Here is a 69,336-nt window from a genome sequence, read left to right on the forward strand (position 1 = left end):
CTGGTAGTCCAAAGTGGGGACCACCGGGCCGGCCATAATGATAATTACAATAATACATAACAGTAATAGGTTGTGTGGGTCCCCGTGTGTGGGTTAATCGCAATTGAGGGTTATCTTTCTTTGTGCTGCGTTTGCCGGTTCAATCGAGACCATGATTTGCCGGTTCGGACCGGATCTAATTGGATTAGAAATAAGGTAAGGGTCGGAGTTGATGAGGATAGTAATTATGATAAGACTCGGCTGACGTCAGATGACGCCTCACGCAACAGCACCTGGTCAATGTAGATCGGAACGTCGACCGAGACGCATTAACATCCTGCCAAAATTCAATTCTTCATGTCACGCCAACACAAAGTCAGACGCTACCAGCCTGTCCCCTGCAAGCGGGCAGCTCAGGAAGCAGTATGTTTCCTTATAAATACCCTTTCGTTCACTAGAAAGGGGGGGGGAGAGACGGACACACAAAAACACTTCTTCATCTGAAACCCCCTCCACATCTGCTAACTTGATCGTCGAAGGGGTCGAGCCGAGCATCTCGATCCGACCTTTGTGCAGGTGCGAAGCCGAATGTCCCCTCCGGACGCGCAGGCGAGGAGTTCCTACCCGGAGGAGACGGCTACACCGTCCCGATCGGACACCGCACCCGACCACCTCAGCGGGCTCGAGGAACGCCCCAGGGGGATCCCCATCGTCCGGACCGAACCGGGCCGCGTCGGCCCCGAGGCCACGACTCAAAGTTGTTTCCCACAACAACAGGAGTATAACTCTAAAGGACTCGTTTGGACCTATGGTGAGATGACCACCGTAGAAAAGATTAATCCTTAGATGAAATAAGGCTATATCATCTAAGAAATGAGGTGGTTGAAGTCAAATATATTGACTTCAGTACTCATGAATTCGAAGATTTTTTTTTTTTTTTGGGTTATGTCTTCATTGTGAACAAATGGGAACTTGATATTGGTTGGACAAGAAAAACAACTCCAAAGACAAATTTGGCGTGAAGATGAAATCACAACTCAGTAGTCATTTTCTGACCCACATGAAGACAATAAATCACTTGTTCATATGCAAATGCATCATCATCAACAAGGTTTGACGATCTTGTTTCCCTTCTCCATCTCTCACCTTACCCCAGCGATGAAGAACGAAAGAAACAGATGCATGGGAACAAGGGCAAGTATCTTGCTTGAATGGATGGAACACAAACTGCAGGAATTTTGGCCACAAATTGAAGGTAAATAATTTTGACCAATTCCAATGAGAATGGCATCTCAATTCAGTCAAATTTAGCTCCATGACATGAACCATGTCTAAATCATTGTTGCCGACAGACACGCATCTATCGATTCCAAGCTAATGACACGTTTGAGAAAAATAAAAAACATGAGCCGTAACAATTTCTCCATCCAGCACTGAAGACTACTTAATAATTTGACCAAAATAAATCTTAGAGGCTGTGGTCTTGTCATTTTTTCTTTGTTTGACCATTTGCCTCCGACATGGTCAGATTGTTTAGTTTGAATGCTGAAACTTGCAATATGATTAGCATAGTGCATGATCTTCAAATCGTAGTCTGGGTCTATAATGTGATTATTATTTTAAAAACATAATACTATCTGAAGAAGACCTTAACTATTACTAACAATGTCTGATGCTGAAATCTAGTCTTCACCATTACCCTTGTAAAAAATATATATATATGTTGTTTCATAGAACTATCATTTCTCAACTTTGAGTCGAAACATTTCCTGCAGCAAGAATTTATTGAATTTATCTTCAAATACAGAAAAAACTAAAGATTTCATTGATGCAAAGAGAATACACGGTACACCATGATTTTGAATTTGAATAAAATTTGTAAAAAATGACAGATCTATTCGCTCTATCTATAACGGAGCTGAATTATCAGAGGATTTGAAAGAATAACGATAGATAGTTAAACATTATCGAATTTGATAGTCACGATTACCATCACCGATCATATCCAATTTTATCATGCAGTTCTGCAGGTCATTCAGCAATAACAAATTTGGCAGCCAGGTTGACCAAAAAAGTACTCTAAAAGTTTAGTACATTGAGGAGGATAACTAATGGTAACAACATAATGTCACATTTTCTGATTTGATGGAAAACTACAGCTAAGTGCAATTTCATGACAAAGTTGAGTTGATGGTTGGGGCATCTGTACTGAATTTTATGCACAAGGCAATCTCCTTAAGAGCATCCCAATAAGACAATGGTCCCTTTACATATTATATCAATTCTGCTTAGTCCCTGAAGTAGAAACCTCGGCATTGCAGACAGGACAAACCTACAAGAGAACAGAGTATAATTGGTTAGTTTTCAGAAGTCTTTATGGAGCACATCATATGCCAGAATTAAATTGGTATTTGGTTCGCTAAAATGGTTTCTGAATTGTATCCAACATAAAACATAACAGGCATGTGGGCGCAGCTGCAATATCATCCAATGATGTTAATGCTCATTTAGAATCATGATCCTCATTTATTTTCACTTCATCTAAAATAATGGGCTATTCCCATGCAACATGTTCATTTTCCTATGCTACAACATTCTACCCATCATCTTCTATCTTTGTTAAAGACCAATAGAACAGTTGTGATCGACCCATCGCTTCTATCTTTTCTCCAATCATCTTTAACATCTTTCTGATAATCCATATTCCATAATGTTCCAGCTCATGCTACCATATGAGGCGTGGATGCCGTGAAACAACTGTGAAGCTGAGGGGAAAAGGTAAACACGTGAAGAATTTGAAACTTATGGTTTAAAACTTTAAATGACATGGACAACATTGCCTATAGTAGACATTGAAGAAGCAATGATTCAGCATATCAGAACTGTTCTATAGGTCTTTACCAAACGTGCATCTCTTAATTGACTCTCAACCACTAATCATAATTTGTATTTCTTTAAAAAATGTTCATAAATCCAGCTTTTTTATTTTTTATATGGTCAAATTATCTTTCAAGCACCATTCTGCTAAATGATCTTACCTAATTATCCAGCAAAGACCATCCCACTAATTGGGGCTAAAAAATGTATACTAGAGTCCTTTGTAGAGCCCTATGTGGAAATGAGTCTTTTGTAAAGCTATGACCTATCACTCATCCTCTAGAAGAAGATCCTCTTGTTGAGTGAGTTATTAACTTGATTCGGTTGCTTGGTCTCTTACCCAAAAATATGAAACCAGTGGCTTTTGTTTATGCCTATGCTCCACTAGTTGCTACAAGAGCCGACTGATTTTTTTTTTTATCGATTTCCTAACTTCTATTCTTGTTAATACCACCCACTAGTGGAGATTGGAGATTCAGCTTTTAACCATTGGCATATCATATGTAGCATTATATGTCAACTCTCAAAGTAAGCAGCCACCATTGGACTGACATGTCCTATGTACGACTTGTAGCATCTCAAAGCAAACAAAGCATGGTCAGAATTTCAAGACAACTCCAAGCCAAAAAAGCGCCTAAAATGAGTGAAATAAGACATATAAGGATGAATTATTCAGGTGAAGGGAAACACGATTAGCGCCCGCATGCCCTATTATCTAATGAGCTTTTGAAAAAACCATTTGAACCTATTTAACAAAAACGACTGCCTAGCGCACAAAGTTCATGCCAATGCGGAGTGTGGGAAGGGTTGGTCATGTTTTGAATGCCTAGTACCCAATCTTATTTCTTCAAGCAGAGAACCTATCTTCTGAATGCTGATCATTCATGTACCAAATGAGCAGCCTTATTATGACTACAAGACTCGCTATTATTTAGAATCCATTTTCCACCAAAAAGAAAAGTCCAATTCAAGTATTTAAACATTGACCTAATAATGATTTCAGTGACCTATATAGGACTAGTTTGGTACAGACAGACCGAGTCATACCACCTTGGATGAAATATATAATTCGATACTCATACTTGATTGGAACAGTAAATATGGTCCGATTAGTATTTAAAACCTCGAGCCTAATCAAGGTCTCAGTAAAAAAGAAAAATTGTTAACAAACAAACAACTTTACCATGATGCCAAGACACACCCCCATTTGAAACTGTTTCCCCAAGAAATAAGTCCAATCAATTTCTAAGAAAAATTATCCGGTTTAGTGTAAAAGCAAGTAAAGATCTCTCATAGAAACTATTTGGTTCATGAGCTTTGACATCGTGTACTGGTTATCTCTCATAGAAACTATTTGGTTCATGAGCTTTGACATCATGTACTGGTTATGTTCAAGCCATCTAGCAGAAAACAAAGCTGAAAATGAAACCAGAATATCAAATTTTGCAACAGAATAAGGCATCTAATTGTTCAAACAAACAGATTGTTCAACCCAACCCAACCTGTTCACAGCTCGATTAAGATTTTTAAACCAGTACCTAATTTGTTCGGTTATGGTTCACAATATTCACAATAATAAATATACAGAATCAGGGAAAATAAACAAGGAACCATATGAACTAACTAAATATCTTCTGTTTTTTTCTTTTTTTCCTAAACACAGAATCAAATAGTAGTTGACAATGACAATTTTTACTACAAATTTATTGTGTGGACATCAATTTTCTTTTTGTAGAATTTTGGGAAAAGAATGGAGAGGGAAAAATAACATTGTATCCTTATATCTAAGTTGAAAATCACTGGCAGGATACGCAAGAGTAGAGTTGCATCTAAGAGTGTAGACGAGATTAGGTGTTGAACTTTTTCTACCATGCCGCCCATCAGATTGAGATCAGGTAAAGAACCCTATACAAAAACAAGGTCCTCTCATCCAAATCGATTGATTTTGTGGATTTAAGTGGGTTGGAATATTTGAAACAGGAAGTTTTGCCCTTCGTAAGCATAAATTACAGTGCTAAGCGTCAAGGACATAAGATATATCCAGTTAAATATGACATACATGTCAGGTGTGCTGATGCATCCAACACTTCAATATCTAAAATACAGCTGAGTGAAACTTTAATGCAGATTGACAACAGTATTGTGAGAGGAAATGCATACATCAAGATTACTGTTAAAAGATCTTAATGTTACCCTTATAAAAGAGAAAGAGGAACTTGAACTATGTGTCTTGTGAGAGGAAATGCCCAAGTTGCGCCAACTATTATTAAATGATTTTCTCAAGATAAGAAGCACTCATTTGGCTACTTGCTAAAAAGAACTCCATTCTTAAGTCTACAAAAACTTCAAATATTCTATGCACAAAAGTAACAAGAAAGCTCAGCGTAGTGACTTATAAATTATAATTCAAAATGCAAACTAAATAACATGTGGAATACCACAATAAGTGTTACGACCAAGCTCGATGGGCTGACTTATTTATGAGCTAAACGACTAATTCAAAATGCTTAAACCCAAGTTAATGATAGTTCTCATTTAGATTGCTCAAGTTAACTAAATAAAGTATTCTAATCTCCTTCATTTAAGAGTTTCAACATCCTCGTCAAGGTTCAAACATATTCCTACAATCAAACTCTAACATGATGCAAGTTAGATAGTTAGTAGTCATTTCCTACTCAAGTAGTGACTCCATGGTAGTCATTTCCTACTCAAGTCCCTCGATGGTTAGTAGTCCTTTCCTAATTGAGTCCCTCAATGTATATAATTTGTCATGATTAGACGATAAAAAAATTGACCATCAAATTGATGAACCTAAACAATTGACCCAAAATGCTTTAGGGTCATAATAGTGGTAGTACACTCATCTAGTCCCTTTAAATTAACTCAAGTTTTATCTTACTTCCAATATGGGAACTAAACTAAGGGTGCCACAATGCTTTGATATCATTTGTCATGATAATAGAACATTTGACCAATTAACTTGATGAGCTGAATCATTGACCAAAAAATTTTTAATATACCAATCAAATTGATATATTTATATATCAATCTAATCCTTATAGACCAACTTAATTTTTTTCATTCTTAGGGAATAAACTGGATCTTATAGTAAAAAGTATTCTGCCATACAAAGACACCATACTGCCAAAACAAACTAAACAAGCAGCCTCTACGATGTATCAGAATGTAGATATTTTTTGTATTTATCCTTTAAGATGGATCAGAGGTTTAGTGCAATGAGACATGTACCAGACAGATGGATTCATATGCAACTAATTGAAACTTAGCAAATTGTAGTTCAAAAGCTTGACAATCAAGTAAATGTGAAAATCTTTCAGAAAGTTGACTCATTAGCTGAACTAAGTAGATTTAAATCTCAGTCCGGTAATAACTTTGATAACCTATCAATCAAGACAACTCTCGTATATCGGATGGTATATTGATCTGAAGCAGTTGATATCATTAAATAAAATAATAAAAAATTAAAAATGGATGGTATTTGCTACAATATTGAGTTATATGTTCCGATATAAGTACATGATCATACCAGTATTTTCTGGTGATCAACATGAAACTTTGCTCCCATTATTGAGAAGCTAAGTGCAAGTCAACCTTAAAACAAACAAATGAATATAAAGTTTCTAATACATCTCCTTATAGTTAAATTCAAATTTAACAACCATAAGCTGAAACTAAGAAACTCTCAAATCCCTTAAGAAAATAACCAATTGTTGCAAAAAATCATCCATAAGGGTGGATTCAGTACACGAGGCTCCTGCCAATGCAAGGTCCGATAAGGACCAATGTATGCAGCTTTACCATTAAATATTTAAAGAGACTGTTGCAAAAATCATCCATGTTCCAACTAAATTAAAATATATACAAATCAAACAGGTGCCCAAAAAAAAAAAGGTAACCACTATAAATGTAATATTTAAGTGTGCAAATTCGAACTTGATCCTTCAATAAACAAATTTGAACTATAAACTACATTAAGATATGCAAACAAAAAAAAGCTAGAGGATTAAAAGGGTAATATGAATGAACAACAAAGTCTATCAGTTTTCTAAAATATTACCTTGTTTATTTGGAGCCATTTGTTTATGCATTCAGAGTGGTATTTGTGCTTGCAAGAAAGCAAGACCAAAGAATCACCATCTTCATACTCCAGCCGGCATACAACACATCTGTGGCATTCACTTACTTGTCAACAGGCTGATATCAAGTCTTTCAATAAAGGACGCTAGAAACCTAATGGAAATGTATGCATACTGTTCAGAGTTGTCATCTTGTATATTTTCTGCCCTGTAATTAACTGAAGGCAAAGAGGCAATCATATCAGCAGAAAGGCCTCTGCTTTCAGTTCCAACTACCTCACCCAGTGCGACTAGTTCCTGAAGTAGCAGAAACATCAAAAAAACAACAAAAGCAAAACTGAAATATCAAAAGAAAGATGGGTTTTTTGGGGGAATAATTTATTACCTCATAGACGTATTCATCTGGATCAATATCTTGCCAAACATCCTGAGATAGAAGATATAACATATAAGACAACTTCATAAGTTTGATGAGCAGGATTTGAATTGATGTCATTTCACTAATTTCTCCTAAAGATATAATTTCAATTGAGATTTGGCAGTTCATGATGTTTGATGATCAATTTTCATAAGACTACCAAAGATTCAAATTATTGGTGTTATAATTGTAAACTTCTAGCCTAGTATTTTTATCAAGATGTGTAAACAAATATTCACATTCATCCTCAGGTATAGAATTGAATAGAAAACAAACTAATACTTGATTTTGTTTTCTTCAGGATAACATATGAAAAATCTGAATAACTGAATCCCGAAAGTGATGCAACCCAGAGGTTCATAACCTCAGATTAAGTTTGCTTTAAATCTGAATGGGACATGCATTTCTTTATCTTTTTTTTTAAATTTTGGAGGAACTTATATGCTATCATTTGTTGGAGCCAGAACAGTTTGGATACATTGATTCTATGACTGATCTAATCCAAACTTGGAGTTAAGTGGGTCTAGATTCGATAATTTCTTTCAGATGGTTCTCTTCCTTTTCAAGTGTTTAAGCTACTTTAAAGATGAGAAGTCTAATGCAACAAATAGAGGAGCAGTCTCTAATCTAGTAATATTTCATGATATTGCGAATTGAGTTTGATCTTAATTTGAGCATCAGTGCCTTGGCACCCTTTTCCATCAGTGCCTTTGTATATATTCTCTCTCTTCTCTTCCTACTACATTGATATCAGAGTGGCCACCAAGAAGCTGCTTGTCATTCAATATCACGATCCGGACCTGATGGGCTAACTACCCACTTTCGATGTGGGACTAATCAGGGGGTGTTACAATCTCCTCCATTCAAAGGCTGCATAACCCAGATGTCCTCGTCAAGGCCCAGCATAACCCAGATCAAACCCTAGCATAGTGCATTTGAAGCATAGCCCAGTGGTGGCTCCACGTTGTAACGAGTCCTCTGACTCCATCCACGGATAGCCCTAACTAGCCTATTAACTTCGTTTGGTTTAAACCATTGACCAAAATACTTAAGCTAAAGTTGATAGTAGTACACTTATCGGACCCTTATAAGTCAATCTTAATCTTACCCACTTCCGATGTGAGACTAATCAGGGGTGTTACATGCATAGCCAGAAATACTGTTAACTAAGGAAACCCAATAAACATGGTGGAAGCTTTAAAATTCAAAAGCATAGAGGGAAAACCGATGTTCAATTTTTCTTTTTTCTTCTTCTTTTTTTTTACTTTCCAATAAAAAAATGTGTTCCTGTTGATCACCACAGTTATACAGGTACAATTATGTGTTAATATATATTTGCATTGTCAAGATCTGAGTTGAGGCTAAGCAATGTTCCAAAAGCAACAAAAACTTCTGTTTGTTTAAGTATTTTGCATTCATAGCAGACCTCAGCATATTAACTTCAATTTAAAGCGGCAAACCACTATAAAATGGGGAGTTTCTCAGTAAGGTATCCAAAATTAAAAATGATAAGTTTACAACGTAAAACAATTCTCTAGCAGCAACATATCTGTACATAACATGATGCATCTGAAACACAATAAATATAGGAATGAAGAGATAAATTTGCAGTAAGTATCAAAAATAGCTGAGATATGAACCAAACAGAACAAAACAGATTGGGAACAAAAACTAAAAGATCATTTTACAAAATGATATCCAAACAACAGTGTAAAGTATTAATTCTAACTTATACTTCATCCCCAATTGCATATATTTCTTATGATTAATGAAATCAGCAGAATACACTAACGAAAAAATGACAACTCACATTAGAGTTACCGCGATGGTCCCTATGATCATCCGGCACCCCTGCAAAAGATGCACCCAGAAAAGTCAAATCGAGATCTGGAACAACCAGAAGCCAACATAAAGCAATACACATTAATCAACATGCTCTCACATTCATTCAATCCTGTGAGGGCCATCAAACGAACAGCCACCTCCCGCTCCTCGGCATCCTGCAGCGCCCTGGCAAACGCCTCATTATTCTCAACCTCCGGCTGGTCGAGATTGGGATTGTTGGCATCGAAGGCGTCCTCCCCGTAATCGCTCCCCTCGATGCTCCCGCCATCCTCGACTACGTGATCCGGCTCGTCTCCCACACCCTCCACATCCTCCTCATCGTCATCGTAGGTCCAAGCGTCCGAGCTCTCATAATCGCTGTCATCGGCGCCGTTCATCCTCAGCATCGCGTAAGCCCTCTCCTGCACCCAATCGCGAACAACAAAAGAAATCACGAAAGCCCTCATCCCCAACCGTAAAAGCAAACATTCGAACATAGAGGAGCAGGTGTGGGAGATCGGAGTATCGGGTACTTGTTCTTGGAGGGCGCGGGCAAGGGCGAGGTCAGCGTCGACCTGGCTGAGGCTGGTGAAGGGCGTGCGGGCGGGCGGCGGCGCCACCTCCGCAGCGAGCGGAGCATCTCGAGGAGGCGGTGGAGGGATCGGACTGGGATCGGGGTTTGAAATGCCTTCGGCGGTGGCGTGTTTGTTCCTGGCGCCGCCCTCTTCACCGTTCTCCATTAAGACACCGTAAAGGAGGAGAATGAGAGAGAGAGAGAGGAGAGAGAGAGAAGAGGAGGAGGAGATCAAAATACCGGGCTCCGTTTCTTAAAAGGCATCATTGTCCAGTAGGAATCGTATATTCCGATGGAATTGCTTTGAACTTCGTAGTTTCTCTAATCCAACGGCTCACAAGTCACCAGTCGCGGCGGATGACCTCTGCAATGGTATTTTTTTCTCTTTCACGTTTATGTTACCAAGAACATGTCCTGCGATTTCGTTTCTTAACCATTTCGTTTACCCGTGGTGGAGCCCACGTGTCGCTCGGCAGAGACGCGACGGTGTAAATTAAAACGGGTGAAAAGTAATGCTGTGTTACCGACCATGACATCTCTCTCGAGTCAGAACGGAGGAGCAGTGTTAGTAAACCGGAACCGTCGAAGGAGCCAAGGAAACAAATAGTCAAAATAAAAAATTTGGTATTTTTGATTGGCTGATGGATTTTGATGCGCGAGATCGAAAGGAGCAACAGAAATGACCGACGGGACGTGACGTGTGATGGTGGGTGAATGAGCCGTATTTGAGTGTATATATATATATATATATATATATGCGTTGGTTAGTGGTTGGCAAATGCTATGGCACTAACAGTCGAAATTGCTCATGCAAGTAATATTATTAAAATTTATAAAAAATAAGGATACTCGAATATATATATATATATATATATAAACATATTTTATTTTTATTTATATAAATTTTAAAAACATATTCTTTTTTATTTTTTTATTTTTTATATTTTTTGTTTAAAAATAAGATTTTCCTTTTGCATCGTCGTGAACATCTCTGCCCAATTATCTACAACTATTTTTTATTATTTTTAAATAAAAATAAAAAAAATTCTTGAATAATATTTTGTTTTGACAAAATGGAGCAAAAGTTAATACAACAATAGTGTTACTGTGAGAGTGATTTCTCAACAACAATGAAGGTGACTATAATAACCTATAATGAGCAAAAGACATTTATAACGAGATGAAAGCTATCGTAACGGAGGAGAATGATAATATCATCTTTTATAAGAATAACAAGTACCCTATAGAATAAAAATAAAAAAAAGCACTACGAAAATTAATAAAAATTAGAATTTTTTTGAAAATTTTGCCTTTTATAATTTGTCAAACTTGTTTATACACAATTGTTACCAAAATTGACCAAATTAGAATAGGCTTATTACTCTCTTTATTCTATGATAGATCACATCGGCTTGTTCCTAGTTTAATCGATGAAATCAGTTGGTTCAATTCGGTGTCAAATATGATCAAAGATTCTCCGTATAAGCCTTATAAGTTTGTTGTTTATTTGCACTTTAATGTTAATAAGACAATAGTGATTTAAACTTTTTTTACATGCATATAATTATCATGTATTTTGCAAGGAAGAATTTACATTTTAAAATTTTATGTTACATTATGATCATTAGGATCATAATAAGACTTCACGAAAGGAATTTAAAATATTATTTTGTGTTTCTCCTTCAACGACAAATGTATCGAAATTATTGTTTTGTGTTTTGGTTTTACGGTAATTCCCGGATGATTTCTGAGAAAATAAAGAGAAAAAATTGTATGAAGGAAACAAAATATTAATATAAAGAGCCTTCCGGATGGATTAGATGATCCGTCACGATGTATACTTTAAATATTGTGCATACTATACTAGATTTTGATTGATCATTTACGGTAACCTAAAATCACATAAACCTAAATCATCATAAATTTTATTTTAACAAAAAATTCAAATGGATTCATAAAATGATAACTGCCTCACAGTAACCATCGTTAGGAAAGACGCTCTCAGGAGCGATTCTTATCTCCCTCGTGGACCAATCACTAGACAGGTATATTATAGGGTATAGAATAAACAGATATTATCACAATTTACGCCCAATCGACACCCGCGGGTCCCGCGTCAGAACCGATCGCGTCTCTCCCGTCACTGGCAACGGTCGTTAGGTGCGTATGGTGACGATTAATGGAATATTACCCCGAGGATATAACCAGTATGTCTTAACTGGCTGCGGTCCACGGAACCGGTGGCTGCCCATTGGGTCACTTTGTACTGGGCCCCTGGTCCAACAGGTGCCACGCTTCTGCTGCACATTTCCCGACACCAAACAGCAATGTTGACAGATAAAGTTACAATCAAAACCGCGGAAGCACGATTCTCCCGCACAAATCGGTCGTATCGGACGGCGGATTGGCTCTCCGCTGATCCGTCCGTTGCAGCACTTGGAACTAAGCTCGCTGGATTCTTCGATTAGTATATCCCCGTATGTACGTGTCGGAAGAAGAGTGGTTCTGCGGGCTTATACTATAATTTTCGTGTCCTCCACCAAACATCTCCGGACTAGAAATAATAAGAGATCAGTCGAGAGGAGCGGAGAGAGGAAGACAGGAAAAAAGGTTTGGCGAGGCGATCGAGATCGAGATCGAGATCGAGAGAGAGTGAGGGAGAGAAAGGGTAAGGGAAGCCAAACGAATGGCGGCGGCGGCGTCATCTCTAGCAACGCAGGTCTCGGGGCTCTGCCACGAGGTTCTCTCGCGCGAGTCTGCCCCTCCCACCGCCCTCTTCCTCCGCAGCGTTCACTCCCGGCTCCGCCTCCCGTCGCTCCGTCGCCCTCACAGAGGTGTCGTAGCCATGGCCGGCACTGGAAAGGTCACGCCGCTTCTGTCCTCTATCGACTCGCAATTTCTTCTAGAGTGTGTATTTATGTTGCTTGGTTAAAGTTCTCAATGTTGTAGTAGTAGGATCGGCTTACATTGGATATATAGCAGGAGGCGGGATCTTGCAGATTATAGATTAATGTTTTATGAATTTGAAGATTAGATTGTTAAAGAACTTTTCTCTGATGTCCGATCTGTAGAGACATCTAGGCTATACAATGACTTCATGAGTAATTCCCACTCGTTAACTCTTTCCTTGTTTATTTATATTTATTGGGAACAGGAATTCATGCAGTAATAATAATTTTTAAAGCGAAAAATAAGACAAGGTGATGAGTGTTATAGATACTCTGTGGCTGTAGTTAAATGTACATCGATTTGTTTTAGATTTTTGTTAGAAAGTATTTACGTGTTGATTTGTTGTATCTTTTTTCTAGTTAGATTATAGATCTCTAAAGTTGGTGCTCTGCGCTGAGTATGCGCTTGTGTAAATGTACATTTGGCACTAGTTACTTTCGTATGCAATGTGATGATCTTGCTGAACTTTATGAACAACACATCAAATATGGTGGCTGTTTGTGTTCCAAAGTCCATCAGGAACTTAGCAGTAAGGAATTTTGTTTTGGGGCTTTTGGCCACTAAAGAACGTTGCAGCTTTGTAGTATTACTGTAGTCGATCCTTTTGGAGCCAGGTGTACCTGGATGGGCTTTTTTTGCCGATTCAGTTTATTTCTATAAAGGGCATAGTTTGCCAAAGATTGAGATGGAGGGGAGGGGATGATGTCACTTACATTATAGAAATATAATGAAAGGAACTTTTAATAGCTTTCCATTGTGAAAGGTGGTTGGATGAAGTACAGGATGAATATTCTGGATCTGTGATGCCTTTCAAGTTTCTTGGACATCAGGTGTTGGGTTGTTAGGTGAACTATATGCCACTATCTTTTTTTCTGTTTCTTTAGGAAATCTTGTTCATGTTTTTATTTTAGGACATATGTTGTTACTTTTCGTTTTTTTTGTTCTTATAGACACAGTAATGGAGAACAAGCTGCTTAAACCAATGGAAGAAAGAAAATGGGATATTTTGTTGTTCCATGTGTATCTGTTTTTCCCTGTAAATTCATAATTTTCATGTATATATTTTATGTCATCTGTTATATACAAGCATAACATAGTGATATTTCGCCTTTTCATGTTCTTGCAGTTTTTTGTTGGAGGCAACTGGAAATGCGTAAGTTTAGAACCTCTTACTTCTTATTTACTTCTCCATCTTTCTTCTTTTCCATTTACTTAGAGTCAATGCCTACATTTATTCTGAGATTATACCTTTATGGACTAGCATGAATTGTAATGCTTTATGGGTTCTCTTCTATGAGTTTTTCCTTTTTTGTTAGAGTTTTTAAACTAACAAATATTGCAAGTTATATTCCCTTGTTCTCTTTGGTTGTTTTTTAATGCAACAGTGATTTTTTTTGTTTGTTATTTTGTTTTCAATCGTTTGTTATATGTTTTTTTTTGTTGCTTTGTGCATCTCGACTTTGCTGGAACTTAGAATTTTTACCTTGGAAAAAAAAATTAAACGTACAATATCACGGATCTGATTGTAGCATTTGCTTTCTCACAAGGTATAAATTTACCTCAATCTCTAAAATTGATGTTGCATTTTTCTTGACTTTTATAATTTATTGTTGGTTCCAACACCTGAGTTTTTACCTTAGTTGCTTCCCCATATGTTGAGATTGTGTTTTCTGTTGTATCTTTCTGTTATAACTATATCACATAGCTGATAACTAGTTTCTTTTTCTCTAGAATGGAACGAAGGATTCTATTACCAAACTTGTAGCTGATTTGAGTGATGCTAAGTTGGAAAATGATGTAGGTAAGATTGTTAATCCATCATTGTTGACATTAATGCTTTGCAAACATTTCAGGTAGACTATACTCTTTCATCTGGCACTGTCCACAACCAATACACATATTTGCACCTACCATACCAGATCTAAACTAATACTTGAATCTGGTTCATATGAGCTATAGAGGAATGAGAGGCTTCCAATGACCTGAGTTATGATCCCCGCTAACATCTAGCAATGTGATTCTGAAATGTCCTTACTCTATTTTGACATGGCAATAATGCAGATATTGTTGTAGCACCTCCATATATCTATGCTGACCAGGTCAAGCAATCATTGACTGATCGTATTGAGATATCTGCTCAGAATTGTTGGGTTGGAAAAGGTGGAGCTTTCACTGGAGAAATCAGGTCACCACCACTGGAAACTTTCAGTTGATGCTTCCAGTTTCACTCTTTTACTAGAATGAATTTACTAAAAATTAAATATATTTCATATTTAAAGATTCTTCCTTTCATACATGTGGAAAAAGAGAGCCTTAGTCATGGACTTAGATCAGTAAAATGGTCAAGTGGTAAGAACACACACATAGTAATATCTAACTCGAGTTATTGTATCATAATGTTGAAGGACGAATGCAAAAGACCAGTGACTCTCAAGTAAAACAAGGGAACTAGGTGGTCGCTACCATTATTGATCAGGTGCAAGTTTCCACAATATGAATTTATTGAAGCCTAAACCATGGTATGAGTTAATTTTATCCATAAAATTATCACATCTAAGAAGGTTCTGTAGTAAATAAGAAACAAAAATGATACATTTTTATTGAATTAAAAGAAAAGATCATTATTCTTACAAAGGAAGATTAGATGCAATTTGCAGGTAGTTATGCTAATTGTTTTCTTTCTTTTCATTAGGTGAGGAAGATTTAATATTGACATGTAAATGGTTTCGTTGATTCAGGTTTTGAGAAAGCATTTATTTATTGGAGTAAGCTATAAGAAGCCACTTGTATAGCTTGCTCATGTAGTTGATTGATGGTCTTGGATCTACTTGTGCAAATGAAGTTTTTTCCTGACAGAATTTGTTTGTAAGATGGTAGAATAGTTGCCAATAGCATCTTGTTCTGCAATTGCATGAGAATGAGTCTCAAAGAATCATAGTATAACTTTCAAGGACTTGCATAATACTAAGACACTTGGAAGCCACATATATATGCTTGCATAATCGTGTACATTTGTTTACAACTAAGCAAATCTCATGACACTTCCAACTATGTTAAACTGAATCGAGGCAAATTCAGTCTTAATGACATACAGTTTCTGATCCAAGCACAGAGTTAGTTTTCTCATACCAGTGATAAATATATAAACCTAGCTCCTTACTAGTGTCAAATATCATGAGTTCTCACAACTTAATAAATACTATGCATTTTAATTCAAATTAGGAAACATAAATTGGAAGTACTCATGGTATTTTTGTCCTGTCCTTTATTCTGCTCTGAGATATATTTCTATTACAAATTTACAATACCTGGCCTTTGCTTTCTATATTGACTACCTTAGCATCTTCTGAGCATACTTTAGTCATCTTATAAGAAAGAGCTCAATGTTATTGAGGCTGTTGATTTATTACCTGACAGACTGTGTTTTTGAATGTTTTATACATTAAGGCCTGCATGTGTAGGGAAGCTGACAAGATGGCCTTTCTTTCTGTTGAAATATTATTTTTATTTTGTATTAGCCAGACACTTCCACGTAATTGCTAATATTGATTTGTGATTTACAGTGCAGAGCAATTGATAGATATTGGCTGCAAGTGGGTTATTCTAGGCCACTCTGAGCGCAGACACATTATTGGTGAGGATGACCAGGTACCATTTTAGGATTTAATACTTAAAATAATCAAAAGTAAGAGATGACATATTTAGTAAACTAGGTTAAGGACGTTTATATTTCAGTTTATTGTTGTTACTAAATTCCTTTGCTTCCAGTTTATCGGGAAGAAGGCTGCATTTGCCTTGAGCCAGAATCTTAAGGTAATTGCTTGTATAGGAGAGAAGCTAGAAGAGAGAGAAGCAGGAAAAACCTTTGATGTCTGTTTCCAGCAGATGAAAGCTTTTGCAGGTATTGTTCGACTTTATACGTCATCTGGCAACATATCACATTTACAATGCTTATGGTGAAAAAGAAATAGGAGAGATGGTGAATGATATCCAATGCCCATTATTTTGTTTTTTTCGCAGATAGCATATCAAATTGGATGGATGTTGTTATTGCATATGAGCCTGTGTGGGCAATTGGCACCGGAAAAGTGGCTACTCCCCAGCAGGCTCAGGAAGTGCATGCAGCTTTACGCGACTGGCTTAAGAAAAATGTCTCAGCTGAAGTTGCATCTTTTACTCGTATCATCTATGGAGGTAACCTTGTAGATCTAAATTTGTTGGTGATAGCTTAAATAAATGTAACAGAATTTGTGTTCCACAAGTCGAGGAATATAATATTCAATATTATTTTTTTATTTGTAATTAATTTAGAGTTGTTTTCCAGTCTGGGAAACCATTAAGGTTCTTTATCAAAAGAAACTATGCTAATGCTATTTTCATCAGTCTGTTGACTGACTGTTGTTTCTGCTACTTCTTAAGTAAAACTTATAATTAGTTTCTCTTTAGTGTTGAATTTTGACAAGGAAGACGATAATGAAAAAAAAAACTCAAATTTCCTGGTTAATGTAATCGGAAATTTGGGTATGTCTTATTACATATTTACTCTGCAAAGCATCCCTTTATTTTAGCCATTTTATTAAATACTTCATTAGTTCATTTGACTCGAACCTCTTTTTATTAAAAGTTCTTAAAGTTTGTGAATGATCTGGATCATCTTTGTTGCTTACATGCTTTCCATGACCTTCATGGACAAAAATTCATTTGTGTCGCTCTGTAGCAGAGCTCTGCCCTCAACTGCATAATGTAACAATAACCTTTTCATTGCTGGTCCCAAATCCAACCAAAGACAGTGACCTTATTGGGCTGATATAACTAAAAGAATATTAGTGTCTGTGCTTCCTTTCCATTTTGTATTTGGATTATGGGTACCAGAGTCTGCATTTGTGAAAGATCTATGTTATCTTTGTCAACTTCTAAGTTGATTGATCACATCTGTTGGTGGATTGTGCCATTAATATTTGTATTTGCAACAGTAATTTTCTTGTTCATGGCCATTGAAATTTATGTGGTCTATTTGGGCTGCATTAAGGATGCCAAAAATGTTACAGGAATCTACCACATCTTTTTTACTCCGTAAGCAGGACATATATTTTTCAAAGATTTTTTTTATTCATTCAACCCAACCATTGGCTAATTTGTATTGCTAATGAGAACTGGTCATGGTCTATTTCAGGTTCTGTGAATGGGAGCAATTGTTCAGAACTTGCTAAACAAGAAGATATAGATGGATTTCTTGTTGGAGGTGCCTCTCTAAAGGTATCATCAAGTTCTGCAGTTGTCTTACTAAAAATTAGTTTGTGGAAACATGTGAAAGTTGTGCATAGTTCTCATTTTTTTATAAAAAGTAAACTTGTAGAGCTTGATGCCTGGGTTCATAAGAAATTTGTCTGCTTGCACTTGTATACTATGGAAATATATTTGTACATTGGTACTCATTGACTCTGTGCATTGGGTAAAATATGTCATTTAGGTTGTCGTAGCAGTTTTTGTTCTAAAACACTTCTCAATTAATAGTTTCTGTCAAGGTTTTAGCAACAAGGAGGCTGTTTAACATTCCGGAAGATATGGGATAGGTTTCAACTTATGGCATGTTTATCTTACTACATGGTGACACCTTTGCAACTGCAGATTACAAGGATCCTAGACCGGATCTTTCATGGATCTATGTTATGAATAACATGATGATAGTGCATTCATAAGCTGCAACATAACTGCGAATATTATGTATCTACTTATAGATTAATGCATTTACACACATAAGTAGAGTTCTAAAGTTTCAAATACGGCTAATAGAAGATCATGCTCTCAGTAAGTTTATAAATGCTCGTCAGGTTTACAAATGTTTATTAGTAATGTTCTCCATTTCGCCCAAACCAGTACAAAATGGGTAATATGTACTGATCCGGGCGTGGACAGGTATATGGACCGCACCCCTATTTTGGGCAGTCCGGTCCAAACCATTCGAAAAATTTTTAAAATTAAAGTCTTCAATTAGGGCTCCCGAACGTGAGCCCTCTTCTTTATACACGAGAAGCACAGAATCGCTCCCGAGCTGTTGCCATCCAATGCCGCCTATCTCCCCACCGTCGCTGTTCATCGTCGTCTACCTTAGTGTGCTTCCTCCTCTTCTCCTCCATTTCCTCTTCTTCCTTCTTCTTCCTCTTCCGCGCTCTCTACTTCTTCCTCTTCCTCCACTGCCTCCTTTTTTTCCTTTCTCTTCCTTCTGCTCCTTCCTCCTCTTTCTCCACCATCTCCTTTCCTTCCTTCCTCCTTTCTCTTCTTTCTCCATTGCACTTTCCTCTTCTTCTACTTCTTTGAGACATTGGTACATACTCGTGTACCATGTGTTGGCACACTGGTAAGTACTAATCCGGGCTCGATTAAGGTTTGTCGTACCCTGGCATACCGTTTGGTATGGGCGGTACATATTGATTCGACAAGGGACCGGTATGAGTAGTATATACCGGTCTATTGGTATGCGCTACTATATTATGTGTCAGTACATCGGTATGTACTGTACTGACAGTCGGCCGATATAGTGGTACGGTTCGATAAGGCGAACCATGTGATATACAAGACAACATCCTTGTTTATTAGAATTTAAATCTTTGATCAATGATGTATAGCGGTGCTTGGGTGTTCGGGCGACACGAGACTCAAGCGCCTTGATGGGTTATGGGCGAGACACCTTCAATTGGACGCTGCCTAGGTGAGGTTCTAAATTGAGACACTAGGTATCCTAAGTGTTCGCAAAGGCTGGCCCGGGCAACAAACCCCCCCTTCTCTTTTGTCGTGGTCTAAATCCAATTTCCTTCTCCCTTGCCCCTGGTCTAATATAAACATAAAGGATACCTTTTGAGGATTATAAACATAAAAGATATCTTTCGAGGAAAAAGAATAAATAGAATGAATGAATTCAACAATGGGAGACCATGAATGCTGGTAAATGATAGAACCATATCATGCTTGGAAGAATATAAAATCCAAGCTCAATGAAAATCATTTAGTAAAGGTTTCAAGTTGCACATGTATTAGTTGCTGAATGCTTGTGTTGTACTCAGCATAAAATCCTTAAAAGCTATTGGGTACTTTGAAATGTGTATCTGATTAAATAGGTACTGTATTGACTAAAACTCTACTTGCTACCAATAGTTTGTGTTCCTAAGTTTTATCAGCTTGTGTTGTACTCAGCATAAAATCCTTAAAAGCTATTGGGTACTTTGAAATGTGTATCTGATTAAATAGGTTCTGTATTGACTAAAACTCTACTTGCTACCAATAGTTTGTGTTCCTAAGTTTTATCAGCATTGATTATCTATCCTCTGAAGCTCCAAGGCTTAAAAAATATATATGAACAACCATATCAGGTTGGACATATTTTACTTGCCTAAGGGGAGGCAAATATGGTTGTGCCAGAGAACATAAATTTTGGTTTTTTTTTCTGAGTTCTGTACCTTTGCAATACCATGATTGACCTTCACATCACTTCTTCCTAGTTTGAAGAGACTCCGTTTTCAAGATCTCTTTGTACAAACAGATTTTGTCTTTGAAGTTTGGAAACTTTGTTTTGTTTGCATGAAATTTTCTTTGTAATTATCAACTGAAAGCTTGTGTACTTAATACTGAATAAGTCCCCATTTTGGATGAAGAATTCAACAGGTTGCACATTAAGATGCCAATTGTATCTTTCTAGCGCGAGACATATCTGTTGTGACTCAAATGCAAATTTCACTTGTTCCTCTCTCTTATTTCCATTCATACTTATCAAATACATGTATGGAGTTGGTTAAAATTTCATGTACTGCTAATAGGAGTTTTGGAATTTGAAAAAATGTGATTGGCCGGGTTGTCTGCTGCATAGTCGAAGTTGATCATATACCATAGAGAACCTCATGTGTGTCCTATGTATTGACCGGTAGGGGATCATCGTGACATGGTTACATGAACTATCTGTTTTAAAATTGATTCTTTTGAGAAATGCATGATCAAAAGTTATTTCTATCAATGACTTCAACATTTCACTTGTTTCTACAGGGCCCAGAGTTTGCCATTATCGTCAATTCAGTGACCTCGAAGAAAGTTGCTGCTTGATGATCGCTAAACTCAAACCTTCCAAGACCGAAGCTCCAGCCTAAATCACAATTTTGGTAATCCTATTCGACTAAAAGAAGCGTGGAATAAATAAACGTGAATCATTGCATACATTTGGTATTAAATGGTTTGATTTTTGCTAAATTGTGGCCATATTATAGTTTTGTAATATGATTTTGCGTAGCAAACTTCTACAAATAAATCTATATAGTGTCTTGTTTCGACTTTGATAAAGAAGCATGGAGTTCCACCTGACCCTAGGTCCCAAGGACCTTAGGGAGGGAGATTTCTGTCGAACCGATCTATATATTATCGATACAATATGTATCGATATGTACTGATGTATCAATGTACCATATACCATTCATATTAAATAACTTTGTGACTTTAAAAAATACATTTTGTACCATATACAATATGACTTTAAAAAATAACTTTGTGATATGTTTCGAATCATCCTTTCATTGATATTAAATCATCTACAAAAACATAATTTATATTGTTAGATTATTTTTTTTAATAATTTAATCTTTAAAATTTCAATAAATCAAGTAAGGACAAGTATTCTACGTCAAACCATGACATGAAGTGGTAGCCGCCATACCGTGGCGTTCGGTTCATCGTGCCCTTTTTCCAAGGATCCATGCTCGTTGTCTGTGCGCAATTTAACTTCCGAGGCTCTACAACGCATTTGGTAATGATAGTCGCTTCTCTTTTTTTTTTTCTTTTTTTTATTATCTGTTAATAATATTGATGTATGTGCAATGAAAAGAGACTAGGAACATAATCAAACATCGCTAATGATTAAAAAAAAATCGAATTACATGTACTGTTAAACCTCATGCATGCTAGTCTTTACCAATTTGACTCAAAACTCAAATATTTGATTTCTAACATTGTCCCTATCGCCCGATGCAAGTCTCGGGTCCATCCATCGAGGATCTAAGAGAAGAAAACAGTGACCGAAGTCGTACCTTTTGGATCGCAGGAGGGAAGACGAGCCTTTTGATGTCACAGAAATCCGCCAGTGCGAGTACCATGATATATAAATCATACAAATCTGCCACAAAAATTGCCTGTTTCGGATGCCACCGTCTTCTATCAGGAAGCTATTATTAGAATTATTTTGGCAACAAGCTGCTTGGTATCTATCCAAATATGGGTGTTCCGTCAAGTGTGGATGAACTAAAACAACACACAACACACTAATGGCACATTTATTGATCAGCAACCAAAATCCACTTCAAGGATCCATCTTGCAATTGAGCAAACTGTTCCCTAGCACAAGCTCATCCTCCTATTATCAAACTGCAAAAAAGAGCATTCTTTGCTCGGAAACACTGAAAGCTTAAGCATTCCGAACAATATCCAGCTCCACAACACAACTAGAAGCTATGCAACGTTTACTGGAAGGACAGCAGCTTCTTTCTGAGTTTTACACCTGCAAAACAGCAACCGCTTAAACATCGGACAGTCATAGCAGTCCTCTTCCAGTCAACGTTAGGTGTAAAACTGAAAGAATCTTAGATGTGACAAGCATTGAAACTCAACTAAGCATTCTTAAAAGATGACTTACCGGTTACAAATAGAACGAGATGCAAAATTATGATTGTTGCAGTTACCACACATCCAATCCCCATCACGCCAATGTTTTACCCTAACAAGAAGGGAAAAAAAATAGTAGTAGTTCATTAAGCAGGTTTTATTAACTATGTTCATGTTAAACGTGTGGCCCAATGCATGAGACTTCTACCAATGTAGAATTTGGCAATGATCACTTATGCAGAAAGGCTGGTTGATATGTCCATGTTGGTTACATTAAACATCAAGATAGTGTCGGCTGATTAAAATAAAATAGTCAATCGTGATAAAGACAGTTGGCTTTGTGTTTTATCTAAGTATAGTGTTTTTCTCATCTCATATTCTTATAAAAGATGCATGATGCCTAATTTATACAAAGAAAAGAGTTACAACAGAATAAACATCGAGATTAGGTTGGTCACTAACTGATGTATGCAAAACATTACAATCTAAAAACAATTCAATCTTGTCAAAGCCACGTGAAGTGATGAATTTGGATCCCATAAAGTGACTTGAAAATACCTAGCATATTTTTTAACAAGACCTGATTTAGAATTTTATGACAAAAGGGTCATTTGGTGCAGCAATATATAAGCAATTCTTATGAAAATCTTAAAAAGATGAATAATGTGGCATGATTTTACAGAAGTTGACCATCCAATGCTAAAAAAATTGTTAGAAAAATATTAACCATTTGTTTAAAAACTCCATCTATGTGCCAGAATTTTGAGTAGCTCACAATTTTTTTCTTAAACAAGTGCAAAATGCATTCAGCCATCCTCTTTAAGATTTTGCTGTTTTGCTCAATGAAGCCATGAAAATTTGATGATAAGGGAACAATACTTCTGACTATGTCAATCAAAATGGTAGTAAAAAGAAAAGAGGAACATAATATAAACTTGGTTGAATTTGATGTGTCATGTCATTTAAGTGCATTCATTAAATGTTATGATTAAAGAGATCATCAGGATAGCCCGAAGTGAAGAAATGCATATCATATGATAAGAAATCAGTATCACCCTTTTCCATGGGAAGCGGGCATTCTTTGATGTGAAGAATGGATATTCCCTTGCATGGATCCAATCATGAAATCTGCATCGGCATATTTGGAATACTCTCCAGCTGCTTGATCGTAATTGTAACCTGCTTGTTGCTCAAAACCTTTGTATGAGTTCCTCCGTCCATTTATCTTGCATATTATAAAAAAACATTGCTTTATTATATTCAAGATACAAAAGCATCAGAACCTTGCTTGTATAATTACCAAATTATTGTTATTTACATCGCCTGGATTAAGCCTTTTGTTATCCCAGCTGATAACAGACTCTTCTGATGCCGGATATTTTGTGCCCAAAGCTGGATACAAGTGTAGAGTTCATTCAGATCAACAACAGTAATTCAACGCCATTAAATCTTCACAAGTAAAACCATATTACTGGACCAGCATGTATATGTGCTCTAAAAAGCAAGGTTCGCAATATCGTACCGTACCGGTATTTCGACCTGGGCTCGGTACTGGTATGGTACGGTATACCGAGTGGTACACCCAGGTGTACCGAGCACTGTAGCACTGCTACAGTGCGTACCGGTACCGGGCGGTCCGCGTATCGCTGGCTTATCGGGACCGGTACGTACCGCCTGTACCGGGCGGTATGATTCGGTGTGGCAGACACTACTAAAAAGTATAATGCATCAAAAAAGTGGAGTCCATAAAAAAATTAACAGCACATCAAACTGAGATGGTTGATGCTCTCCATAAGCTTAAAATAACCACAAACCATGCCATATTCTCAGAACATCCTTGTACACAGGGGAATTAGTCATAAAATTTTCACTTTGGTTCATTACCATTTTCTGCTAAATAATATAATGAAATTCATGTATCCTTATGCATCTAATGCCGACTATTACTAGACTATGCAAATAAACTATAGACCTAGCACAGAATTTGTTGAACAATTGATGCCCAAAAAATAACTTAAATTTGATGATAAAAGAAATAGACTATCTTTAAGAGGAAACCATTTCTGTAGACTTAGCACAGAATTTCAGTAATATCATAACTATCTGGAAGTTTGCAGCAAATCATAACTATATGCTTAAGTTGCACATGCAATGTGAAGATTCTGCTTGCTTGTCATTCGGCTCTCCTTTAGTTTCTTAGTCTAATGTAAAGGTGATGCTTCTCAAACAACATGGAAGCAGCATAGAGAGTTGATCACTTTCAGATTTTAATACGATTCTGCATGCCAATTGATCACAAGAATGAAAAGGAGCAATGAGCATACTCGAAAACATATCTGAAACAGTTGATGTAGCTACAGAAGGAGCACCAGATACTAAAGGTGCATTGCACTTTTTACACTGCACAGAAAAGAAAATTAATGAGTTTCTTGGTTTTCAAGTGAGGCACAATGTCAAAAGCAAATGCAGCTTCATGAACCAACGCAAAATATTGTAATTGTTTCAAGATAAAGTTGTTCGGTATGTATTTGGGAAAGTCGGAAAAAGCATTCGAGTTGCATTAGTAAAGAAGTTTAGTGCAAACTGAGTCAATGAATCAGAATGATACTGAAAAAGAATGTTTATGTCAAAAATTTAAGCAGAGCTACATTTGAAACTCTAACTAGTTAAACAAACAAAATTTTGTTCAAGAAGCCACCTGCAGAAAAATGATACCCAGTTGAAATATAAGGTACGAGTATTTGCTAAGCATAGTCACAGTCAACTTTAGCCTCTTTTGTATACATACCACGAAAAATAAATTAAGTATTGCCCGGCGAGCCTTTAAGTAGGACACTAATCAATATAGATATGCACTTCACTCAGCCAGAAGGAAAGGTTTAGACGATTACAGTTTCTCAAGACCTAGCCATAGTGATAAAAAATGACCAAGAAAGGTAAGCTTAGATGTGAATCCAGGCTTTTTGTCTCTGTTTCAAATGACCAAGATAGGTAAGCTTATATCCACAAAATGCAGGACAACATAGGTTAGGCCTAACCTATCTTCCAAGAAGTCTTCACAAAATATTTTGCAAGTGGTAAAAAATATACAATCTCAGCAATTGGAATCAGAAGCATCACATCTACCCAAGAAACATCCTACTTGTACCACACCCGAAATATTGACACTGATATGAGAAGCGATTCAAAGTCTGTATTTTACACCCTATGACCCTCTCCTCTCACTTCCTCCTGGGGACAAACTGCACCAGTAATGAGCTAGGATTAACAAATACTTTTTTACTTCCTCAGCTTCTCTCTTTTGATCCGCTTTTCCTTCTCAAAGGACAGGAATAGGCTTGATCTCATACATTAGTTGATGGGCTAATTACAGATTACCATATGTAGTTAGACCTCTTTAACATCCCGGTCCTTAGACTTAAAAAATTTACATTGAAATTCTTATAGTTATGAAAGTGAAACATCTAACTCCATTTTCTCTAACACCGTCGGTTTTATCATCGAAAATACGAAAACGATGAGCAAAAAGATAATTTTAACATCCCAATTATATTTTTGATGATAGCGAACGACAACACTGCTGGGGGTCGCGAGTGACTGTTGTGGATGAGGAGGGAGAGCGACAACGAGAGATGAGGCAACGATGCAGATGCTGACGCTCTACATTTGCGTCGGCGTTGACGCAGATGCAAAGCTTGCATCTACGTCATCACCTCCCCTCTTGCCGTCGCTCGCTCTCATTATCCACAGCAACCACCCGCGACCCCCAGCGGTGTCACCGTTCACCACCATCGAAAACGTAATTGGGATGTTAAAATTAAATTTTTGCCTATCGTTTTCGTACTTCCGTCGATAAAACCAACGACGTTAGGTTAAATGGAGCTAGATGTTTTTCTTTCATAACTATAAGGATTCCAATATAATTTTTTTAAGCTTAAGGACTAAAATGCCAAAGAGATATAACTACATGGGATAATCTATAATTAGCCCTCAGTTGATTCTGATCAAGATCAACTGTCAACTCTTGACTAACTCTATTGAAAATTCCAAGAAGGATGCTGAGAAATAAACCGTTTCAGTATTAAGCACAACCAAATTGAATAGAGTTGACAGAACCACCAAAATATGTAATGGACAACAAGCTCAATTATACATGCCTAGATAAAAAGGCACTATGAACCAGACATGTAACAAAATCTTAAGTAACATGCACATAGATTTTGGAGAACAAATATCTGAAGAGAAATTGCACAAAAGTTGGACAACATATGTTTGAGGACGACTTGATGAGCATATAACTTAAGAGAAAATTTCTAATGGTTCTCCTAAGAATAAGAATTATATTGTTTCTTTTTTTACCAAAAGATGAATGTTTACCAATCTTGTCCAACAACAAAATACTACCTAAATCACAAAAGCAGGGACAAAATAAAGTTGGTAAGACAATATGTTATAACAGCCACAGAAGACCAAAATATTGCCGTTCCTGCTCACAATAACTCTAAAATAAAAAGCAACATTTCTTTCCTCCATAACAAGCGTATGGACTTACCTCGGAACGTGACGAATAATTATGAAAGCCACAATCACACATCCAATCACCATTACGCCAGCCTCTTGGGGCTGGAAGAAGCTGACTTGTGTTGCTTCTACTATATTGAGTTAAGGGGCAACTGAGAGCAGACTGCAACCCGTATTTACTATTCTCCCCAAGTGGCCAACTTAAATTGGGTAGAAGGGACTGAATAGGAGGACTGCCACTTAATGCAGAATTCATCTGTGACCCATAGAGTCCTTGTAGTGTTGCAAAATAATGTGCATAAGTCAGAAGTGACGCAGCAGGCATTGAAATAGCTGGCATTGCTGCTTCATCCTTCGATTGGCCACACTTTTTGCACTGTTCTCTGGATGCGTAATTGTTGTTACTGCAACCTATCGATCCATTTGGCACATGATTCAAAAATAGGTCCAGCAAAGACAGCATAGCCAGCAGAATCATACCCATCAGTCACACCAGATCAAGAATGCAAGGAAACTTAATGTAATTGGAGATTTTTTATGTCATCTTTAGATGGAAAAAAAACTCAGGTTGAATCTGACTGATGATCTCAATACACCAATCATGAAAGGAAAATGCATCTGAAGTTAAAATAAACATCTACAGAATTGACAGCTATCTGGTGATGTAACTAAATACATAATTCACAAATGTAATAGTCACACTCTGATTTCTTACACCAACATATCACATGAATTTCTGACACCAATTTGGGAGGCTATAATTACAAGATGATTGATAAGTTCCTTAAAAGGGAACTCTGTTACCAATGATGATTCCAAAATAAACATGTATGTCAATAGAAACTATTGTTTTATTACTAAAAGAGCAAGACAAAATTCAATTTTGTTAATGTGGCTAGACGAAATGAGAATCACCTAGTTCAGTCCAAGTTATAGTTAATTAAGGACAATCAGTAAAAGCAATAAACAAGATGATATGAGAGCAACATTAATTTTGCAAAAGAAAATTCTGGAGTATCAATGGCATACTTGGGCATTTTTCTTATCAAAAGATAATCAGTTCTAAGCAATATGATTTTATTGAGAGAAAGAAGAAATACATATTTTCCAAAATAACATATTAAATCTATAATTAGAAGGAAAAAATAACATATCATAGCAGAAACATATCTTAGATTCAACAATCAAAGTTTAAGACATAGACGGCAGAAATGACTTCAAACGCACATCCTGTATGATTAAGCTGCTCATACAGAAGGGAAACATAAAGTGAACTTCTAGGACATTAAGCTGCTCATACCAAGATCAAGCAATCACGAATAAAGTCAAATTAGATTAGTCAACTTGGAGGCGTTATATCGTGTAGGCCTGTTAATATTTATAGAGTCAATATTTAACGTTGCCAGGAAGAGTGTTTCTTTTGGGTGGGAACATGGTGCATCAATTGGTTTTGGCAGCAAGTGGAATCTAGTCTATTTTTGGTTAATGGTATCGGATCATCCACGTGAAGCTTTTAGTGCAAATGGACTACGACCTGAAATTTATTGCCCTGAGCTTCTCAGGTCAGCATTTCCCAGAATTGAACCTAAATATCTACATGATCTTTCATTTTCCCCACTCTTGGTGGATTTTTTTTTTTTCCGGCAAGAAACTTCCCAAAATGATGGGGAGGCGGGGATCGAGTGCTAGGTCGTAATACATGAATATAAGAACGAAGAACTCAACTCCCAAATAATCCACCACTACAACTCAAGATCAATTGTTGCCGATCGAAAAGAACCTCCAACACCCAATCCAGTTTTCTAAAGCAAAACCTAATAGCCAAAACTATAAGCATAATTACACCACCACCATCCAAGCCCACAAGAAACCCCTTCTCGAACGCCCAAGCAGACACTCTTATCCAAAACTACGACAAGAATTTTGCCAACAAGCAAAGATCAGAGAGAGAAACGAGGAGGGAATCACCAGCGCAGATCCAGTCGCCGACGCGGGGGAGCCACTTGGAGTCGGCGGGGGTCTTGGTGTCGACGAGGAGGCGCGGCTGCTTGCAGCGGTTGCAGAAGGAACGGAAGGCGTAGTTGCGGTTGCGGCAGCCGCTGCACTCCCAGTCGCCTTCCTTCCCCTCCCCCATCGCGGGCCGCTTCTCCGCCGACGCCAGCTTCGGGCGAGGGCAAGCAGGCGGAGGAAGAGATGTGGCTGGTTAGGTCTCAGAAAGCCTTGTAGCTAATGGCCCCGACCGCGCTCGGGAGAAGCGGAATAATTCCGGTAGGCGAGAGGGGATATTCTCCGATTTCCCACCGACTTATGTAAACAGAAGGCGAGGGTTATATATATATATATATATATATATATATATATAGTACGAGAGAATTGTTGAGCGGCGGATGATTTGGAGAATTAATTATTATTATTATTGAGATAGATTGATCGGAGACAGACGCGACTCCGTCATCAAGATAAGGGCTAAAACGTGATATATCCTATCTTTGAGGAGTGTAATATATGATGATGATGATCATCAGATAAAACTCTTTCGAGTGCTTATCCTTACTTTTTGACCATTTCATTTTGGTTTCATGAATAATAACTCTAGTAAATTTTTTTTATTGATTAATAGATCTGCCAAAAGCTTTATAGTGATAATTTTTTGGTTCAGCCTATATAAAATCTTTAACTTAAAAATATCTGATTTTATATTAGGTATTCTGATTCGATTCCTCTAATATCTAAATTAATATGGAGTCTAAAATTAAATCTTTATAGTGTTTCGAATGTGAGGAGAGAGAAATAAATTTGACATAATTAGATAAAATACACATTGTATTGTTTTTGATATATTATTATTTTTCTTGAATGAAATGAAATGGAAGAGAAATCGTCTCAGAAGGTTAATTCGAGTCCTTCATAGATCTCTAAGCCCTTAGTAGATCTTAAATGAAGAAATAGTTAAGAGTATAGCATGCAGCAAGTAAGATGTTGTTTTCCTGATCAAGGATGACATATGCTACTCCTACAAAAAGGTGAAAGAGGTGAGTGAGATCCATCACAATAGAGAGTGTACGAGTGTTGTGGGATTGGCTTCATAGGTATGTATAGTAGGAAGTAATTGCTCTATCCCATAATGTAGATGGTTGGAGGTGTTGGTTGCGATGTTTGCAATCATTGTAGTGTTTCTATAAGAGCTAAAGACAATTACAATTGGTTAAAGCAATTGCTCTAACCCATGATGTAGATGGTTGGAGGTGTTGGTTGTGATGTTTTTATAAGAGCCAAAGACAATTAGCTATTAGTAATCTACAAAAAGTAGTTGAAGAGAGTCCAAATCTTCTCCTTTCTTTTAGTTAAGATTCTTAGATCATTTATAAATATAAGATATATTTGATTGAATCATAAATAGTCATGAAGAATTGTCAATCTATTTGATCAAAGTCCGACCTAATTATGGAGATCCAAGATCATTCCAAATATGAATGTTAGAATTGTTATAAATAATTAATCGTCCGGTGATTAATGATTTGTCTCACCTTATACGACGCATACTTATGGTTGGGAGAGTTGTTTCAAAAATATTTTTTTAAGAAAAATTAAAACATATTTTATTATTGTTAGGAGAGTTATTTCAAAAGAATTTCTTGAAAAAAAATATTTTTCTTTTAATAATTTTCTTAAAAACCCAAGTGCTTGAAGTGGGATAGCAATAATGGTAGAATTAATAAGAGTGATATTTTATTGTGATATTTTTCTAGTGTGACTAATGAAGATGTCTAGATAGTTAATAGGTCAATTGTCCTCTCTTATATTTAGGATGATGAACATGTCTAGATAGCTAAGAGGTTAGTTGTCCTCTCTTATGTTTAGTAAGTTATTAATATGATATTGATTCTATAAATTTTAAGAAAATAGATATATGATTTCTGCTTGTTTATGTATAGATCAATTATTTTGGTTTACATGGTTAGTGTTTTGATAAGATTTAAGCAAGACTTATCATTGGCTTTAAATGCTAATATGGTATTATCCATAAACATTAGATGAGTTAGTTTGATACCTTTAATATTAAAAGGGGTAAATGATCACTCTAGGAGATGTAATAGTGACAATGACGATACGGAATTGAAGGGTTTAAAGAGATTGATCTTTAGAAGAATAAAATGATGACAACCTTTAGAATGATACACTCACGAAATGCACAAGCTCATGAGTCTCTAAAATATTATCGTATATGTATTGAATAACTCATGAGAAAGATTGATTAGGAATGATCAATATTTTTTTTTTTTTGGTAACACAACTCAAATCCTATTAAAAAAAATTAATATAAATTTTATATACGATAGTACATAATCGGTAGTCGCTTTAGATTTTAATACTGTACCATATCGATGTTCCGAGATTGGCTCGGTACGATACGGTACCGGCATACCGAGCGGTACATCGAAACGTACCGAATGGTATACCAGAGTTTATCGAGTAATTTTCTCTTACTGTAGTACGGTCCATCCGGTAACGAGCGGTTCACGTACCGGTATGTCGTCAGTTCGGTACATACCATCATACCGGACGATACCATTTAAAATTACATACCATATTTTAAAAAATGTTAGAAATAAATGTTGTGCAGTTCAAAACATAGAAACAAACTTAAATGCAGACAAACTAGTTTGGGATTGATCGGAAAAGAAGAAAAAAACAATCTATCATATACGGAAGTAAAAGAAATATTTAATTAAGTCAAAGCACTTTGCATTTGAAAATGAGAAACTAAGTAAAGAAAACGTTCAACTTATGGTATCCTTTACTTGTAAAAGATTGAGAGCTTAATATATCATTCAAAAAATTATTGAATAAGGTTAATTTATTAAAAATTAAAGATTTAAATTTCATTCAATAAATTTCTTATTTATCCTAAAGTTGAATATTTATATTAGACTCACTTACAAAACATTAAAGATTCAAAATATCATCAGAAAAGAAAAGAACTGATAGTTTTGAGATTGGATGGTACCTATGGAATATATATTACCTTTATCACTTTTACTTATTAGAAAAGTTAGATTTTATAGTTTCTCCTTTATCTTTAAAATAATAAATTATTTAAGAAAAACTCATACTAAAGGTTTTTTCATGAATGGATAATTATGTTGTCCTTTTAGTTTTATTAAGTGACTTTTGTGGGATTGAATGTGAACCTAAAACGAATCAAAGTGTCCGATTTGGTGTTCTCTCCATTGGCCCACTGCTTTCCTACATCCTCTCTTATTTCCGGGGAAGAGATGAGGAAGAATCTGAGGAGATAGACAAGGAAAAAATAGAAAAGAAATGAGAGAAGAGATGATTGAGAGGAATAATTGAGGAAATATAAAAGTCAGAGAAGGGTAATTATTCAGTAATTTTTTTTTAAAAAAAATAATTAGAAGTAAAGGGTAAAATTAATTTTTTTAAAAAAAAGCACTCATCGATACATTCATCATTTGATTAAAAAAAATAAAAATATTACTGTTTACAATCTCTCTTTTCTATTTACGACCTCATATTATATGTTTTTTAATATTTTTAAAACTTCTCTTTTACAAATTGATAAAAAAAATATATATTTTTTCATCCTCCTCTTATCTTTCCCCCTTCTGATGATAAACAATGGATCATAATCGTATCATTTTCATCATCAAATTCTCCCTTGATAGTTTTCTCCTCTTTATTGACGATAAAATACGATAAGACGATGATAAGATACATAGGTAAAAACTATCACATATATATATATATAATCATAATTAGAGTGATTATAAATAATAAAATATTTATTTTTATTTTATTTTAAAAATATATAAATAGTAAAATAATTATGAAAAAAAAAAGACTCTAAATGGTAAACTTTAAATATAATCAGCGCAAATTTTTCTTGGTAAATTGTAAAAAACAAAAAAGGAGCATTTCATTGGTATGGAGGAGACAAAGTGGCGTACGGTGTATGGCAATTTGCAGTATGGAGACAAACCGGAGATGGTGACATCACTATTTGCCCGTTATTATTGGGCTTGCATGAACGCATGAAAACAGCAGTGGCTGTCGTGTCAGTGAACGGCAGTCACGTGAACTGAGAGAAACAAAGTTGACTGTACAGCCAATAGATGGCGGTTGATGGGAACAATGTAACCTTTCCACCATAAACTCAATTAGGCCGTGGTAATGGCCCTTCGACACAAACGTTGACTCCTCGCCTTAATCCCAATTAAGGAAGATAAGTTTCGAACACAGGATATCGAAATTAAGCTCGTTTATATCATCATCACATATTAATACACAGAGTCGCCTGCATTCCGCACCTGAACCGGCTCAATTCGTGTTTTATTTGGACCAAATCCGGTTCACGAGGGCCAGCGCATTGCTGGTCATCTGAGCCACCTCGACCACCTTCGGCCGGATCGCCGACCTGATGCGGCCGGAGCAGTGCTCCTCCAGGCTATCCAAGCACGTGTTCTCGTCCGTGAGGGCGGCGCTGCACCACGTGCGGACGTTGCTCATGTGCCAGGCGAACTCCGGCGACCCCGCCCCGCCCAGCAGGTCCAGCTCCTCCGCCGACCTCCGTAGCCTGTCCACGCTGTCGGCCATGTTCTCGAGGCAGTCCCGGACGGCGCCCGCGTCCCTGGGCCTCACCGACTTGGCCCCGGCGATGATGCGGGAGACGTAGGTCGAGGCGGAGCGAGCCCGGTCGGCGCTCACGGCCATGGCCGCCCGCGCCAGCTGCCGCGGGCTGTGGCGTACCGCCGGGGCGTACGAGGCGAGGCACCGGAAGCAGAGATCGGGATATCGCGTGGCGCTGCAAGATGAGCGGACGAAGTCGGTAGGAGAGCCAGCGGAGGTCACTGCACAGGTTGAGTAGCAGATTACAGCTAGGAGGAAGGCGAGTGAGAAGGGCATTGCTCTTGCCATTTCCTCTCTCTCTCTCTCTCTCTCTCTCTCTCTCTCTCTCTCTGATAATTTACAAGCTGTGTGTTGGGTGCTTTATATTGAGGGAAAGATGGCAGGATGGCACTGCAATATGTAAGAGTTAGTGGAATCTCTTATGTTAGAAGGAAGTAACTCATTTACTGCTTTGTTGTTCCTCACAGCTGGAAACAGACTATATTGCTTCAGAGTTCTCAGTACTTGCAACATCGGTGGGAATCTTGTCAGAAGTTTTGACAGAAACAACGTGGAAAGTAATATAAAAGCGAAATGGTTGGAGATTGAAGATGATAAGATGTCATTAAGTTCCTTTTCCACGGACATGTCCTTCGATACGTCATGAGCACACTGTTTTCACGTCTACCGCATTGCAAGGAAAACGCGAGATCTAATCCAACATTCGAAGTAGCAGTATCTATCTTATTTACTATGTTAGATAGGCATAAACACTAATAAATAAGTAATTCTCGCGTTAGATATATACTAAGGACGAATTCTCAAAAATAACATCTATCTTTGAAAATTTTTGCATTCCATTATGGACGAAGCTCAAATTAGTTAAGTCATAAGATATCATTGTATTATTCATCCGTAAAGAGTCAACCTAGTTAATCTTGGACATTATATTATTAGATTGAACCCTAATGAGCAATGTAATCTTGGACGTGAGTTTTGTCATGGCTTCGTGTAGGTGCAACAGAGTCTTTAGTGTCTTCCATTGTTCGATTTACTCAGAATTCGATCATGTCAATCCGAGATTTCACTTCATCTTGTGAGTTCTCTGTCCCAAGAAGTCTTTGTTTGCCTTAGTAGAATTCATCTAGACTTATTTCGAGAACGACATGGTGGGTTTTCATAGTTGTAAGCCTCTTCTGGCTTCTCTTTTCAATTGGCACTTCATATTTTGCTTCCTTTGCTTGTGAAAAATAACCAATTTCTCGCTCGCCATTTTTACTATCGCACTTCTCTTGAGCAACTCCAATAACTTAAGAGCAATTTTGCACTTATAGTATATTTGCATTTACTTGGGACAATGGTTTAGTTTACCTCATCTTGTTCAATTTATCATAATGATTTGCCATTGTGAGATTATGAACTTTCGTTATTTGCTTGAATTGCTTATTTGCTCTGATACTACATTGTGATAGATTAGCTAGATTTGCTTAAGTCATGAGATACCCTTATATTATTTGTCTATAAAAGGTCTACATAGTTACAATCTCGCTCAAGTCCCCAAGAACCTATAAAATAGCAAATCGATTAGTTTTGAAAGTTAGTGACGAACAACTCTTAATGTTTTACAAATAAAATAACTTTATAAGCAATTCAATAAATACTTAGTATATAAGAGAGAGAAAAAAAAGGAGAAAACTAAGGCTTCCAAAGGTAAACGAATAATCATGAGTATACAAGCGATTACTCATCGAATATTTAACATGTTGGCAAGTTGCCATAGACTTTACGTGGGGACTTGTAAATCTAATCAATGCCCAATACTATTCCAAACCACCATTCAACCCCATGCTATTTGAATAATTTTAGAGTGCTGAGATAACTAAGACTTTGTATCGCAGCCTACATAAAATAAGTCATGACATACGAAAACTAAGTTATTTTAAGGGTACTTTTATCCATTATGGTGAGCAAATGTTTTGCAACTTTGCAAACTATTTTTTCTTATAATTTTTAAGTAAAAATACATAAAAATAAGGTAAAACATACTGCTAAACATATGTACAAGTAAACAAAAGTGATAAACGATCCGTTGACAAAGGTGTTGCGGGTGCACCATGACCATTTGTGACACTATATTGCCTCCCCTCCCCTCTGCCCCATTGTATCTACTACCATCTCCACCCCTTGGCCCCCCTCACCTTCACCCTTGTGTAATGAGAGACGATAATGACTCTACCAAACCCCCCCTATGCACAAGGGACATCGTTGCTACACCCCATCTTTCCTTGCATGAGAATACCGAGGGTTACCACTGCTATGCCCCCTCCTTCCTCATGCGAGGCTCAGGTGGGTCTGGTGAGGGTCGTAGAGGTAACAACAGGTTCAATGGGGCAAAAGGGAGGGGAGCTTATGGTAGAGGCGATAGCGGATCCGATGATGATAGATGTAAATTGATCTTTTCATGTAACGAGAGGGGATGCTCTACGAAAATTTTTAAAAATTAAAACATTCTACAAGAATTTCTCAAAAATATTTTTTTTTTAAAATTCGCCCTTTATACTCTATATACTTTGTTTAGACTTAATAAGTTTATCGTGTTCTATCAAACTAAATCATAGGCTCAACTCTATACTCTCTCGCCGGAACAAAGTTCTAAGAGTGGCATTTGGATCCTTGGCCATATTTATGGGTATATCGTTGAAGGCATATACCCATATAGATATAGTTATCATATCACAATACATAGGATTTAAGATCGACACCGTCTAACACTTTAAGAAACCATGAGAACCACATCATCACCATCTATTTCTTTGATGCTGAAGAGTCGATGACCCATCAAAAGAATTGAAGGATAACCCTCGCATCTCATAGGCCCGATAAATGGACCCCAGCCAAGCCGGTGATAAATTTCAGGGCCGACTCGGTCTTTCTACCCTGCTTCAACCCGATTCTGGTACTCGGTTGGAGTCGAACCGATTGAAAGGAGCCCGTTTTCCCTCCTTATAAGCACTCCCCATTCGAACTCATCGAGAGAGAGTATGATCTCGACTCTGAGGTATGATCTCGACTCGAAGCCCTAACCTAATTTCTCCTCCTTCCTCAATCCTCTCATCATCGATCTTTCGTTTCTTTTCCCCCTCTTTTCTCGAATCCATCATCTTCCAATGTGCCGGAAGAAGCGAAAGTAGCAGTGGTATTTGTTGTGCTCAGATGAGATGCTTTGATTTCTATTCTTTTTCATGGATCGGTGATGCTTTCTGTTTGCTAGGATTTATTAGTTGGGGAGTTGCAGAAACTCGATGATTTCTCACCCGATGCTTTTGTAACTTTGTCATACGCCATGACCTAGATTTTGTATCTTGTAGCAGGATCTTGGAAACACATATCAGATTGTAGTGGTCCGGAGGTGATATTTTCCCGCCAACCATTTTTAGCTTCTGGCTGCTTGTTGTTCCGTTCTAATGCACTATCTCTTAATTTGTTTCTTGCCTGCAGTTAGGAAATGAGTTTTGGTCCCCAAAAATTGCTAGATTAAGTATTACTAATTGAGATCTGAATATATATTCATGCTTAGATGTTGGTATTGATGTTTCAACTTGTTCCTAGTCATCACTAAGTTAATGCTATCACTGTCCTCCTCCTTTTCTTAATAAAGTTACCAAATGAGCTTCTGCCAATTAAATCATGTTAAGTGCTGCAAGTTCATCGAGTATGAAATATATATTGCAGTCTGGTGAGAAATTTGAATGCTCTGGATACACTAAACTGGAGGGATGGTCAATGTAACAGTTTGTGTGAGGTTTAGACCCTTGAGTCTTAGTGAGAAAAGACTTCATGGCGACAGTATCTGCATTCAGGCTTTGAACACTCAGTCTTTTACACTCAAGGTTCTATTGCCCTCCCTGAATATTCATTTTGCCTAATTGCATGTAGCTTGTGGTAATTCTCTACTTACTTTCCTGCAGGATGAGAAGGAAGAAGATATTACATTTTGCTTTGACAGAGTCTTCTATCAAGATTCTGAGCAAGTAGATGTCTACGACTTTCTTGCTATGCCGATAATTGAAGGTTGTTGCTCTTACATGAGAGCAAACTTTTGTATGCTTGGTTTTTGTTTAGCTCTAGACAAGTCTTCTTTTAATAAAAAAAATCTCCCTAGATTAGAAAAGCAAATTATTTCGAACTAGCATGGAATATACATAGTCTTGTCCTTATCTGAGAAGTATTTCAAATGTTTTCTTGAGCAGGGGCTGTGAATGCAATAAATGGAACCATTATCGCTTATGGACAGGTAAGATGTAACAGAGCCAAACATTCTTGTGCACAATGTTGACATTGCCACTCTAGCCTTCCTTACTATTTTGCTTTTGATGTGCATATGCTGCATTAGCAAGTAGAAGCTTCTATTTTGATGTCACATTTTAAGCTTTGCAACGATTAGTTTGTATACTTTAACTAGGTACTTTCTGGATAATCACTTGTTTTGGAGCTACTCTCAGCAGTAACAATATGTACTTCAAGAACTTGTGGTGATAAGAAAACATCTGTGGAAATAGAACTCCTGAAGAACAGGAACAGGTGCTTAAAATGATGACAACACAAGTCCATAACCATCCGGTTGATGCGTAATTTAACCTTGACAGTGAAGAGATGTAGAAAGCTACTGTGTCTCCTACCACTTTTAACTTGATGATTCTACAGTACCATGCTTCTGGTGAATCTTTCCTAGTTATTTTTTTTATCATTGTTTTGCTTTAGGAAAAAAATATTGACTTGAGGTTTTATCCTTGATATGGTCTTCTCTCATGCTAATTCTGTTGTAACATCCTTAGTTCAATTGATATCACAAGGATTCCAAGTTTAGATCTCATGAGCCCTAATAAATCTAGTAAAAGTGACGAGGAAATAATTGCTCTAAAAGTTTTCTATCATGTAAAGGAGGATATGAAAGGATCCCGAGTGGTTGGACAATGAGAAATTATAGTTGAAAATAACTTAACTACCAGTGTCCCTAATGCTTCTTATAAAGAATAACTTGGGCCAGGATCAGCTTAATCAGAGCAGGGAATTCAGGTAGATAAATATAAATAGTATGCCATTACCATTCTTTACATGTTGAGAAAAACATCGTCAGTTCAAATCTCCAAGTGTGATGGTAATCAGTTAATCATAAAATATTTGTGCTCAAATAAAGCCTAATTTTGCTTGATGATCACCTTAGGAAATGAGTTGTATAGACAGTCTATATACCAAGGTTTAGAAACCCGGTTTGATACTGATACTGGTTAGTGATCACATCATGATAGAGGAAGGGAGGAGGAGAGGAGGAGATAGTGAACATACCAAAGGAGATAGCAGCGCTAACGTGAGGAGGAGGTGGCAGTGATGCAAGGAGGTTGCTGAGACATTGAAAAAGGAGGCTGAGGAGATAGGAGAAGAGAAGCTACAGCTTTTAAGGATGGTCGATGACTGTTGAAAGCCATTAATATTATTCACATCCCTTCTTGAGCAGGTTTTTTTCAAAAAAACTAAAATTTTAGATAGAACTCCGATTACTGGAATAGGATGCTAGGTTTACAATCCCGTATAACTCCAAATCAGTTATCTAACCAAGCAGTGCACTTGGTAATCTTGCCGGATGATACGCCCAATGTGGATTTTGATTAGGCAATCGGTGTATCTGTACTAGTCATGCATTAGACCGGTGCATTTGGTATTTAAAACCTTGCTTTATACAACATTATTACAAGTTATAAGTTAGTTAGGAAAATAAAAGGCAAGGATAATTTGTGGCATTGACAACTCATTCTGTGCCACAATTATGTTTAAAATACATGATTAATGCACTTGAAGGAGCATATATTTATTGTACTCAATTATATACCTATCGATAATCACGTTTTCTTTTTTTTGACAAAGGATAAGTGGCGAAGGCAGGATTCGAGCCTAGGACCTTGCGATATACTGTTAAAGTCTTTACTAGCTAGGCTAGCTGACACCTTCTATAGATCATCATTTATGATTTCATGCATTTAAAGTTCACTCAGTTTGACTGAATTGATTTACCACCTTGCAGCTCTGATGCATCAAATGATAGATAAACTAAGACTGTTCGAAAGTCACATAATAGAACATCCAACTTTCAACTTCTTAGTCTTTATTATGCATATAAACCTTGGTTAGACTGCAAAACTAACTGCAGGTCATATTTAAGCTGACTAACTGAATATCTTTAGTTTTGTTTCTTTTAATAGTACTGAAAACTAATTCATTGAACTGTAATAAACAAAGATGTTACTAAGTATTCAATTTGTTGAATGTGATTGAGCAGACTGGAGCTGGGAAAACATACAGCATGGAAGTTAAGTAAAAAAAAAAAAACCTTTTTGCTCTTTTGTTGTAAGAGAGATGAAATAGAAGTAATGCAATTGTCAATCAATTAGTTGCTGATAATCTGAATAAACTTGTATTTAAAAGGGCCTTGGTGTCTTAGATGGAGATCGAAACAAGAAAGGATTGCTTCCATGCGTTGTTGATGGGATTTTTGAATTCCTGCAATCTTTGGTGGAAATGACTAAGTGGACAGTCAAGTTGTCAATGGTGTGAAAACAATTTGTTAAATTTTTTTTATCTTATATCTAGCATTGTGTATCAATTCTGTTTAATCATTATACTCTCTTTACTTGTTCAGGTTGAGATTTATATGGACAAAATAAGGTTGGTAGCATCTGATGAATTAATTGATTACTTTCCTAATTTATCAGTTAATATGTCTAGAACCTATTTATAGAGAATAAGTAACTTTAGACTGTAGTATTAGCATGGTCTGTGTGGACTGAATCAGAAGGCATGCTGCTATTTGCTAGGGATCTTTTTGATTTATCAAAGGATAACATACAAATTAAGGAGAATAAGTGCCAAGGCATATTTCTTTTGGGAGCAACTGAGGTGAGCTACACCCGTTGAACATGTTTCTATAGGAAAGTCACATTTTTATAGTCACCTTTGTTCTCTGGTATGTGCTTTTAGATCCCAATCACAAACTCTACAGAAGCCTTGCAGTGCCTTTGTGTAAGACCACCTTTTGAAATAACGGAAAAAAATATTAATTTTCACTAGCTGATATTTGAAAATAAAATGCAGCATGGAATTGCCAATAGAGCTGTTGGTGAGACACGTATCCTCTCTGTTACATGCTTTAGCTTTTTAATCTTTGAAGCATCTTCAGGATTCTTTTATGTAAATACATGTTGAACTGCTATGACAATTTTAGCTGTCATTTTTGGATCTTTAAACATACACAGAAATGAATTTGGCCAGTAGCAGGAGCCATTGTGTCTACATATTTTCAGTTCAGCAGGAATCTAGAACAAATGGAAGGTAATTTATGCTTGTTTGGTTTTACCTTTCATGGATGCACCTTTATTAGAACTAGCTTTTATATACATGGTTTTCAGGATAGGTTGATGCTTAAGATTTCAAAACCAAGGTTTAATGTTTTGATTCTCTACACTCAAAAAAATTATTTGATTGTCTGTTCAACAACTAGTTTTCCATTGGGACCATGGAAACAAGTTATGTTGCCTGGCTAGGAAATACAAGTTTTCTCGAGTTACTTGTTCTGAGTTGTAAAACTATTGTAAACAAGCACTTTTAGTAATATAGTTCTTCAATGGTTTTACAATATAAATATAAAACTTGCCCATGCAACTCTTTTGTCAAATTCCTTATCTGATATTCTTTTATCTGGATACCATTGTAAATGAGTCCTATTTCTGTGTCTCTTTAAGGATATCTAGTGGGCTTGTTTCTTATCGAAAACTACTGAGTCAATGAGTTTAAGAGTACTTATAAGCTTCTTTTTCATGCTCTTCTGAAAGTGAATTTTGGTGCCAAAGCAAAATTTGGATCATATGGTTCGAGAGGTTAATTGAGACAAGGAAATTGCATTTGCTCATAGAAGCAGTTTAGTTTCTATGTGAACACCCTAGAAGTTAAAACTACATGTGCCTCATATGGAAATTTTCCCTAATGGGGTATTTTGCAATGCAAGGAGAATAGGGATCCCGAGGTTGAAGAAGAGAGAAGAAAGAAAGAGATTTAATTAATCTTAGAATTTTTGAAATAATGAGTTTCTCAGATAATGTTTTATATATTTGTTCCAGTATCAGTTTCAATAACCTATATGACAAACCTTTTGACCTTGTTGATGACTGATATTAATGACTATATCAAGATAAGTGCAGTACCAAATGACAAACTTGTTTTGCGAAAGAATGAACAACTTAAATAGAAATCAAGCGACGATATACTCTAAGGATACAAGCTTCAAATGGAACAATCAATTATCCTTGAAGAGCCTACCATTCGTGAATGTGCTTAGAAGCATCATGGTTGACTTAGCTGAGTATTAAGCCTTGAATGAGCTCAACAGTTAACATGTGCATGATACCTTAAAATTGCAATTTAAATGATGCATGTAACATGACTCAAAATAACTTGTCTAAGATCAAATAAGGTTGAAACATGCCTATGGAAGTGATTCTATTGGCTGGTGATTGATCAGCTTGAGGAAGACTCTGCTTCAGATAAATTGACTTCATTGAATCTAAAGGTTTTTGAGATAGGACACAACCCATGCTGGGATAAATTTTCATGGATCTGGCTCAGCCAATCTGCAGAAAAATCAACCGTAGGATGCCATTGGTTTCAAGTTTACCATCTGGACCCAATGGGTCAAAGTGATTCATACAGAATTTGATTGTAAGTTTTGTTGTTCTTATTGTTAGAATAGGAAGGGGTAGAGAAAACCTGACAGCTAAGAAAATTTTGATCCGGGATAAAAATACCAATCTCACTGCATCCTGGAACACATAGTTTAACTGTGATGGCATTTCTTTTCTGGTTATTAATAAATTAAGAATAACCAGATGTACCACAATATGCGATTGTACTAGCAGGTCGAAAACTGGAAAAATTGTTCTTGTGGACTTAGCCGGTTCCGAGAAAGCTGATAGAACTGGTGCTGGTGGAATAGTCCTTGAAGAGGCCAAGAGCATAAACAAGTCCCTCTCAGCATTAGGGAATGTGATTAATGCTCTGACAGCTGGTAAACAAAACTTCTTTCAGCAAGCATACAACGTCATTATAAAATGTGCCACATATCTAATGCTCTTGCGGTGATCAGCTATAATTATTTTCTTTTTTCACAGGAAAAGTGAACCATATTCCTTACAGGGATTCCAAACTTACCCGGATTCTGCAAGATGCACTAGTTAGTTGCCCTATGGTTTAAAATTAAGACATCAGGTGCTATTATCATACCTCTTTATGTTGTAGGGTGGAAACTCCAGAACTGCTTTGCTTTGCTGCTGCTCGCCTAGCCCATCAAATGTTTCAGAAAGCCTCTCCACACTTCGGTTTGGAGCTAGGCATGTTCGGGAATTATTAATAACCACTTGTCAACTATAATCCACTATAAGTATCAGTTCTTACTGCAGGGCAAAGCTTCTAAAATCTTCACCAAGAGCCAACATGAGTGATGCAAAGGACAACATGGAACAGATTATTGATTGTGAATCTCTAGACTACAAAAGTGAAAAACTATTGGAAAAGGTTCTTTGTGAGAAAAGTACTATCAGCCTTACATACTGTCTGCAGGAATCTGTTCTGTTCATGTTATGTATAATTTTGTACAGCTAAGGCAGAATCTCAATGAGGAAGATGTTGACATGTTGGATGAGTTGCTTACACTGGAGGGAATCTTCTTTGATCCTCGATCGACTGAAGAAATTGAATCAGCAATTGAAGATGTAACCATCAGAACAATTTCAGCATTGCATCAAGCAGTTGAAGATCTTAAGGACAGAAATGACATGGTAATCGTGTTCAAAATTTTCTGGTTAATTGTTGCTATAACTCTCGTATTAATGTACTCTTACTGTCTTCAGCTGATGATGGAGAATCATACTCTGAAAGCTGACCTCACAGCTGCTCGGCTAGCTCTAAACAATGCCAACACTGTTCCAAATGCATCTTTGTTTGGCAAAGCCAGAGAACTTTTGATCTCATATCTACCTTCATTTAACTTCCCTCTGAGAAGGTAAAAACATCTCCAACCTGCAATATATGATGAGGAATTTTACTACATTAACCACTCTAGACTACTGTAGAAGCAAAAACAGAATTTACTCTCGCAAATATTGTTGAATGCTTGACAATCTTGCTATGAAAACAACTGCTTATTTGGGCATTCATGCCCTTGACTATCTTATATTTGGGCATTCTTTTTTTTTGGAAAATGCTTCCCTAGATAGCAAATATATGATCTGAAATGTGGAATGTCATTTAAGTCCACATGATGTCGATAGGTGAGCTAAAGCTTTAAATATTTTATTTTATTTACTATAAGAATGATGGTTAGAAAGAAAAGTTTGTTATATAACATGTGTTATGAGAAGGTAAGAATAAAAGTAAAAAATAAATATAAATAATTTATCATATTTAGATATTACAATATTGTACATATTAATATAATGATATGTAATAAGATTATGATTATTAACATATTCATGAGTAGCACATTTTTGTTTTAATTATATGCAATGTGTTTCTTAGTTCTTGATGTAAAATTTATCTATGTAATTGTAATCCTAAAATGCTTTCATACTCATTTATCTCGTTCTATAATGTGTTCTTTAAACTATTCATCACGCCCCTTTCCTTGCCACTTAAGTGACTAACCTCGTACTTGCCGACTCAACTTTAAATATTCCATCATGCGATTCAATCCTCTTCTGTCAGTTACAAATTGAACTCAAATCAATCTAGTCGGTAAATCCTTTTTGTCATCTTTCGCGGGTTGACATTTTTTGTTTGTATATTTCGAAGGTACAATTGATCAACACCGTAAGATTCTGAGATCGCATCTCGTCCTCGCCACTTATTATACGTTAGAAAAAAATTTATCTGATTTATGGTTTTTCTTTGTCATTTTTCTTGGGCCCCAACTCGCAACGGAATCGGATCTTGTAATTGTTGAGGCGGACTCGGGGTTAACAATTTTTACGAACCGGTCCGACCCGGCGCCGAGAGGATTAAAGTGGCTTTCCACCGACGTCACTTTGTGCTTGCCAAAAAGCGAAGGTGAGGGGGACGGAGGGAAGGAAAAGAGAGCGATGGGGAAGGAGGAGCTTACAGAGGAGCAGGTGGCGTCGATGCGAGAGGCATTCACCCTGTTCGACGCGGACGGGGACGGCCGGATCGCTGCGTCCGAATTGGGGATCCTGATGCGTTCCCTGGGCGGCAACCCCACGCAGGCCCAGCTGAAGGAGATCGCCGCCTCGGAGGGCCTCACCGCCCCCTTCGATTTCCCCCGCTTCCTAGACCTCATGCGCAAGTACCTCCGTCCGGAGCCCTTCGACCGCCAGCTCCGTGACGCCTTCCGCGTCCTCGACAAGGACGCCACCGGCACCGTCGCCGTTGCCGATCTCCGCCACGTCCTTACCAGCATTGGCGAGAAGCTTGAGCCCGACGAGTTCGATGAGTGGATCCGCGAGGTGGAGGTCGCCCCTGACGGCACCATCCATTACGAGGACTTCATCCTTCGCATGGTCGCCAAGTGATCCACCGATCCCATCCCATCCAATGACTTCTGGCCCAGGTATGGTCGTGGATCTGTGCTTGTGTTCCATTTCTTTGAGATCTTGGCTTGTTTGCATGTTCTTTTTGGAGGTCCTAACAAAATCTTCGATTATGTTTGGTCTGACATATGGTTAGGATTTGGTCGTATTATCATCATGACTATTAAATGCGAGATGCATATGCAATACATAGGTTGATAAATTATTCTTATAGTTTTCTTTGATGGCATCTGTCTATTTTACAGAATAACATAAACATTTATTTCTACAGATCGTGCCATGATTTACATTTTTCATAATGCTTGATAATATACCTTGTTGAGACAATATATTTCTGTCATCTGAATATAATTTTGAATTTTCCTAAACCTATGCTAAATTGTTATATGTTACGTATGGATGATTGAGTTATTTTGCACTTATGACAAAGTAGACTAATGTAACAAAACATAAGAACTATCAGGAAAACAACCTTTTATTCTATGTGAGTGGTGATAAAAGAAATTTCTAAGTGTTTGAAATGTTACTGTACAGATAATTGGTGCTTGAGTTTTACTATCTAATGCAAATAATTGGTCATGTAGAGTTCCTACTAACACTCATGGAGAATCTGTGAGTAATTTGAGTTTCGACTGAGGATGTATGATTGTATATACTGTCATGGAATGCATTTCCTATTTCACATTTGTGATTTTTTTTTTTTTGCATATTATTTTCCATTGTGGCCAAATGCAGACTCATGCAAAAATTTTCAGATACTAATAGATGCAAAATTTCCATGGTAAACTTACAAACATCTAGCCTAATTTTAACCCTCATATATGCCAGGATGGTGATCATATCTAATAGAAGTATGATGACAAGTTCAGTGTGGAGATACAAGTAGGAAGGAGAAAATGAGAATGAAAGAGAAAATGAGAATGAAAGGGCCTGCTGATCACAAATGCTCGTAAATGGCCAACCGACACTCTCCTCAAAAAACACAAAGCCAGCCTTTGTTACTGTTTTATCTAGGAGTTAAAACCTGCTAGGACTCCTAATACTAAACCATGTAAAACTGCTACTCTCTCTGTTCAACTCATTTTAATTAATAATAAGCATCTAGCAGTTAAAAAATATAATTCAGTTATATTTCTACAAAAGTACCTAAAAATTAGAAAAACTAAAAACCTAGGAGTAATATTTAGATTAATTTTCTGATGATAGAAGAAAAAAAAAATCAAGAGATCGAGTCCTCCGATACAGAAACAAGAATAAAAAGAGCATGGAATAAGTTGAACATGGTCTTCTATTCTCACTTACTATTTGGTCAATGATTGGATGGTGGAAGTTCCAGGAAGTAAACTCAAACAGATGTAAGTGGCCACTATGTTCCTCTTCATTTAAAGAGTAAGATGCATATCCTAGTAGCCCAAGGAAGTCCACTCAATTATGATATACCTAAACTAATATTGGAAATGCAATTTTGGCATATCTCATATGAACTATGAAGCCTCAGAATTTGCTTCAATCAACATATCCATTATGAATGTGCAACTCCAAGATTTAGCTATGAAAACTAAATGGGCAAATTTCAACTTATTCCAATGCTTGTATCTTTGATTTCTGATGCACCAAGGTTTTCTTGAAAAATTGTGGGATTTTTTTTATTGATGAGAGTAGAGGAAAGATGGTAAATTAAAGTTTTATGAATCAAGGAGATCAAAGTAAGGAAGAATTCTCTTCTCTTGTGTGGCTGAGAGGAAGGAGATTTAACTAAATCAAATCCTTTACTATATGATAAATATAAATACTGTTACTACCATGCCTTAATGTTGGCGGCCAATCATATTCACAAATTATTAAAAGGTGTCATGAGAGTGAACTTTCCTTTATTAAAAATCCTGTCACCTTCATCTTAGAACTCGAAATATGACTCGTGATAGCTAAACAATTTGTCAAAACATATTCTAATAGATTTTCTGATTGTTTTCTAGCATATCATAGATTGTCATATTGGTCAATCTCGACTTGTATCACGTGATCTAGATTTGACTTAACCGATGCCAACTCCAATTTTGCTGATTTGTGGCCTTATCTTTAGAAGTGGTTAATAATGGTCGAAATAAAATATACACAGAGTTGGCCAGTTTTGGCCAATTTCAGTTGATTTGTAAAACTTGAATGCATTAAAATCTGTCAAATACAACATGCTCGTATTTTTATGGTATATGTGAGCTAGTTTTCTTCCGTTTTACTTTGTGAAGAACATGTTATTTTCTTCCCATTTCAGATCAGGAATGAACTGGTTTAATCCCATTATATTGACTTCATGCATGCCTTTTTGCCCTATGGACATACAAAATTCAATATTTTCATGTTGACTTTCTTGGACTTGTGGTGTGCTTATCCTTTTTTTATTAATCATAATAAAATTTAAAATTTCAACTTAATGTCATCTAGTTATGATCTGACTAGATTCCTTTGGTTCAAATTAGACATTTACTATGTATCTTCTTAGAATTAATTCCACATTGAATTCATAGTTTTTTGAAAAGATGTATTATGAAAGTAAAAAAGATAAATAATCGTCTAGTATAAGATAACTTTATTTTCTAAAAATTATACTGTTTTTTGTGTTTTAATACATATGATTTTTCATTTTTTAATATGTTTCAATTATTTTCATGGACGATTAAGGTCTTGTTGATCTAGTATAGTCCATACTACTGATATGATCGTGATTGGGAGTTATGGATGAAACCCTTTTGTTTCAAATGAAGTTCTGTGATGGTGGCACAATTTTCATACATCGTGACACAACTTTCAACAGCACCTGCAATGTTGTGAGTTTGGTTATGCATAGATCAATTCATTGTGTTCCTATCGTTTGTTTAGTCATTCGGTATAACTCTAACAGAACATTCTTGCAAATATTTTGTTCTCCACTTCAACTTCCTCATTGCTAGGCAGAGATCTGAAGAAATTTCATTTCCTCTTATGTATGAATAATATTTCTTTTACTTTTGGGAGACTATCTCTTGGGTTTAATAGAAGTAGTTCGTAGGCCTACATATAGACCACAATATTTTAATCATCGGTACTATCTTTTTTGTCTAACCTGTTTATGTAGAAATACCTGATTTAGTACACATCCACACTGATTAAATTTGAAGTATATGTATGAACTGAAGTATGACGTTCTGTATTGAATTTTTTATCCGTCCTGTAGTTGCTAATCTCTCAAGATTACTAACATACCTACTTCTCATCACTTCGATTACTACTGCAGAGTTTCTTTTCCAACCAAAAGAATTGGCTGAAGAGCTGCGCATGAATGAATGAGTTGGTTGTTAGTTGTGGCTTTTCTCCAGCATTATGTCAAACATGGTTGTTCTAGCAATACTTTAATTAACATTTTAGTTTCTTAGGTGGTTGACTCTTCAAGTGAATGTCTTGAAGCCGATTGTGTTTTACTGACTCGTGTTGTTTCTAATGTATCTGTAGCTTTTTGCATGTGGTGACAACTAAATAGTTATGCATCAGAGTTGGGAACCTTACATTTGCATGATCACTCTGTAATCGTGTGCATTTGAGCAGTTTTATCATGTTTATACACCCAGAACAATATGTCAATAATTTTTTGATATGCTAGATTAAAAGGTAAGATAAGGTAAGATTCACACCATATGAACATTAATCAACGAATTTTCTCCAAAGCTTATTTCATTTTTTCTAAGCTCTTAAGCATGTGTTGAAAAGTTGTGCTTATTTATGCAGTCTTCATCCTAGCAATACCAAGTCAATGATATTTTCCCGCTGGTTCTCAGAGTTGCAAACAACCATCTTTTTGATCTTCTATATATGACTTTACAATCAAACTGCTCGCTTGCGACTAAAAAGATATCTTTTGCCAGATGTGACTACTTTTGGCGTCACCTTTGCGAAGGTTGTCACCACCAGCATATTATTAGCTGTAATATTTATTGGGCTAATTATATACTATCTTTTATAATTTGATCTTCTTAATATCTCGGTTTTTTAACTTAAAAAATTTATATTAAAATTTTTATAATTATAAAAATAAAATATTTAATTTTATTTATCATAATATCATCGATTTTACTAACGGAAGATATCACATGACAACACATATATGAATGATAAGTAAAAAGATAATTTCAACAAGGGTGATGGATGATAAAACTGTGGACGGCCATTGTGATGGTGATCGATAAGAACGTTGTGATGGTTGATTTTGTTGATGTCGATTTGAACATCAACAACGAGGAAGATGAGACAAAACGGTGAGGCATTTGCGTTGACGGTGCACTGCCCTACCTCCTCTTCATTCTCGTTGACCATTGCATTGTTCGATGCGATGTCGCACTGCCTCCTCTGTGTTGGCACCGCATCACTCTGCCTCCTCATTATTCTCGTCAACCATCGCATCGTTCAGTACAGCATCGCAATGCCTCCTTTGTGTCACTACTATATCTCCTTTTCGTTCTTGTTGATTATAACATCGTCGGAAGAGGAAGATGAGGTAGAGTGGTGTGACATCGATGCAAATGCCTCACCTCCCTCCTCTTCCTCCAATGTTGCATTGCTCTATCTCTTCTTTGTTCTTACTGACCATCGCATCGTCGAAAGAGAAAGTAGGTAAAACAGTGCGATGCTAATACGGATGCTTAACCTCCCTCCTCTTCCTCCTCTGGTGTCGATGTAAATGTCTCACTACTCTGCCTCCTCTTCTTGTCGTTGATGTTTGGATTAACATCAATAAGACCAACCACCATATTGTTCTCGCCCACCACCACCACAACAACCATCCACGATATCATCATTATTAAAATTATATTTTTATCCATCATTTTTGTATCATTCATGCATGTGTTTGTCGTATGCTATATCTTCCATCGATAAAATCAATGATATCAAGATAAATGAGATTAAATATAAGGATTGAAATTTTAATATACATATAAAGATTTTAATATAAATTTTTGAAGCGACAAGAAAATCTTGTCGCTTGCATTGCTATTTTTCTTTTTCCGATACTTACGATAAACCATAACCCCAATTGATCGTCATTTCTTTCTTGCATATTGGATATCATCACTCAACTGATGATTCCCAATATGAGACGAAATAATGTTTACAAAATTGAATTAAATCCAATGAGATAAAGAGTACAGCCTAAAATAACAGCACTTAAAGAGTAGACTATACAACGGGCTAGAAGCGACGTGGGAACGGCTGTTGACAAGGATAGCACACAACACACTCTAATGGGGTTAAGGTTACACATTAATAAGTAAAACTAAAATGTAGATTACTTCCTACTACTGCATCATTTATTGGCGATATGACTATGTTCTAAATAAAGACTACCCAATCGTAATCACTAAAAAATGTCAAACTATACAGATGAAACTACCAGAACTAGTAGAGGGAAAGATGGGTTGATCCCATGTTCAAGCAATAAAAATATGCTTATCAATATGTTGTAACCATCACATCACATTCTAATGGACACTACTTGTGAACAACAGCAATAAGGTTATCATAGAAAATCGTACTATATATTTGTGCCGAGATTACATCAGTCCAAAAACAAGAAATGAGAGCAAGAAAAGTTCCAGGCAAGTCTGATGAACTTACCTGTAACGAGTAGGGGATAATCTCGACTGCAATGGCTTTGGGAAATACTTGTCAACCATTTTCTGTTGATCTTTGAAAGAGATTCAAGCACCTATAGCCTGACTGACTCATTAGGAAGCACAATCAGGCCTCTTCTTTGCCCTTCTGCAGTCTCTCTAGCTCCAATTCAGCTTCCTCGAGCTGTAACCTCAGTGTAGATATTCTCTGTTGCACTTCCTCCACAGTGCCCCTGGTGAGGGAAGGCTTATATGGTGTAACGAAGTGTTGAGAGAGCTTTCTAAGAGCTTCAACCCCACAGACCTACAAAACCCACATCATAGATGTCTCGTACTTAGATGTCAACTTTGAAATAATCAAGCAGAAATTTCTACCTCTTCCGGAAGTAATGGCAATTTGGTGATATGGAAGTCATCGTACAACAGGTAGAACTGGTCAATGTATTTTTGTTGCATCTTTATTCGTGCTTTCAGTAATTTGGATTCAACAGCTACAAGAATGAAAATGAGTGATCTGAACTAGAATAAGATTTAGAATATGCTTGTGGAAATTAGCACGCTTCAACTTCAAAAGATGCAACTTGCAGTTTAGTCTAGATACGCACCTTCCTCATCAAAAATTACTTGATTAATAATAATATTATGGGCATCGATCTCAAACTTTGTTAGTTCTTGCACCAACCTCTCTGTTTCATAGAGAGAGAGAAACTCTGGAATGCAAACGCACACAAATGTTGTCAAATCCTGTCACAAAAGTTTACAATGTCAAGGAGGCAATAATCAGTAGATTTTCACACATGGTGCATTAAAACCAGTAAAATATATGATCACACCACTGAAACAAGTTTTATGAGTACACTAGTCACTTCAATTGGCATAAGGTGCATTAAAACCAACAAAATAGATGATCACACCACCACTGAAACAAGTAAGTTTTATGAGTACTCTTGTCACAGTTATATTAGATTATAAGCAACCAAATCATGAACCTAAACAGTATATCAGTACATCATCTGTATAATATTACCAATTATATACTTCAGCTAAAGAACTCCTATAAGTTGGCATCGTCTAAAATGAACAACTCCTGCTGGCCCTTTTTTTTTCTTTCAAAATATTAGACTGAAGATTAATAGACATGACAGAGGCTTCTACTTTGACTAAAAGCAAACAAAACAAAAGGGAAGTGCAGTGCCACCAATATGAGGTCTACAGTCAGCGTACATGCAGCCTTACCCCTATGAGCAGATGTTTTCATGACTCAAAATCTGATCAGCTAGATTGCAAAGGAGCAGACATACTGTGACACCAAGGCTCACCATCTAACTAAAAAACAAACAACCATCTATAATTTATGGGTGATAAAAATAACACGAGAAGGCCTCCAATTAAAGAAAAAAGTCCACAGATACATCAATAATTCCAGAGACGGAAGAATGTTTATTGTCAATTGTATTTCTGAAGGAATCCTACAATTCCACATAATGAGCACTGCACCCACATGATGAGCTCCCCATTGAACATATATGGTGCGTAACCACCTAATGTAAACACGCACAATAATATCAAGATTCGATGTGTATGATAATTAGAGAACAACATATGGATTATGATGTGTTCAAACAACATGTATATTGTATAGTATGTACAATAATACACTCATGTACACCAATCTACCAAGGATGAAAATATACGGTTCCCTTTTAAATTGACCATGATAAGATCATAGATGCATAGACTCATGCTTATCTTATTCATTATAAATGAACTGAAGATACCACAGGAACTATGTTAAACAAATTTTTCTATAGAACACAAAACATCAATTGCTACTGGCCAGTTAATTTACTAAAAAAGATTATTAAACTTAAGAATCAATTTAAGAAACTTTCTTGATGCTACACAACAGACAAGTAGGATATCTGGATGGTACGTGATCTTACTGGATCCTTAAATTGTTTGTTTACTTGCTCAATCACATCCTTCATACCCTCCAACTTTCCTAGCATTGCATCCTCATTGAACTCATCACCAAGACCAAAAAGACGAGTAGCCTGTCATCAGTGTTTAATAACAGAGTAAGTTGGTGAGAAGTACGAAGAAAGAGTGTGGACATCAATACTAAGCAAGAAAGTTAGTGAGAAGAAAGAATACATTACCAAAGAATTACAAGCAAATATTCAAAGTTCAAAAATAGAAAACATTTATCATGATAGAAAAATATAGCCGTTTCTTGACATAGTAAGAAACATAAATGCAATCTGTCTGATAATGTCAACAACCCAGTTCTGGAAACCTATGAAATGAGTTTTAATTCCATTTACTGAAATTTTAATGTAAAGCATCCTTTATTTAAAGTCATGAGATTTTAATTCATTTACCCATTCATCAACTGATAAAAAATTGAATGATATAGCACAATTGCGATTGTTCATGAACTTCGTACAACATAAATGTTTATATGGAGACACTTTAAAGGATCTATATCAATGTATGTATCTTTAAATTTGAACTTCCTATATGAAGCTCTAGAGATTCTAGAAACTATTCTAATATCAATTTGATCTGAGACATTTTACTCCATATATTAAAACAAAATTTATAGTTGCACAAGATAATAATATGTAATGACTAATGAGTGCTGTATACGATACAATATTATATGAGTAAGTGGTTGGGTAGTGCCATCTATGCCAGTTTTGACATGTGTCACTTGTGGGTCATTCTGTACTGTATGATCTGCAAACTCCACACCAAATGCTTGGCCAACCTTAGGACTAGTGATCCAAGCCTCATGCATGTTAAATTGGGTTAGCATGAAGGTGGCCTGACCCTTATCTAAACCTTCAAGAAAACCCACATGCGGGAATGGTTTTAGACACTCACATGATTTTTTTGTATCCATAGATACTTTTCCTTAACAACCTTACCACATGTCATTCTCAGTCGCAACGTAGCTAACCAACAAAAAACTATATAAAAATACAATTGGTCATCAACTGAGTCATGACAAACTTTAGTAGGTTGTTGACTAATAATGAAAACAAGCTACACTTTGGCAATAGAGCAAGGTCAGACCTTTTATCATTTGGTATTACAGTGGGGTACTCTCCTGCACTTTGAATTTCACATTGATTAGTAAAATACTTGCATGACCACCAATATGGACATCGATGATGCACTACCATTTTCTATGTCATCATACTATGAAGACTAAGACATTGAAATATAACGATACTTTTTTACATGATTGAGAATCTATCAACCTATCCAGTGAGTCTACACAATGCCCCCTTGTCAACAATAATTTTACCATGTGTATCAAAAGACTCTACAAAGTACTTATTGATTGTTAAACCCACCTAGAATAAATTGTTAATATCAAAGATCATGCATCAAATATTACTCCAGCGATTATTTTTATATGGCTGAGAGATCACCAATGATCTGATCATCATTAGAGACTACCCCACTATACTATTGACATTCTCAACCAAATTAAGGATCTCCCATAGCCACTATTGCCCGTCATAGGCCCAAGGAGGGACAAGTCAGGGTTATAAACCTACAGAACCAAGTTACATCTTGGCAGACACCAAATATTGCTGTAATGTGCTAAAAAATGACTTAAGTAGGTAAAAGACTATATTGCTGGCAGACACTTAATTAGATATACATGAAATTCAGAAGTAGGTAAAAGATTGGAGAGGTAGAAAAATGTCAATCATCGGAAAAAGTTAATATATGACCTAAGTAAAGCTAATAGAGCAAGATGTGTTGGCTCATCATATTCACACTTGACACTTTAAAAAACAAACAGGAAATGGAACCAAGCTACTCTTAGCAAAATTAGAACATCAATTAGCTATATATCCTTTACAACTTACAGAGCCATAGAGTCAATATTACACGAATAACTGAGCATAGTTCAAGTACCTGGCTAAAAATGCCACCAAATCTGTTTTTCAGAGCCATTACTTTCTCCAAACCCTTCTCTAAAGTAGATGGGAATTGCAACAATCGTAGAGTGTGACCAGTTGGAGCAGTATCGAACACTATAACTGAGTAATCCATTGTTTGAACTAATCTGTGGTATAAAGAAAAAGGTGGTTTTTAGTGCTTTGTTTCCTTGATACAGGAAGTAGCTTAAGATAACTAGGATTTCCACACAGTCTGAGACTTGAGAGAATAACCATTATATTTAGGTGACTAGCATCAGAATTCAGAAATCATAAATAAATAGTAACAAAAGCTTCAAGTGTATTAAAATATTTCCAAATAAACATTATAGTAACATGATAAGCATCAGAAATCAGAAATAATAAGTACACAACTGCATCCACAATTTTCAAACATATCAAACAGATTATAACACAGGAAAAATGGTATCATTAGCTGAAAATTATCATGGGTCTAAAGTTTATTAAATTGATAACCACATAAATATATGACATCAAGAAAAAGGGCACAGAGAAGCAAAGAGCTCAACAAAAAGGTAACTAATAGGCAAAGAGATCAGACATGCAATAAGGCATCACGCTTTTAAGAAAATAATATCCAGATTAGATCATCACAAAACAAGAAAGCAACAAAAAAAGACTCAGAAAAATCAGTTTTTTGAAAGCAAGAATATGAACTTGACAAATAACATATGAGATGCCACCCTATATGGCTATAGATGTGGGTTGTAATTGACTCACATGACTAGATGCAGTGCAAACAAGAGTAGGCAAGTCATGGGTGCAGAGAACAGATTAGAACATTTAAAAGGATGAATTTTTGGAAGTTCACATGAAAAAGATTTGAGTTAGAATTTCCCCAGAACCTCGGATCAAGAATGACTGATCAAATCAGTGAACTAGGATCAACTTATTAACTAATTTCAAATAATTAAAATAAACATGTGATTAGATCTTAGAAACCTTTGGGTTGCAATAAAAAATTGATTTATGTCATATCAACATTAACAGATCAAGAAAAAGTAAAAATTCCATGCAGTTTTATACATAGGAACACTCTGATGCTAACAGGTCAAAATAAAGTTAGTGGTGCTGGAAGGATTCAGGAAGGTTTGAGGGGATCTCCTAGTTATGTGTTAGCATGGCATAGAAGCACAGCAGCTTTCAGGAGTGCCTAATCACTATAAAGTAAGCATCAAACAGTGAAAAGAAGTCACCATATCAAAATGGAGTCTCTGAAAGCCCATGTAAGAATTAGGGGTGTGTTTCTCCTTTTTTTTCTGATTATAGACAATAAAAAGAGTCAAAAAAAATTGTGTGAAGTCTCATCACTCTGTAGTTCACCCAAGAAAAGTCCAACAAATTTAGCAAGGCTTCTACCAATGTTCGCAGCACACCATGAAATATGAAAAAGCTTCTTTGATTTTGTATATTCAAGTCCATATTACATGTGTCTTAGTGGCACATAATACAGGCATGTTCCTGCCAATTCTGTTTTAAGGGAATACCTAATCAATCTATTAGGACAAATTTTAACTCCATGCTGATCCTGTTGTTCTAATGGTAACTTACCTCAGTTATTTCAGCCAAAGGAGTTGTCTGCCATGATATTCTTAGTGTATGTCACGATATGGCCCAACCTAATACTCTATCTCGTCTGCATCCGCATAGCCAATGCCTATTTGGCCCTACATTAACATTCTTGATTCTGAAAAAGCCCAAATATCGGTTGTTTTCAACATGGTTCAACCTAGGATAGCTTGGTACAGTCCTTCAAAGTGCCAAGAGCCAAAACCAACATGATACAAGTCATGACTGGTTTGGTACCATGGTTAACTGGCCAAATAAGAATTACGACAGTTGAAATTCATCTCTTGTTATCCTCTTGAGTGGTATAGCATGCATGCCTTTCCCTGAGTTCATCTGGGTCTTCTCCAAATTGTCTTGAACTGAACTACATTGAAGCATATGGCTGAATTGGGATCGATATTAACTGAACTGGGCCCCCATAAGCTGGAATCTGCTGAAACAGTGTGCGTTTAGAATGAGACGTGCTGTAATAGGCTGCCCCGCGTTGTTCTATCCCATATATGTCAACGATGGTAGAAATAACTGACTTAAGGACAGTTAGGCCCTGGGTGAGACACGTTGTAACAATTCTCCTGTCCTAAATCCACCTTGTCCCAAAAATGGAGGATTGAAATCGTTTTACAAGATCCTTGTAACAATCGACACTCCCAAATCACTTTCTCAGCTTCCTCATCTTTCTTTTCACTTCACATGTTGGAAGTCATCATGATGTGCATCTTTTACAGTGCATATCTAGAAAGTTTCTTGGCTTTTTCATTGCTAAATAATAGTTGTCACCCAATTTCCAACAAATCTATATCCAATTTCTCGTCCACCATCCAAGATGTAGATGACTCTTTCAATCTCCAAGGAGACCAGGCATTTGCTGCAAAAAAATCCTCCAGTTGCTTCACTTGATTATCACCAATCATTACGGACAAATAGTTGATCTAAAGCATAGTTCACAAGATTGGCATTGGCATGGTGACGATAGAGAAACGGTACAATCAGGTTCAACAGATCAGTCAAATTAGATTGACAAAAAAAAATTAAATAAAACAATATCACATGTTAAAGATTCTTTTATCTTCATATATCTTAGGATACATAACTTCTCAAAATAAGAAATAGAACCAATATATAAAAGATGAGAACTGCATAAGAGAAATTATCGGAGTAATTCATTATAAATAACTAATATGAAGTGGTCCAAGGTTGGTTCACATCATAACAGTATGTTCTACTGAAATTAGAGTATGAACTTTCTATTTGCACTTAATGTTATGACAAGAATTGATGTTACCATATAGGAGAGCAGGTTCTTATTCTTTAGAATACCCATCAAACTGAGAACAGTTATAAATCCAAATCCAAGAGTAAACCTTATTGTGATTACTGTAAAGGCAATGAACTTTCTTGAAGAATATTCAACACAGCAAGTAGCCTGCAGTTTTGGATAAGACCCTTGCTTGAACCCATATAACAGAGAACAATATTTATTCTGGAAATCTTAGAGAACAATAAAAAATTAGCAACGTTTGACATAGATTCTAGACATAGGGTGACTCTAACCTGTCCTGAGGGTAAACTCCAACTGATAATTGTCTCAAATTGCCTATAGAACATTAATAGTCATTTAAAAAGCAGCTCAAGCATCAACAAAGACTAGAACAAGTCAAAGTGTCCAAACTATTGGGTCTGGCTACATTTGATCTTTTCTCATCATCAAAGTTTGTAGAGGTGATATTTTCAGTTATATCAAGACTCAAGAGCATTAAAAAATCTCTTATAAAATATTTCTAATAAAGTTTTCTCAGGATCTCTCTTCAAACTACTAATCTTAATCAAGTCATCTCTTCTAATTATAGCATGTTTCATATGTCTCAATTGAACATGTCTATACCATTTTAGTATTCCCATATTTCATCCTCTATTGAGCTACACCTAATCGTTCATGGATAAAACAATTTCTAATTCTAACTTTTCTAGTAATCTTACATAGTCAGTTTCAACTAAAATGACTTTTTGTATATGATTTTTTTTAATTGACTAAACCCACAATTTTTCTTTTAATATAACTAAAATTACATTTTATATACTTAGTGTTAATCTGAAAAAAATTTAAATTAATCAAATATTTAGAAGAAACTAAAGATTATAGTTTCAAAACCTTTTTGGTGAATGAACATGTGGTCTTATCAACCATCGTATAGAATTAATTGGTTCTAAAGTGAGAACAAAAAAACAGTTAAAAAAGATTAATACGTAAAATGCAGTTTTTCTCCTAGAAGTTATTCGAACGTGTTAACAATGAATGAAGTCTCACATTTCCTTATATCCCTATGCTGATGAAATAATTTGTTCTCTAATTATCAGAGCCAGACACAAAGCATGTTTAATGAAATGAGAATGATTTCCTTTACATGCTACATTACATGTATAAATTGTTCACTGGCATCATATTTGGTTGTTCACACTGCTCGCTAAGGCAACAAGTAAAGCTTCAAAATGTTGAACCAATAGCAGTAGTTAAACATAAAAGACTAATTGCATTGCATTTAACTAGTTTAACATATAATTCATTCACTTTTGAACACTGAGAATTTGTTATTAAATCGTGCCACAATGGGTAAACGTTTCAGTCATAAGCAACCAAGGGTCTGAAACAAAATCATAATAGAAAGTCTAAAATTGATCACTCTTTTTCATATTTATGCCTGATAAGCATTGCACTTGGACTCGGTAACCCTCCATGCTGGTAATATACGTAGTGAAGAATAAAAACCTATTGCTATCTGATGTAGCAATCAAAGCGAACACAAATATTAGTTAAATCATCAGCACGAGAACGCCCGGCCCAATATTTACACGATTGCACATATACAGTTGCTTTTTCTATATGCGCCCTGTAAAGAGAACACAAGCGGAACGAGAAAAAACTTACTTCAGCATTTCAGCAAAGCTCATGGCCTCATCAACTCCAGGGATCGCATTTGTCAGCTCCGATAGAAACCCCTCGAGACCCTCGTCAGATAAATTGTCCTCCTCCATCTTCGGATCCACCTCCTGTAGCCGACAGACAAGAATAGGTCAAGGAATCAACGATCGCCAGAACAGAAGAACAAGAAGGAACGTGGAACGAGAATGAAAACTGGATCGGATCGCATGGACGAGTCGACGGAAAGCGGCGCCAGAGAAAGGGTTAGTAGGTAATACCATGGCGTAGAGGTTGGAGAAGCCGTGGACAAGGGTGGGGATCTTGGTGAAGCGCTGCTGGAAGGCGTCGCTGAGGTTGTGGGCGGGGTCGGTGGAGATGACGAGGACGGACTGGCGGACCTGCGTGAGGAGGATGGAGAGGATGGAGCTGCAGGTCGTCTTCCCCACGCCGCCCTTCCCGCCCACGAACACCCACTTCAACGTCTCCTGCTCCAAGATGTTCCGCACCGTCCCCTCCAGCACCTCCACCTCGGCCGCCATCGCCGCCACGGCCAACCCCTTCACTTTTTCTGCCCCACCCTGTGTTCCTACAGATTCGACGCTTCTCCCTGCCGTTTGATGTAGGTGTAACCGGAAGACGATAAGCGAGGACTATCAAGGATACAGGTTAAAGTAGATTGATGAGATTGGCTTTAGATTATTATCCGGAGGGCACTTATAGGGCTGCTGTTTTTAAAAATAATATTAAGCAAAAGAAAAATAAAAACTAATATCACATCGGTTGTAAGAGGTGGCTACGTGGCATTCAGATTGGCAGTGACTATAAGGAACAAAAAAATAAAAATTATGAGACCCAATTCTATCTTTTTAATATTTATTATTTCCATGTAAGTTTTCTGTCCCCTGCTTGATTGAATATCTTGATGGACCAGTTGTGTTTGTTTCTTTAATAACTTTGACAACAGAATTATTTAGTAAAACCCTTAATTGTTCTTTACCTTCTTTTTCTATCTTTTTTTCTTTTTTAATAAGGGATCATTTGATCAATGGTGCAATCCGTAGACTCACAAGGAATTATCCTGCAATCCGTAGACTCACAAGGAATTATCCGCTTTGAACGATGAGCGTACTTGTATGATTTTATCCTTTCGAAACATGTAAACTCTAAGATACATAGCTCGGAAACAAATTTGTTCGGTTGAGATACAGACCAGACCTCAAACTCTTCATTTGATCAACTAGCCATTGGTACGATCAGTAGACTCGCGAGAAATCATCTGTTTTATATGATGGACATGTATAGAAGGAGGGCCCGAGAGAAATCATCTGCTTTAGATGATGGACATGTATAGAAGGAGGGCCCGAGACATGTATCTCGACCCCTTATCATATCTAAAATATTTCCTTTTTTTTTTTAGTTCTTATTGTCAGCCATAAAATTTCTGGTGAGGTTCTCATTTCTTCAGTTTATCCTCAAATAACGTATTTGTAATAGAAAGAGTATTCGTTATGGGCATAATTACACATACCACTAGATCGAGAGCAGTTGGACTACAATAAAGCCTCAATCGAACTATTCTTATGATTACCAAATCAACCCATCTAATTAACTAATTACAGGCAGCTTAGAAACTCCTAGTAGTCTAAAATTCTTATTTAAGAGTCAACTGTGGAAAATTGATAGCTTACTCTCTTTTTTTTCGTTATTTCTTTTCCACTCTATTCAATTGGTATTCTAGCCTTCATCATTTTCTATAATTTGCAGTACTACCGGATGCTTGGCCACCCGCAAGATCGAATCAGATACAGTGGCCAATACATTGGTGAAAACTGAAAACTGTTTGAGAGTCGGTGTTTCGAGAGAATCAAGCACAAACTCCGAGTTAAAATTGTGCTTCGGATCCAAACATATTCTATGAAGACTACGATCCCTGTACAAAGCAAACAACATTTCACACATTAAGAGCGGAGAGTTTGGACCTCATGGTTTCGGCTTCTGAAGGTCATACACGATAGGCTGAAAATTCCGGTCATGGGACTGCTCCAAGATCCTTTAGATACTCGTGTTGAAGAGCCTCGCGAGCATGGATTCTTTTGCCTGGTTCCCAGCAGAGCATTTTCTGTGCATCAATAGAGAATTAGCATAGAAGAAGTATACATAACAAATGGACCAGACATCCAGTGAACAGGAAAGAGAAAAATCTGAAGTGTATATTTCGGCAGGCATAGGTCTCTGACTTCTGTCAGATGACCGACATTCTCATTTGTGATGATGGCATTTATCAGTGGGCAGTAAAGACAGCAACATCAACATCAACCATTTCTTAGAAGATAAATGCTCGATCTGGTTGACATGAAGGCATAGAGTTGCTAATATTTTTGTAATATAACAAGCTCAAGGTTCTTACCCTACCACTATGATATATCAAAACTGTGGTGTATGTGTATAGCCCAAGGACTCGAGACAACTGCTATGTTAATAGTCGTGTTAGTGTGCAGTAAATATGTGCACTGACAGAGCTAACATTCGGAGGGCATATTGTTTTCTTTAATACTAATTTATAAGTAGTATCCAAGAAAAGTAGAAGTTGCCAAGAAAATGTTGCAATACGAAAAAGCTTAGCAATACCTACCGAGAGAAGATCAATTCCTGCTGGTTCAAGCGTAGGCACCACTGTTGCCAGATCCTGAACAGGATTTATTCCATTAGGTCCTTATAAGTCGTTATGGTCATTGTAGTTTCATGAACAGGAAATATTCCATTAGGTCCTTGTAAGTCATTATGGTCATTTTAGTTTCATGATATTTCATTAATTTGTACACATAAAGGCACAACACGAATAAGTACAGAATGCCTCAGATCATACAAAAAAGCAGATGTGATGCAAGTCTTTAATTTATTTTCTGAGGCATCATGCATTTATTAATTTTGCAATCTCAAACATGAGGGTTCAGAGAAAGTTTCTAGTTTCCATACCCGACGACGCCATATGGTAAAAGAAGATTTGAAGTCAGGGAATGAAGTAACTCCTGGCCAAGTTTCTTCATTAGGAGTTCCTAAAACTCTTCAGAAATGCAAGGTAAAGTAAAATTGAAGGATGATATTGGTACTTTAATAGCAGACAGGAAAGCCATCTTGAGACCTTAGCAACAATAACATGCAAACCTGAATATTGTACGCAATTGATCAATCTCGGACTCTCCAGGGAACAGTGGTTTTTGGTTCACCATTTCTGCAAAAATACAACCTACTGACCACACATCAATAGGGGTAGAGTACTGGTGACACCCAAGGAGAATTTCTGGTGCCCTATACCACAAGGTCACAACCTGAAATTAAAAATATGTAAATTTAACGGCAGCTCCAAATGAATCAATAGAATGATAGGCAGAGTCATTATTTAAGAATGAAGATTATAGATGCAAATTAATCATCTAAAGTTGGCTTACCAATTTAAGCAAAAGAAAAGTATATGCAATCAACCTTTTCTTACAATGAACAAGAATGTCCTGTGATTGAACTCTTATTTTCCAACCTCATGATTTCGAAAGATCTTATCTATACCATAGTTTTAACCATACTTTCACTTGGGCTACCAAAGCATTTTGTATTGTCTAGACTCAAAATCTTAATGAACATAAATTTGCAGCAAAGAAACATTATCACATAGATAAGCTACCTCCTGTGTAAATGTTCGGATAGGAATACCAAATGCCCTTGCTAGCCCAAAGTCTGCAAGCTTTAGGGTATTAGTACGCTTCTCAATCAGTAGGTTCTGAGGTTTCAAATCACGGTGAAGAACTCTATGAGAATGGCAGTATGCAATACCACGTAAAATTTGGCAGAGAAATGACTGCAAAAAGAAAAGCAGCACTTGTCAGCCTTGAAGATTCTATATAGAAACAGCTACAACATAAGTTTCTTTTAGGTACTCGATCAAACACATCTACTCATAAAACAACCAAAATATGAATGATATATCTTAAAGCTGCCCTCTTAGTTATTTGATTAACGGTTATAATTTAGATCACAAATTATTTTCCAAGTTATCGACATTATTCAAGCCTATTTGAGACAAGATAGGCAATGCTCATTTAGCTTATAAGACATGAAGATTAACATGTAGATATTTTTGAAGGTCAGCCGGTGATACATGATGTTACTTGGCAATAATTTCTGAGCCAAGACAATTAGACAGATAATGACATGCTACTTGAGGTGTAGAGGTTTGCAACCTAAGGAGCCTAAGTGCAAAGAAATACAAATGAATAGGGAAGATAACAAAGAATCGTAAGACATTATATCAGCCTTGAATGTACTAAATTAGTCAATGAATAAAACTGAACACATTATCTTGAAGATAAATAATTGAAAGAAATTTCTTGAACATAAAGCAAATCAGACCCATTAAAAAAAGACAGCCCAATGAACTAGGGTCTCATTAATGCAGTATCTGTGGAGGATCAACCTTATGTTTTAAAAAGGAAGGCCCTTTCTATAACTTAAACCCTGGTCACAGTTTGCTAAGGGTGAAATAATGTCAATCTTGAAGCCACAAAACTAGACAATAAGTGAAACTATAAACAGGATCTCTAAAATAAGGTAGATAAATGCTGAACAAAATTCAAAAGTGAGAAATATGTCTTTACAAATACCTATGTGTACAAAAATTATAAGAGATGTTATGCTTGATTAATAAAAGTAAATGGTGCCTCATTCTCACATCTGCATTATGAGCAGAGTGGAATGTAAAAGATATAAGTGATTCAAGGATGATTCATATAAAATAATGAACAATACTTAACCATGTAAAATACATAATGTGCATTAGATGACAGCCCATGGAGATCAATGAATTTTTGTCTAGTGCAAGCCTCAGACATGTGAATTATTCTCAGTTTGCAAATGAATATTAAGGGAGTAAGGACCTCACTTTTATTAAACATGTATCTTTAAAAAATTCTGGATGGGAATCCATGTGCTTCTTCAAGTCCATGTCCATATACTCAAAAACAAGGTATATACTTTTCTCACTGTGCACTACGTCATGCAACCTGCTATCAGAAAGCAGCTAAATTCTCATATGGTCTTGTAATGTCACAGAATAATAACCCAGAAAGAATAGTTTTTTGTTGCATATAAAGGATAATACAAGAATTCATGCCATCACTGATATACATTCAGTCCAGAATGAAAGATGAAATAACACAGGCCTAACACTATGACATGGTCGAGTTCTTTTATGGATCATGAACAATGTGTATATGGTGAGACCAATATTTAATATATTAGTGTCTTATTGGAAGTTCAGCTATTATTTTCACATACTGATTTATATTATTGTTAATTGTTATTGCCAGAAGTAACATGGCCCACCATCAGACATATTGAACTGCTGTGACATGAACACATGATATTGTTCAAAGAGACCGTTTTTAGGGTAGAAACACAATTCTGACGGACCTATAGATGTATCAATATGATGTTCTATATAATTTCAATTGAGAAAGCCTAGGATGGAAGAAACAGAAGGGACAGTTTAAAAATTCACTAAGATATTTCTTGGAGTGTGCATAGGGCCCACACTTAATATACTCACATAGTTCATAAAACTAATATTTGATCATTTTAAATGATGACAAATGTAGACACTAGAAGTAGGATAATCACTCCAGTCAAAGCTTAAATGTCAAAAAATACATCAAGATTCCTAGTATACCTTAAAAATATCTTGCTCCAGAAAGAATTTGGCATTGAATTTTAAACAAGAAATCTTGCCTCATATATTGATCTCCAGGTAAAGAGTGTCTAATATAACAAATCCAGAAGTAAAGATTGTAAAGTTACTTGCTGAAGCAGCTCAAAATAGAGTATGAACAGGTTAGTTTCATACAGATAAGGTTCATCCAACAATTCACTATCATATCTACTGATGCTGCAACGACCAGAGCAGTAACTTCTAATTTCACATCTTCAAATATTATTGCTGTTTTAAAACTATGCAGTCACTTAAAATTAGAGAATTAGAGATTAATATCTGTTTCATGAATTTTAGATGTCCACATTAATAATTTTGTGCACCAGATATAATCTAAAGCATTCTTCAACTTAACATTGTTAAACTAGCACAATTGAAATCACAATCACATCATTAGTTGGGTTTTCTTAACAGCTAAAATGATTGAGATGATAATATATGATCATACAGGACTCCAACTTGAGGTGGAGAAGAAGATTTCCAAGAAACTAATAACTAAGTGAATTGGTGTTATAGAGAACTGTCTGAACATACAATAAAACCATATGATGCACGAAAAGTGTGAAGAGGTGCTCTGATCAAGCTGAGGAATACCCAAATGTGAGAAAAGATTGCAAACTCTATGGGACAGCATGCTTCTTTGTCTTCAACTGCAACTATATAGATTTGCTGACGAATATTTAATTTATTTGTTCTGCAGGCTTGTACGAGGAAAGATGTTTATGTTTTAGCAGCCACAGAATATGATCTCAGAGAAGAGCTTTCAGTGAGTTTCTATTTCATTTGTGTCTGCCACAAGTTTCAAGATCCAAAAGCTTAGACCTTGTGATAAGTTACTACTTTTGTTGCCAGTATTTACAAAAAGAAGACAAATGGTAAATCTTAGTGGACAAGGATTATCAATGGTGAAACAATTTTTTTCCTAATCTTGTTGGTTTATAGTTATAAATATCTTGTAAAGGTGATGAATAAAGAAAAGAGAACATATGAATTACAGGAAAAAAAAATAGGCAAGGCAGGAAAAAAGTTTTCTTTTTTTTAAATAACTATAACATTAAATTTTCTACATGAGTCACTTATCTAATACAAAAGTTTGCAAGATTTCTTCAGTACTCAGCAATCAGAACAAAGAGAAAGGTCCAAGTATGCCTAATGTGGGATGATATATGTATTACAAATCAAAGTTAAGACATAAATTCACCAAAAATCCTTAAAAAAATGCTAACCAATTCCGACTCAACTATAAGTCAAAATCTGTTACTCCCAAATCTTAGCTCTTATCTGAATTAATCTGGTACCAAAGTTTATCGCAAATCTGCTCAAGTCTTCTTGCTATTATGCCTGCCATTGATTGCTTTCATTATATGGTATCTTGTCACTAAGTTTGGGAATACTCATGCCTAATCAAGGTATGGCACTAAGATGCCACCACCACACTATCATAAAGCCATAAGCTTCTGATAACATCATGTTGCACCTGATTCACTAAACCTTCAATTGAATTGGTGACCAAGCACCTTTCATGCGCCTGAGATCAGTGTTGTTCATTCATCGCCCATGCAACCTTGTTTGATTCAGTGTGGCTTAATCTCTAACTTCAATTTACACATCTTCAGAGAAGACACTGGTGCAGCCACTAGAGTCTATCAATAGGGTGCAAAGCTGGCCATTGCAACAGATTTGGTTGTGGAAGATGTGCACCTCTAATTCGCAGTTCATCTTGTGGGTGGTCACCATAGTCATAGGACACCACATTGTTGCTCTTGTTCACTGTCTTCTTCTTCAGCAATGACTAACTCTAGTGCAAGTGCCACTTCTCCTAAGATTTTGCAGCATTGCCTACATAGGATAACATGCGAGTTGGGTATGTCATGACGCATTCATTCATGATCATTGGATCACTGTCACCATCATGAGAGGATTTATGACCTTGACAAAGCTGATCAAGGAGGAGGCTTGGCTGACCATGCCAAGGACCCAAACAAACCTATTCCCTAAGTTGGATGTGCTTTTATTGCTCAGCTAACATTGGTGGAGAGAAGAAAGGGAAGAAAGGGACAGTTACCCAAATCAGCCCCAAGAATGACTTCGACACCTACATAGACATTTGTTATATCTTGTTTACAAATTTGACTGAGTCCAGTCAAGTTGACTTGTCAATTGGGCTGATTTCTACCATGCATGGTCAAGAATCTAGGATACATGCAGCGTGTTCATTGTTGCCATGGAGCCATTGCATATAGTTTTATGTTGGGTTGGGATAAAAGAGAGGTTGCAAATGGGCTACTTATGTCACATGATTTGCACTGCAAGTTCATGATACTCTAATTTTCTTGGGTTTTTCAAATAAATATTTCACTAAATCATATCAAAGATTGTGGACACGAGAAAATTCTAGGAAAATATCAATATCATAAACTTCACATTCTGAATCCTTGGAATTCAGCACAATTAATTTGCAAACTTGGATCACCCAGTAAAATTGTAATGCATTGCCAAAAGTGACAAAGCAATGATATGGCTAAACCACTAAGGAATATTTCCCACTATGCACTGCCAATAACAGAAAGCAGATATTTAACAAGAATTGGCACCAATGAAGAATAAGTATTACAATAATTTATAGCACGAATTTCATGATGAACATGCCACAAACAAGGGTAATTCCAAGAAAGACTTTCATTAAGCAACTCCCATGACCAGTTTTGAATTTTGGCATAATCTCATACAATGACATCAATTGAGTCTTATGATTAAAATATATTGTGAAGCTAAGAATTACATTTTCTCGAGTCTTGTAACAATCATATCTCATTCAATAAGACCAGCAGAAGTTAAGAATTTTCTTGATTTGGTCAGCGTAACCTGGCTAAGGATGATTTGATCTCACTACCTATATTCAGATTAACTAAATTCTTAAATGTGAATTCAATGAATAGACGTGATACTAGATCTACAAAGAGATCAACCAATGATGCATCTGCTGTCTCAATTAGGAGAGCATAACCTGACTATAGTGATTTATCCTCAGTAACTATATTTAGATTAACTAAATTCCTAAATTCAATGAAGAAACATGATACTAAATCTATGAAGAGATCAATCGAAGATGTGTCTGCTACACAGACCGACAGAAGTCAAGATTTTCGCACTTTGGCGAGCATAACCTGACTATGTTGTCATGCTTCATCTCCTTCAAAAGTGAGACCTCTCGGATGGCGGTGCCGGGGACCCCCAAATCTTCCCGCTCAAGCCGAATCTTCTTGAGGGCAATCATCTCATTAGTTAGACGGTCCCGAGCCTTGTACACCACTCCATATGTCCCTTCGCCGATCTTCTCCACCTTTTCATACTGAGATCAATATTGGCACCGCATTACCACCCAAAAACCTTCGCTTACCGAGAATAAGAATGCAGAAAACAGTAAGCCGGTCAGTGCTTGCTCACCTGGTCCATGTCAAGCGCAAATCACGTCGTGGCCTGTGGGTATAAGAACAGTTATCCCATCAAATCAAGCAGCGACGTGAAAAAACTTAAAATCCAACGACAAAAATTAACCCAAGCACGCGAAGCCCTCACTCGATTCGATCATGAAGTCTCAATCAGAACGGCGGAGAGGGCGCAACAGAAACTTAATCCGGCCGATTAAGAACCCTAAGCGAGGAATCGAAACGCATGATTTTCCACGCCAATGCAAACAACCAAGCTAACGACGACAAAGAGACATCGAAAAAGAAACAGCGAGAGAGAATGCGAGAACGAGATCGGACATGGAGGGAGGACGTGGTCAACCGACCTCAAGAGCTAGGGTTTCGCCGTGAGGGGAGCCAGAGCAATGGAGACGCGAGCGTCGCCGAGAGGTAGAGGAAGTCAGCACTGGGAGTGCGCGCGTAAGGGAGAAGAAACCTTTTATGGGGTATCGTCGCGATAAAAAAATGGGGAGCTTCATTGTGACGTGGCGGGAGAAGCAAGTGGGGCCCATGTAATCCACTTAAGCGACGGTAGGATGAGGGTATCTTCTAAGAATATGAATTGGTTTTGGGGCGTCAAGCCGAGTCTCCTGGCAGCCTTTCTTGGACCTACCCAAATGACACCGGCGCCGTACCTAACGAGTGAAACGGTCTGTTGTAGGCCCCAGGGCTAAAAAGTTCGTAGAACAAGGCGCATGGTGATATTTGTGCGTAACACCAATAATCCTTTTTTTACTAGTGAGAGAAATTAGTTATTGGCAACTTCATACTATCGATAATCTTGTAAAAAAACATTAAAATATAATTTTATTACTTTTATACTCTCAATTACTAATCATATCTTTTATTTCCATAG

At 36.6% G+C, this 69,336-nt stretch overlaps 9 protein-coding genes across 13 annotated transcripts; 4 read left to right on the forward strand and 5 right to left on the reverse strand.

Moving 5' to 3' along the window:
- Positions 1-2,041: 2,041 nt before the first annotated feature.
- LOC135608303 (E3 ubiquitin ligase BIG BROTHER-related-like) lies at positions 2,042-10,017 on the reverse strand. The gene is made up of 7 exons (XM_065101023.1): positions 9,729-10,017; positions 9,314-9,617; positions 9,182-9,222; positions 7,339-7,380; positions 7,129-7,250; positions 6,935-7,043; positions 2,042-2,311 (listed from the first exon to the last, which is right to left on the reverse strand). The coding sequence occupies exons 1-7, from the start codon at positions 9,933-9,935 to the stop codon at positions 2,258-2,260; spliced, it is 879 nt and encodes a 292-aa protein (XP_064957095.1). The 5' UTR covers positions 9,936-10,017; the 3' UTR covers positions 2,042-2,257.
- A 2,301-nt stretch (positions 10,018-12,318) lies between these two features.
- Positions 12,319-21,033, forward strand: LOC135608304 (triosephosphate isomerase, chloroplastic-like). The gene is made up of 9 exons (XM_065101028.1): positions 12,319-12,632; positions 13,845-13,871; positions 14,450-14,519; positions 14,780-14,903; positions 16,282-16,366; positions 16,487-16,619; positions 16,739-16,912; positions 17,892-17,974; positions 20,753-21,033. Exons 1-9 carry the CDS (start codon positions 12,456-12,458, stop codon positions 20,807-20,809), a joined length of 930 nt encoding a protein of 309 aa, XP_064957100.1. The 5' UTR covers positions 12,319-12,455; the 3' UTR covers positions 20,810-21,033.
- Positions 21,034-22,009: 976 nt separating this feature from the next.
- LOC135580953 (uncharacterized) lies at positions 22,010-29,194 on the reverse strand. 3 transcript variants are annotated; one of them, XM_065101026.1, is made up of 7 exons: positions 28,844-29,194; positions 26,907-27,286; positions 24,679-24,754; positions 23,673-23,746; positions 23,410-23,579; positions 22,386-22,466; positions 22,010-22,250 (listed from the first exon to the last, which is right to left on the reverse strand). In XM_065101026.1, exons 1-7 carry the CDS (start codon positions 29,007-29,009, stop codon positions 22,202-22,204), a joined length of 996 nt encoding a protein of 331 aa, XP_064957098.1. In that variant the 5' UTR covers positions 29,010-29,194; the 3' UTR covers positions 22,010-22,201. The 3 variants fall into 3 exon arrangements, with proteins under 3 accessions (XP_064957098.1, XP_064957096.1, XP_064957099.1); XM_065101024.1 differs by having other exon boundaries at positions 23,655-23,746; XM_065101027.1 differs by lacking the exons at positions 22,010-22,250; positions 22,386-22,466; positions 23,410-23,579; positions 23,673-23,746 and adding an exon at positions 23,772-24,062.
- Positions 29,195-33,138: 3,944 nt separating this feature from the next.
- LOC135608305 (pectinesterase inhibitor 7-like) lies at positions 33,139-33,880 on the reverse strand. The gene has a single exon (XM_065101029.1). The coding sequence runs from the start codon at positions 33,809-33,811 to the stop codon at positions 33,227-33,229; it is 585 nt and encodes a 194-aa protein (XP_064957101.1). The 5' UTR covers positions 33,812-33,880; the 3' UTR covers positions 33,139-33,226.
- A 3,194-nt stretch (positions 33,881-37,074) lies between these two features.
- On the forward strand, positions 37,075-38,127 carry LOC135608307 (kinesin-like protein KIN-1). Its single transcript, XM_065101032.1, has 3 exons — positions 37,075-37,392; positions 37,471-37,573; positions 37,753-38,127. The coding sequence occupies exons 1-3, from the start codon at positions 37,279-37,281 to the stop codon at positions 37,836-37,838; spliced, it is 303 nt and encodes a 100-aa protein (XP_064957104.1). The 5' UTR covers positions 37,075-37,278; the 3' UTR covers positions 37,839-38,127.
- Positions 38,128-39,424: 1,297 nt separating this feature from the next.
- LOC135608306 (kinesin-like protein KIN-1) lies at positions 39,425-43,778 on the forward strand. Of its 2 annotated transcripts, XM_065101031.1 has the most exons (11): positions 39,425-40,105; positions 40,197-40,222; positions 40,372-40,453; positions 40,535-40,576; positions 40,649-40,682; positions 40,810-40,885; positions 42,466-42,614; positions 42,718-42,779; positions 42,845-43,120; positions 43,204-43,383; positions 43,456-43,778. In XM_065101031.1, exons 1-9 carry the CDS (start codon positions 40,076-40,078, stop codon positions 42,974-42,976), a joined length of 633 nt encoding a protein of 210 aa, XP_064957103.1. In that variant the 5' UTR covers positions 39,425-40,075; the 3' UTR covers positions 42,977-43,120; positions 43,204-43,383; positions 43,456-43,778. The 2 variants fall into 2 exon arrangements, with proteins under 2 accessions (XP_064957103.1, XP_064957102.1); XM_065101030.1 differs by having other exon boundaries at positions 42,845-43,383.
- An 843-nt stretch (positions 43,779-44,621) lies between these two features.
- Positions 44,622-48,686, forward strand: LOC135608310 (probable calcium-binding protein CML7). Its single transcript, XM_065101034.1, has 2 exons — positions 44,622-45,167; positions 48,419-48,686. Exon 1 carries the CDS (start codon positions 44,683-44,685, stop codon positions 45,127-45,129), a length of 447 nt encoding a protein of 148 aa, XP_064957106.1. The 5' UTR covers positions 44,622-44,682; the 3' UTR covers positions 45,130-45,167; positions 48,419-48,686.
- Positions 48,687-50,602: 1,916 nt separating this feature from the next.
- LOC135608308 (ATPase GET3A-like) lies at positions 50,603-59,924 on the reverse strand. The gene is made up of 7 exons (XM_065101033.1): positions 59,531-59,924; positions 59,259-59,380; positions 54,723-54,873; positions 52,730-52,840; positions 51,392-51,530; positions 51,162-51,277; positions 50,603-51,090 (listed from the first exon to the last, which is right to left on the reverse strand). Exons 1-7 carry the CDS (start codon positions 59,789-59,791, stop codon positions 50,914-50,916), a joined length of 1,077 nt encoding a protein of 358 aa, XP_064957105.1. The 5' UTR covers positions 59,792-59,924; the 3' UTR covers positions 50,603-50,913.
- Positions 59,925-61,141: 1,217 nt separating this feature from the next.
- On the reverse strand, positions 61,142-68,895 carry LOC135606591 (cell division control protein 2 homolog). 2 transcript variants are annotated; one of them, XM_065097629.1, is made up of 10 exons: positions 68,807-68,895; positions 68,458-68,490; positions 68,178-68,362; positions 64,186-64,306; positions 63,081-63,105; positions 62,932-62,984; positions 62,418-62,581; positions 62,229-62,316; positions 61,885-61,938; positions 61,142-61,371 (listed from the first exon to the last, which is right to left on the reverse strand). In XM_065097629.1, the coding sequence occupies exons 2-10, from the start codon at positions 68,464-68,466 to the stop codon at positions 61,282-61,284; spliced, it is 789 nt and encodes a 262-aa protein (XP_064953701.1). In that variant the 5' UTR covers positions 68,467-68,490; positions 68,807-68,895; the 3' UTR covers positions 61,142-61,281. The 2 variants fall into 2 exon arrangements, with proteins under 2 accessions (XP_064953701.1, XP_064953700.1); XM_065097628.1 differs by having other exon boundaries at positions 62,932-63,105.
- Between the last annotated feature and the right edge of the window lie 441 nt (positions 68,896-69,336).

The sequence above is a fragment of the Musa acuminata genome, chromosome BXJ2-3 (genome assembly GCF_036884655.1).
Source record: "Musa acuminata AAA Group cultivar baxijiao chromosome BXJ2-3, Cavendish_Baxijiao_AAA, whole genome shotgun sequence".
In the NCBI taxonomy this organism is placed as follows: Eukaryota; Viridiplantae; Streptophyta; class Magnoliopsida; order Zingiberales; family Musaceae; genus Musa; species Musa acuminata.

What these genes read in the sequence shown, in the direction of transcription:
- LOC135608303 (XM_065101023.1), bottom strand. Translation starts at nt 9,935, where the DNA reads ATGGAGAACGGTGAAGAGGGCGGCGCCAGGAACAAACACGCCACCGCC. An exon ending in CCCGCGCCCTCCAAGAACAA is followed by an intron (nt 9,618 to 9,728) that starts GTACCCGATACT and finishes GATTGGGTGCAG; the next exon opens with GAGAGGGCTTACGCGATGCT. An exon ending in CCTCACAGGATTGAATGAAT is followed by an intron (nt 9,223 to 9,313) that starts GTGAGAGCATGT and finishes CATCTTTTGCAG; the next exon opens with GGGTGCCGGATGATCATAGG.
- LOC135608304 (XM_065101028.1), top strand. Translation starts at nt 12,456, where the DNA reads ATGGCGGCGGCGGCGTCATCTCTAGCAACGCAGGTCTCGGGGCTCTGC. An exon ending in GCTTTCACTGGAGAAATCAG is followed by an intron (nt 14,904 to 16,281) that starts GTCACCACCACT and finishes TGTGATTTACAG; the next exon opens with TGCAGAGCAATTGATAGATA. An exon ending in TTATTGGTGAGGATGACCAG is followed by an intron (nt 16,367 to 16,486) that starts GTACCATTTTAG and finishes CTTTGCTTCCAG; the next exon opens with TTTATCGGGAAGAAGGCTGC.
- LOC135580953 (XM_065101024.1), bottom strand. Translation starts at nt 29,009, where the DNA reads ATGGGGGAGGGGAAGGAAGGCGACTGGGAGTGCAGCGGCTGCCGCAAC. An exon ending in TGTTTCAGATATGTTTTCGA is followed by an intron (nt 23,747 to 24,678) that starts GTATGCTCATTG and finishes ACTTGTATCCAG; the next exon opens with CTTTGGGCACAAAATATCCG. An exon ending in ATGTAAATAACAATAATTTG is followed by an intron (nt 23,580 to 23,654) that starts GTAATTATACAA and finishes ATAATATGCAAG; the next exon opens with ATAAATGGACGGAGGAACTC.
- LOC135608305 (XM_065101029.1), bottom strand. Translation starts at nt 33,811, where the DNA reads ATGGCAAGAGCAATGCCCTTCTCACTCGCCTTCCTCCTAGCTGTAATC.
- LOC135608307 (XM_065101032.1), top strand. Translation starts at nt 37,279, where the DNA reads ATGGTCAATGTAACAGTTTGTGTGAGGTTTAGACCCTTGAGTCTTAGT. An exon ending in CTCAGTCTTTTACACTCAAG is followed by an intron (nt 37,393 to 37,470) that starts GTTCTATTGCCC and finishes ACTTTCCTGCAG; the next exon opens with GATGAGAAGGAAGAAGATAT. An exon ending in TGCTATGCCGATAATTGAAG is followed by an intron (nt 37,574 to 37,752) that starts GTTGTTGCTCTT and finishes TTTCTTGAGCAG; the next exon opens with GGGCTGTGAATGCAATAAAT.
- LOC135608306 (XM_065101030.1), top strand. Translation starts at nt 40,076, where the DNA reads ATGACTAAGTGGACAGTCAAGTTGTCAATG. An exon ending in TTCTTTTGGGAGCAACTGAG is followed by an intron (nt 40,454 to 40,534) that starts GTGAGCTACACC and finishes ATGTGCTTTTAG; the next exon opens with ATCCCAATCACAAACTCTAC. An exon ending in GATTAATGCTCTGACAGCTG is followed by an intron (nt 42,615 to 42,717) that starts GTAAACAAAACT and finishes CTTTTTTCACAG; the next exon opens with GAAAAGTGAACCATATTCCT.
- LOC135608310 (XM_065101034.1), top strand. Translation starts at nt 44,683, where the DNA reads ATGGGGAAGGAGGAGCTTACAGAGGAGCAGGTGGCGTCGATGCGAGAG.
- LOC135608308 (XM_065101033.1), bottom strand. Translation starts at nt 59,791, where the DNA reads ATGGCGGCCGAGGTGGAGGTGCTGGAGGGGACGGTGCGGAACATCTTG. An exon ending in AGTAATTTTTGATGAGGAAG is followed by an intron (nt 51,278 to 51,391) that starts GTGCGTATCTAG and finishes TCATTCTTGTAG; the next exon opens with CTGTTGAATCCAAATTACTG. An exon ending in TGCCATTACTTCCGGAAGAG is followed by an intron (nt 51,091 to 51,161) that starts GTAGAAATTTCT and finishes TGGGTTTTGTAG; the next exon opens with GTCTGTGGGGTTGAAGCTCT.
- LOC135606591 (XM_065097628.1), bottom strand. An exon ending in AAGCATGACAACATAGTCAG is followed by an intron (nt 64,307 to 68,177) that starts GTTATGCTCGCC and finishes TTCTGATAGCAG; the next exon opens with GTTGCATGACGTAGTGCACA. An exon ending in CAATTGCGTACAATATTCAG is followed by an intron (nt 62,317 to 62,417) that starts GTTTGCATGTTA and finishes GCATTTCTGAAG; the next exon opens with AGTTTTAGGAACTCCTAATG.